The sequence below is a fragment of the Dipteris shenzhenensis genome, chromosome 22, assembly GCF_047967505.1.
Source record: "Dipteris shenzhenensis isolate YYH24624 ecotype China chromosome 22, Dip_SZ_1.0, whole genome shotgun sequence".
NCBI lineage: Eukaryota > Viridiplantae > Streptophyta > Polypodiopsida > Gleicheniales > Dipteridaceae > Dipteris > Dipteris shenzhenensis.
This window is the reverse complement of record NC_141617.1, coordinates 20632104-20691202: the sequence shown is the minus strand read 5'-3', so window position 1 is coordinate 20691202 and position 59099 is coordinate 20632104. Positions and strand designations below refer to the sequence as shown.

General features: G+C 41.1%; 1 protein-coding gene across 1 annotated transcript; it reads right to left on the bottom strand.

Moving 5' to 3' along the window:
• Positions 1-23993: 23993 nt before the first annotated feature.
• LOC147887852 (cytochrome P450 CYP72A616-like) lies at positions 23994-26718 on the bottom strand. Its single transcript, XM_087393331.1, has 5 exons — positions 26315-26718; positions 25963-26189; positions 25588-25838; positions 25084-25459; positions 23994-24562 (listed from the first exon to the last, which is right to left on the bottom strand). The coding sequence occupies exons 1-5, from the start codon at positions 26607-26609 to the stop codon at positions 24128-24130; spliced, it is 1584 nt and encodes a 527-aa protein (XP_087249457.1). The 5' UTR covers positions 26610-26718; the 3' UTR covers positions 23994-24127.
• Between the last annotated feature and the right edge of the window lie 32381 nt (positions 26719-59099).

Sequence of the window (59099 nt, the reverse complement as noted above, 5' to 3'; positions counted from 1 at the left end):
CTTTAATGGGAATGTCCTTCCTCTATGTCAAACCAAGAGCTAGTCGATGTTTCTCGAATAGCTCTTTACCGAGTGGTTTGGTAAAGATGTCTGCAACATTTTCTTTGCTATCACAATGCTGCAGTGTGATGTCACCAAGTAACACTCTTTCTTTGATGAAGTGCTCTTTGACATCAATATGCTTTGTCCTGGAGTGATATACTGGATTCTTGGCCAATGCTTGAGCCGATTGATTATCACAGTATATTGTTGTTGGCTTAGACTCATCAAAGTAATATGTTTCTGACAATAGTCTTCTAAGCCATATAGCCTCACATGCACCTGTAGTGAGTGCTCTATATTCTGCTTCAGTCGAAGACAAAGAAACAGTTGGCTGTTTGTTTGACAACCATGATATAGCACCTTGACCAAGGAAAAATGCATATCCCTGTGTCGATCTCCTGGTCTCATGATCTCCGGCATAGTCACTGTCACAATATCCCATGCAACCGTGGATGACTTCCTCTGTATTCTATCCCAAACTGTCTTGTACCTCTGATGTATCTCAAGACTCTTTTGGCTGCATTCCTTTGAGACTGTTTTGGATTGGCCATAAACTATGCTAATGAGCTTACTGCAAAACAAATATCTGGCCGTGTGATTGTCAGATATATAAGCGATCCGATGAGCTACCTGTAGTATCTGTCATTGACTGTAGGCTTTTCTGAATCTTTAGTCAGTTTCAAACTATGTTCCATGGGAGTGGCTGCAATATGAGACTGTCAACATACTTGAGTTGACTCATGAATGTGCTATCTGAATCTCTCCAGAACTCAATTCCAAGACAATAGTGCATAAGTCTAAGATCTTTCATGTTGAACTCTACAGATAAGTCTTGTTTCAGTTTTCTGATGAAGCTATCCTTGCTTCCTATCACAATCAGATCATCTACGTACAAAAGTTCAATAGTAATGTCTTCCCCTTGAACTTTGTAGTAGAGAGTACGATCTGCATTGGATTTCATGTATCCCAGATCAGCAAAATACTTGTCAATTCTACTGTACCAACTTTTGGGTGCCTGCTTTAAGCCGTAGAGACTTTTCTTGAGATGGCAAACCTTATTCTCCTTTCGTGGTTTAACATAACCTGCTGGTTGTTGCATGTAGACTTCCTCGTCTAGGTAACCATTGAGAAATGCATTCTTGACATCGAGTTGGTACACATTCCATTTGCTGAGTGTCACTAGTGATATCAAGAACCGCATGGAATCCATCTTTGCTACTGGAGCATAAGTCTCATCATAGTCTTGACCATATTGTTGTGCAAATCCTTTTGCAACTAGTCTGGCTTTGTATCTCTGAAGACTGTCATCTGGATTGTACTTCACTTTGTATACCCATTTGTTTGCTATGGCCTTCTTTCCTGGTGGAAGGTCACATAATTCCCAAGTATTATTCTTATACAAAGCATCCATTTCTTCATTCATAGCAGTTTGCCATTCTGGCTTGTCTACTGCGTCTTCGAAGTACACTGGCTCTTCTTTAGCCATGATGGTAGTCATAAGAGCATAGTTGGTGATTTCCACCTGAATTGCTTTGCCTTTCTAAGCATATGTCAATCTAGCTGGTGGTCTGCTTTCCCTAGTAGACCGTCTGAGCTACTATGGCTCTGCTTGGGGTGTTGCTAGCAATTCTTGCTCTTCTTCATCAACCTGTTCTGTAGATGACTGTGAAGTTGATGGTTCTATCTCCTGTGTAGGTGAGGTTTTCCATTCTGATTCCTCATCAAAGATTACATCTCTGGAGATAATGACTTTGCGGTTGATGGGATCATACAATTTGTATGCTTTGCTTTCTTCACTGTAGCCAACCATGATGCATTTGCGTGACTTTTCATCCAATTTCCTGTGATGATCATCATGTACGTGAGCATATGCTATGCAACCAAATATGCGGAGATGCCCAATGTGTGGCTTGTATCCAGTGAATGCTTCATAAGGAGTCATACCCTGTATCGGTTCGGTAGGAAGCCGATTAAGCACGTAGTTTGCTGTAGCTATTGCTTCTGCCCAATACTGATTTGGAAGATGCTTTTCACTAAGATTTGCTCTAGCACTGTCTGCTAAAGTCCCATTCTTCCTTTCAGCTCTTGCATTCTGCTGAGGAGTATCTGCACATGTGAATTGTCTTCAAATGCCGTGATTTTTGCGAAAGTTCATGAATGCTGAAGACATGTATTCACCTCTTCTATCTGATCTCATGACCTTGATCTTTCTGCTTGTCTGGTTTTCTACCATGGCTTTGAATTCTTGAAATCTGAAAAACACTTCAGATTTCTCTTTTAGAAAGTAGACCCAACAATATCTACTGTAGTCGTCGATGAAAGTCAAGTAGTAAAGTGAACCATTGATGCTGCGGGTTTTGGCATAACCCCATACATCTGTATGTATCAAATCAAGAATACCTCGTGCACGAGAGGTACTTCTGTCAAAGTTGGTTCGCTTTTGTTTGCCAAAGCAGCATGCTTCACAAACTTTTCCAATAAACTGTAGCTTCGGAATCCCAATTGCCATATTTTGATTCTTGAGATCTAACAAGTACTTGAAATTGACATGACCATACCTTTTGTGCCATTTTGCAGATAGTGGCATCTATTGTGGTTGAGCTAACATGGCATGCTTATCTGGTATTGTAGCTAGCATTCTGTATAAGCGTCCTTCCTTGACACCTTTTGCTACTAGCTGACATCTTTTGGATTTGTCTCTGATAGTGCATTCATCACCATCAAAGATAACTTTGTAATTGTGTTCCGTCATTTGACCTATTGACAAAAGGTTCTTGTTGAGCTTTGGAACATAGAGCACATCTTTCATTAATTCTTTTGTACCAGTGAAATTGTTCATAGGGATAACGCCTGTCCCTTGAACTGATTCGGTGTGTTATTTGCTGTGTAGATGACATTTTTTTGTCCTTCTAATGGCTTCATTTCTGTGAACCATTCCTGATGATTTGTCATATGAGATGATGCACCGTTGTCGATGTACCAATGATCCTGTTCAACTTGGTTGACTTGATAGCTGTAATCCTCTTTGGGATTGAAATCAGTGTCTAGGTACACTGTATCAGTCTGATGCAATTCCTCGCTTGCAAGAAACATATTCCCATGTTCATTTGCAAAATGACTGTGACTAGAATGTCCACCACGATGATTTCCTCTACCTCTGGAATTCCCTCGATTACTACTGGATTGACCACCTTGGTCGTACTATTTCTTGTGGCAATCTCTTTCATAGTGTCCAAACTTGTGATAGTAGTTGCATTGAATGTTTGACACATTGGTGGATGCATTCCCTCGTCCTTGAAATCTTCCTCGGTTGGAATGATTTCCTCTTTGTCGATTTTGATGTTGCTGAGGATGATGCTAATGCTGATGTTGATGCTGACTTTGATTTTGTTGCTGATGATGACCACTTTTTTGATATGATCTACCTCTGCCTCTACCTTTGCCTCTGCTTCTGTTTGAAGCTGTGAATGCATGATCATTAGAATGACCTTTACGTGCTTGAATGGCCTGAGTCTGAGTTCTTCACCAAGTAGGACTGTGACTGAAGTTCTTCCAGTGTTGGAATTTGCCGTTGGATGGCAATACTCTAGACTAGATTTTCGTATCCCTCTCCTAGTCTATTTAGAATGACTTGAACCATTTCTGCGGGGTTCATAGTGTCTCTTGCTATTGCAAGTTGATTGTTGTAGTCTTTTATGCGGAGTACATAAGCATGACCGGTTTCACTGCTGTTGCAAAAACTCTGGTTGATCTGGTTTCTTAGGGTGAGAATCCTGGATGTGTTCTTGGACTCCTAGAGAGCTGCGAACATATCCCATGCTTCTTTTGATGTCTTGACTGTGTTGAGCTATCCTAGCATGACATCTTGCACATTCTACTTGATCAGGTGATAGGCATACTTGTCTTTCTTATCCCATTCTGCTTGAGCTCGGGGCAATGGCAGGATCTGCTGCTCCTGGTGTGGAAACTATTTGTGTAGATGTAGATCCCGTTGATGGTGCTGTGACAACAGATGGAGTAGAGCTACTGGTAGCTGGATTGTTCAATGGTCTAGGTGTAGACCCATCAACATACTCCCATTTGTCCTGAAGTACAAGAATGGTCTCCATTCGGTATTTCCATGTACCGTAATTGGAGTTGTCTAACTTAGCAGATGCCTCCAGATTGAGGTTGCTAGTCGACATGGTGCAAGAAATGTAGTCAAAAGTGTTGTGAAAATCTCTGTATAAATCAACTGCAAATACACTGACTATGCCAAGTGAAATCTCTGTATCGTCGGTGAAGATAGAATTGCAGTATATAAAATTTGATATGTATTACAAGCTTGTGGCAATGATGCCGGGAATAGCCAAGAGGCTTTACAAGGCTGAAATGATGTGCACGATGTCGTGAGATAGCCGAATAGGCTTTACAATGGTGGCATGTGTGTGTGAAATCAAATGCTATCTATCCACTGAAACAATTTGCAATGCCTCTGTACTTTGAAGTCTACTCACTGAACTGACGAACGTAAGATTTCAAGTAATGTAATGATGTGAAACCGTATGTGAGCATATGGTGAGTAGGTACCAGTCGGGAATTTCGGGCATGGCTTAGATTGACAACTTGGGGAAATTCAAAGCATCCCCTCTATGGTGATCTAGTCTACTTTGATCTAGATCTATATCAACCATCGATCAATGAAAGAATAGTAAATAATTCCTTTTCTTTTGTTCTTTTTAAGTGCTAGGTCAAATGCGTCGATGTAGAGGCAAATGTGCATGAAGGAAGTGGTTTTGTCGGCAAGGCTCAAATGTGAGTGTAACTTGCACCAAAATGTACGCATGATGTGACGAGCACGTAGAGCACAGAAAAACGAGCGACTTTCCTTTTTGGAACACCCTCAAATTCTTGATGGATCAAGAGATATGACTTGATCTAGGTGGAGGGGCAAAAGGAGTGCAAATGTGCTCAATGATGATGTGTCACTATGAGTCACATGCAGTGATGATGTGGCACTGTGCCTAGCAAGAGGTGTGCTAGTGGAGCCTATGCTGAGGTGGCAGAGGTGGTCACATGCAGTGACTGTGAAGCATTGTCTGTGCCTGCAGAGGTTAGTGCTGACTGGATAGCTAAGGTGGCATTGCTGAGGTGGCACAAATGATGATGTCAGTAAGGTGACATGGCAATGATGACGTGTCTTGATGATGTGGTAGGATGACGTGGTTGATGATGTGGTTGATGATGTGGTAGATAAGCTGAGGGTTGATGACGCGGTAGCCTGATGGGGCTACTGAGATGTGGCAAGCGTGGGAGACTGTTGACATGGCACTCATGACTGACGTGGCAGATAAGGTGTGCTTATGTGGCTTTGCATACGTGGCACTGTGGATAAGACTACCATGTGGTAGTGTCTTGACCATCCAAGGTTGAGTGGTGATAACCTTAGGATAAGGCTACTGCCACATGTCACAAGGAGATTCTCACATAATCTTTTGAGAATCAATGGAATCTATGAAGATTTCGTCATCAGATTTCTTGCTCTAGGCACGTTGGTTGCGAGCAGGAGGCAGCCATGTGCTGTGCATTTGGCTGTAGAGAGCTCAGAGTTCATTACAATCTCTGGCTTTAAGGGAAAACATTCGAATTGGGCGATGTCCTCGTGTTCTCTTACAATCCTACTAAGCACAATGTTTTAGAAGTGTCGGAAGCGGGACTACACAAGTTGCACTACAGCTGCTCCCATTGCTAATTACACCGGTGGTAGCACAAGGATTATGTTGCACAATGCTAGTACTTCCTACTACATATGCGGAACTCTCGGCCATTGTTTGGATGGAATGACTCTTGCTATCGAAATTGGCAAGTCTGCTCTGGCGCTTGCACCACTTCCCTCCACAAATGGAGCTCCAGCATCTATTTCAAGCCCTAATCTGAGAGCGAGCTTGGCACCCTCAAAAGGGACGCAATTGTCGGGCCTGGATCATCTCTGCCCTTACCTTCAGTGGCACATCGTCGGAGGCCGACCTCATCTTTGGAAGTAGGAGCGTTGATGGCAATGGGAGCAGTCTTATTGAGTCACTCTTTCCTCAGCATCCTGCTTGCTGCATATAGCACCGTGCTACATTCGTTGTGTAGCAAGAGAGTGCACCTTGGAAGCTCTTGTTGATGTCACTGAAGAGTGCTGAAGGTAGGCAGAGGAGGAGAGCTCATTGACTATTGTGAAGCTAAGGTTATTGTTGCCTTGTTGATGCGTAGGAGCTTTGGACTACATCTTGAGCTTTGGAAGCTCTAAACAAACTAAACGAGCTTTGGAATAGAAGGTGGTTGACGGTGTTGAACCTATCCTCACAGAACTAGTTCTCTCTCAATCTCAATGCTCACTCTTTCTCAAAGAGCTAAATGAATAGATGGAAATGGGCGGAAATCTCTTCCTCCACTTAGCAGAAATCTCTCTTTCTCTTTCACACAAACTCTTTCAATGAAGAACTTTCTCTATCTTTCTCTCAAAGGATCTCTTTTTCAACTGAAATCGAAGAACAATACAAGGAATCACTCAATCTCACATAGACGGAAATCTCTCTCAATGAACGGAATTTCTATCAAAGAAATGAAAGGTGGTCTCTTACCAGAAGTGGACTCTCACGGAGAACACTCAAGAGAACTCTAAATCTCACAATCTCTCTCGCACTCTGATACCATGACAAAATATGAAAAGGGGAGAGGAGAAGAGTGGAGATGAGGAGAGAGGGCACAGCTAGAGAGCACACCACAAATGACTAACTATACACTAGATTTAGTTGAAAAAATAGAATATATACAAACCCTTTTAGGGTTAGGGTTAGGGGATCTAACCCTTTCCTTTATAGCACTCTATAAGGTTAGTGCTATGCATATATGATCACGTGATGGTACTATGCACACATGATCACATGATGTTGAGTGTGAACTCTCAACATATTGCACTCTGTGTAGATCTCATCGAATTGGGACTTCAGCTTCACTTAGTGATCTTCCTTTGTCTTTAGTTGCTCCAAGGGCATAACCACCTTGATTTGATCCCTGTCATTGCTCTTGTGGAATTGGCCTCTCTCTATGCTTTTTGCAGGTTGACTGGTATTTCCTCTACATCTCGATTTCATTGCTCATAATAAATCAATGCTCTTTTGCATGCACAACTATGCAACTATCTTTGCAAGCTCCATCTTGACCTTTCTTCAAACATCTCCCAACGTCTCTTCACACCTTGTGATCCTCTTGTCAATATATTGTAACTCCTCCTCAAGCTTTGTAGTTCATGCTACTTCAGCTTTGAAGGCCCCTTTAACAATACCATTTTCCCATCTTAAATAACTTCTGAATATTCACCAATTGGCTAATGTATGCCCCTAATTTTTTCTTTTGTTCTTGAGAGCTTGAGTCAAAAACAAAATCAAGACGTATATCATGCGGGGACCCAAGTGAGTTAATATTAGTAAGGAGAAATTCCTCCTCCTTTCTAGGTGATCATCGTTTGAATAAAAAATGGGGGCCTATAATTCTAGAATATATTTGAGAGTTTTTATTGGGAAAATTGGCTTGTCACACTTAAAGAGGCTTGGGGATCATACATGGGATTTGCATGGAAATGAAAATACTTGAGTGAGGTTTATTAGTGGGTTAGAGGAGGAAGATCACTACCCAAAGGCTATGATCCAAGTACACCTTGCACTTCATGAGACAAGTGCATGCACATCCTTCACCAAGGTCTTCTCTAGTTTTTTTGCCACTATATTCTCTATGTCATATGTCCTAACAACTCGTTGAATTTATTTTATTATGCCTTTGAATGCACCTTCAAGGGGGGATCTCTGTTCGATGTGTTTGAGTTTACAGCTCGTTGAGGATGAATCTTCAATTGGCTCTATCCTATTAGCCTTCCCCAAACTCCCTAGCCTATTGATCTTCTTCCATCTCTATACCCTCTCACTTTGTCAAGTGAAGGACGAGAGTATGTCAGGTTAATCTATTATTAGGCTTCATTGGAGAATCATCTAAGTCAATGATTGGAGGAGGTGCGACTCCTTTAGCTAAGGTTGGGGAGGAATAGTCCAACCAAAATTTAGTTGAAGGCCTCAATGCTGAGCCACCTAATGATCGATGTTGGCATACATGCCATTGCTTAGCCCTACTAGTCCCCTGCTTAGTTTCTTTACCATTTCTTCTTCACTCTGAATGTTTCTTTTCACTGCCTTTTTGCTTTCCTCGAATCGAGATCTTGTCAAGGCCCTTCCCTAATTGGTTGTTCCTTAGGCAAGTCCCTAGCTAGAGGCCGGTCATCTAATGACGCTAGTTGCACTTCCACTAGTTAATCGGTGGTCCGCTTCTTCCTGAACCCTCAAGTTTACTTTGTAATTGGGGATACATTCCTTCTTTTGGAGTGAGTGAAGCTCTGAGAAACACTTGGCTACATTCAAGGAATGGACTATGGTGTTAGCTTGTAACCTCGATAGTGTATGCACCCTCAATAGCATAAGTGCTTACAGGCCAGCATTTGTCTTCCCAAAACTTTGTGATGGATGAATCTCTTTGGAATCACTTGAGCACGTTGTTTCATTTAACTTCTAACCATCCATTGCCAAAACCATGTCCTTGACTTCAATGATATCCACTAACTCCATATAACCCATCATGTAGGCTTTCATCATTTTCGAGCAAGAGTGGTCAAACAAAGCAAGAGGGAATCCATTCTCCACGATCTCCAAATGCTTGCCATGAAAACTCCAGCTAGAGTGTGTAAAAGTGACCTTGCCAATGAACCTACTTCTCACTTACTAAGTATCAACTTGAAAGGTCATTGAAGATTGACTCATCCAATGCAAGGTAATCATATTTGATCATGATGTCCAAATTTGTTCCTTGTATTTTTCCATCGACTTTTTCAACCAGATGTGCAAAAAAGTGGAGTGTCCTCTCTTTGAACATGAAAGTAGATTTTAGCTTTACCATTGCAAGTAGACTAACAAGGAGGCATGCTTGAAAAAAGAAAGAATTGGATAGAAAATTTGGCACAATTTTGATACAAGCATTCAAAAAGTGTCGATGTCTTTGCACTTCACTTGGTGGGAATATGACTTGCCACATCAGCTCAACTCCTATATTTACGAATAGTTTGTTGCCTCCAACATAGCTTCCCACATCACCCCCACCTACTTCCACCTCGGACTGCTCTCCCATGCTTCACATAATGAAAGCTATGCCAAGTTCACCCCACCTGCCCGCCATACTAGCCTACAACCCGAGGGTGGACTGTGTCGCACTTGATTGGTTGGTGATGGAGCACCAAAGGAGTGCATGGAGGAGATAGCCTAGACGAGAATCATGTGGAGTGTGCCATCTCTAGCTAGGCTTGAGGGCTATAGGTTGGCTAGGCAAATGGTGTGAACATGGTTCTCCACTCACCAGCCTCTCATTGGCTCACGAATTCCATTATCTTAACCATCGAGTGTTGTGCACCTGCCTATAAAGTCACATTTACACCAACGCTTGACCCCCTAGAAACCCTTTTTTTCCTAGAAATGGTCAATGCTTGTTGTATTCATACATCCTGCCTACTAACCAATGTTTGGTCAACTATGCCCACCACTGATTAATGCTAGGCCTTATGAAACCGTAGTAATATCCATTGTTGGATTGATCCTACATGAGGGGTGGATGATAGTGCCCAGCATGAGGCCATGAGGTGTCTATTTAGGTCATTTGTTGTCAAACATTGTTGCTAGGCATGGCAATTTCCAATTGCATGAATGTGATTGGCACTTGTGATGTATTCGACACCTTCCCCTCCTCGTTTGAATTCTTGACAATTGGAGGGAAGGTGATGCAAGTGACACCTCCATCTTCAAAGTTAAGACCGACTCCCATGCTTCCCAAATGTTGAGGACAACGAGATCGCCTTCTCTAGTCCCCAACAACAATGGTGCCATATCTGTAGGTAATAATTTGACCATCCACTTGCAACCCTCAACCCTTGAGATGAGCATGCATGTCAAATGTTGCCTTGAATCTAACAAAATTCCCACACATCTGAAATGCTTTATATACCTAAACTTGTTTATCTTCCTTGTTCCTAGTTCCAAGAGCTCTCATCTTGCACACACTTCATCTTCCTAGTTCCAAAAGCTCTCATCTTGCATACCCTTCAACCTTTGATCAGTTGTACAAATTATGAACTTAAATACTTTGGGCAATGTGGTCTTTGTTATGACTACGAAACAATGAGTAACTTCCTAGAGAAGAACAATACAAAGATACACTTCAACCATTGGAGGGACGAGTGGCATGACCCATCTATGACGGGTTAGAGACCCACTCCGCTAAGGCTCAAGATGGAATCTTTAATTTCTAGAAATACAATTTCAAGTTTCAAAATCCCCTCCACCATAGGCACTACTTGGCTTGTCTCTAGATGCTCAATTTATTACTAGGTGAGTGGCCATGTGATGCATAAGAAATTATCCCCCCCCTCTCTCTCTCTCTCTCTCTCTCTCTCTCTCTTAGCCTCTTCGCCTCAGCCCCCCCTCACCCACTTAGCCTCTCTGCATCTCTCTCTCTTGACAACTCCTACTCTTGTAGCTATACCCAACCCTCTACTCCGCCACCCATACCTCCGCTCCTACTCGTTTCCTGTCCGCTCTGCTCATTGCCCCCCCCGCTCCTACTCATTGCCCCTCTGCTCTTGCTTCACCCGCTGCCCGCCCGTACCTCTCTGCTACTCCGCCACTCATTGCCCTCTGCTCACTCACCCGCTCGCCTGCCCACCCACTGTCTTTGCCCGCTACTCCTGCTCCACCCTCCTACAGCTCTGCCCTCTATAGCTCCACCCAGCCCTCACGATAGCCCCGCCCTACCCTTGCTCCTGGCTACTTCGCTTGCATTGCACCCCCTGCCTACAACCTCTCATCTACAACACCTCGCTGCCCCCGCCATCTCCATACCTCCAGCTCCTTTGCCACCCCTTCTTGACGTTGCCCTAGCTTGTAGCTCCACATCTCCAACAATGGTTACTATTAATGCCATACCCATGACAGACAATGACATACCCATCACATCGTCCCCCTCCCTTTCCTTGGGGATAGGGAGTTTGTCACAGTCCTCATCTGTCCCCTCTTCCCCCATTACAGCTCTTGCACCGATTATGAACCTTCTTCAGAGGTATCAGACACTGCTTCACATTACGCCTCAACCTTTCTCTCCCCTCTCCCTCTCAGTCAACCTACTCTCCCACATCTAGTTGGGATTGCCTCATCCATACCACTATCATCTCCATACCTCACCCACCTCACCTAGACACTGCCTAGCTTTCGGCCTCATCCCCATTCTTTTATGTCACAACCATTTCAGTTTCAACTAGGACATGGATGGTGGGTTGACACACCAGAGTCTTGGGAGACCTTACTTATGGAGGTACATAGTATTTGTGAGTGCAAGATGGAACTGACATGCTTCGCACTGAGCAGGTCCAGTTCAGCTAAGAGCAGAGCCGCGTCATACAAGAACAAGCTCACGCCATTCGAGAGTAGGTTGGTCTCATTCAGGGACTCAAATAGGATATCTTGTAGCTTCGACATGAGGTCACAACCATACACACAAATCTAGGAGCGCCTTGGTTGTCGAGGCACAGATTGCGAGCATGTAATGTGTGATTGAGGAGACTTCTAGATGGGCTGACGTGGCCAAACGGGAGCCCGCAAGTGTAACCATTTTGGCTACCCTCATAGAGTAGTAGTAGAGAGGTAGCAAGGCTCTCAACATCAGAGTTCGTGGGATCTCGTGCACTGAGGCTACACCGATGATGACAGATGTGACGGCCTTTGTGGCCACAACTCTAGGTGTCGCTGAGCACAGGATCGAGAGGGCATGGCAGGTGGGAAGAGAGCCCAACCAAGAGCAACAACCCTTGATCATATAATTTCATGATGCTTAGGCATAACTTTTAGCTTTACAGTGCAGGTCAATCCTACGAGATCATCCCAACATGGATGAGGACCTCACCCCCCTACTGGTTGAGGAGAGGCACTCCTTGTTGCAACAGTGGGATCAGGCTCAGAAGAGGGAAAGTGGGCAGTGGTATGAGGGGGATGACTTCTTACAGGCCCCTGTCGAGCACCAACCCCTTCCCCTACATAAGGGAGCGGGGCCTATGAGACTCAGATATCCGAGACCCTATCCTGCACCATTTGGAATTGTAATGGCACCTTATGGTCAGAACCAGGGAACTTCTCAAAATCCTACATAGGTCACGACATAGTCTTTTACACAGAGACACATCAGAGTCTAGAGCACCCACTACCAGTAGTCAATGAGTACACATGGGAGTCTGCCTACAGATATGAGACGAGGGATATAGGGGGATTGCAAGGGTCAAGTGGAGTAGTAGTCTTTTACAAATCCACACTATTGGGGACCCTTTCAGTAGAGCTGAGAGATGCACATTCTAGGTTTCTTTGGATCCAGATTTGACACTTGAATAGTTGGGATTTATTTGTTTCAGTATGCTACTTCCCTCTTGAGACCTCCCACTTTGCTAGAGATACTTGAGATGAGGATGAGACATCTCCATTTGTAGCTCTTTATCAGTCCATTGTTGACTTTCCTAGTTGCTGTGGAGAAGTCCTCCTAGTTGGGGATTTCAACTCGAGGACATGCACCCTTCAGGTACCACTCCTCCACTTTAGGTATGATTCCATTCTACTGCCAGACATTGACCTTGAGGATGCAAGTATGATATGGGTTTTGGCTGATAGACGAGGTCCGATCACATCTTACAGGTAGGCCCTTTTAGACCTGGGCAAGATGCATGATCTCATTATTTATAATGGTCTTGACAGATGGCCTGCCTTAGGTGGTTTCACATGTTTTCCACATGGGGGAGGCTCTAGCGTTGTTGATTATATCATGGGATCCCCTGCCTTCACATCTCACATCACTGATTTTATTGTAGCACCTCTCCCTCCAAGGGCTGATCATACCTACTTTTTCTTTAGCATTTCTACTCCCTGTCGCACCACACCCTCTACCCCATAGAGTTCTTATTCCACCTATCATGATATACGCTTCAACTGCGACCACTCACCTACTTACTCTGGCCGTCTATACATACTATTCACCTATATTGATTTCATACCCCTATTAGAGGACCGTGCTGCCCTGGTCACCCAGGCTCACTACACGAGGTTGCCCTTCATACTTTCCCTCACACCACCCACTCCACTTGCCCACCACCCCCTAGGACCGTACCCTATAATAGCTGGTACAATGATGAGAGTATGGCTTTATGCCGTCAACTCAGATTCAAAACCAAAAATAGTCTTTCAAGTGAACTAGAGACACTACGGTATCGTCGACTGGTACGTAGAAAGAAACTAGACTTTGTTCACTGGAATGAGAAGGAACTACTGAACAATTTGTTTAGTAACAACTCTAAGGACTTTTGGTGGAGATTTCTAGAGGGACGGTCCCTCTCACCACTCATTGACACTAAGGTCAGGTATAATTATGCACGCACACTTTATGACATCCCAAATAAGTCTGTCCCTAACCTCACATATGCCACACCCCACATCCTGTACCCTCTTCCCTAAGCGGGGTCCCTAAGCGGGGGGTAAAGGATGCTGCAATGAAACTTCATAATGGCTGAGTGAAGGATCATGAGGGACTATGCATTGAGTTCATTGCATATGGGATTAACCTTCTAGCCTCGATCTTAGCAAAGCTCTTTAATGAAGCTATTTGTTTGGAGTTTCCATGCACTTGGACCATTAACACTATCTCACCCATTCACAAGACAGGGGATCCCATGAGCTTGGAGAATTACAGGAACATTATGATTGGACATGTCATGTCCAAGATTTATGCATTAGTGCAAGCAGAGTTGCAGAGTGCCGAGGATGTAGAGCAGCAGGACAGGCTGGTGGATTCCGGTGTGATCATCAAACCATGGACCACATTATCACGCTCAGGTGCATCATTGAGGAGGCAAGGGCACAGAAGTAGAGGGTTTACTGTTGCTTTGTGGATTTCCGTAGGGCATTTGACACAATTTTGAGAGCTTGCCTCATCTGGTACCTATAGGATTTGGGTTATGACTAGGAGATCATCTGGGCTATCAAAGAGTTTCAAGCAGAGTCCGGGCAGGATCTGGATGGACATATGAAATCATGAGCACTATTGGGGTCAAACAAGGGTGTCCATTATCACTTACCCTATTTGGCCTCTACATTGACGAGAGCTTGAGACAGTGATGCAGACATAGGGGGGTTGGTTGCTCTCTTACGGGCATGGTGATCCGGATATTGCTTTATGCAAGTGATGTGGCTCTTTTGTCCTCTTTAGCAGAGGGGCTCCAGAGACACCTTGACGCACTACAGTCCTTTTGTGAGTCTCATGATTTGAAGGTCATCAACCTGGGTAAAACCAAGATGATGATCTTCAATACATCTCGAGCCATCATGCACCAGGAGCAGTTTACATTTGATGGGTCACCTGTTGAGATAGTTTCATCTTACACATATCTCAGGGTTGCCATCTTCACCATGAGACCCACGATGTAGGCACACTTAGGTAAAGGATATGCTTCATTGGCTAGACTAGAGAGACAGTGCTTCCGCTCGTACCCTTAGGATCCACGGACCAAGGGACCACTTTTTGACTCCTTGGTCCACCCAGCGAGGATGTATGGCAGCCCCTGTTGGGGGCCAGACTTGTCGAATACATAGTGGGCTCATGTGGAGCGGCTACAGGTTCTCATGTTATCATGGATGATTCACGGTAAGCCATCCATTCCTCACCAAATCATTCAGGCTGAGTTTGGGTCATCCCCATTATAGCTAGATGTTCCTTTTCAGGTAATCACGTATCTGTACTGAGTTAGGGAGTATGGGGATTACACTTTTGGGCGCACCAGGCTACCATGGCTAGCACTGTCCTCTTCTATGGCCCTTTTAGTAGGAGGGGACTAGAGATGCTGGTATGCATGCACAGAGAGATGGTTTGAGTGACTGGGGCTCGACATGGATAGACTCCCTCCATTCAGATATAGCATGCTTCGTTTTCTCCCCTCCTATCACACAAGGTCAACTAAGTTATCCATGAGGATCTCTTATAGCTACACACAATTTGGGCCTGGTTGAGATTGAGTGAACTCCCAGTGAAGCTTAGTTTCTATAGAAATCACTGCTTACATATCATAGAGGAGGGTTTCATTGACCTGCCAGGATACACTTAGATCTACTTACCCCACTCACTGAGGATCTCTCCTGGGCAGTTTTGGGTCTCTTCACATAGACTTCGTATAGAGAGCAGCAAAGTAGAGAGTATACCCAGGGAGAGGCGCATATGTACATTATGTGATATGCAGGAGGTTGAGACAGAGGAGTTACTATGAGATCCAAGGGCGTTTCTACTGCCTCCTCAAAGATAGCTATGGGGTTTTGGCCCGATTACTCTCTTGCCCAAACCAAAGGTGTTTGGCAGGCTTCATTCATGAGGTACTTAGACACTGTGAGAGGGTACTTCAAGCACAGAGACAGGAGAAGAATTCTTCCTTGGATGATCCCTATCAAAGCACTATCATGGAGTTTTTTCAACCAGATCACATGGGACCCCACGAGACAAGGCCAGATGACATGGGACTCCACGAGACAAGGCCTCAAAATGATCGAGAACTAGAGCCAGTGACTTGACAGCTCAGACAGAGGGTTGGCATGCAGATTATACTTGGGGATATCCCCTCCTTGTTTAGAGTTAGAGCCCACTGAAAGGGGTTATTGTAGCCCTTGTTAGGCATAGACCTATGACGAGGACACATGCAAGGGCCTTACTTGTGAGTGGCTGACAGCACTCTATCGCCGATTTCATGCCTCCATTGCCTCATCTACCCTGATGTCCTATGATGGTGATGATGATGAGATTGATATATAGTTGACCACTGACATGACTATGTTGTACTTAGTACTTAGTACTACCATTCTGCATTTTCTGCATTTTGCATTGGTGTGGATGCTCAATTAGTAGCTCCACCACCACAGCTCATTTGTACTAGGATTTTCATAGTCTCATAGACCCATTGGTCTTCCGAAGACTTTAATAAACTCTCTCTCTCTCTCTCTCTCTCTCTCTCTCTCTCTCTCTCTCTCTCTCTCTCTCTTTCTCTCTCTCTCTCTATCATTTCCTTTGACTATCTCCCTCATTCACACATCCGTGTGCACGCACGCATGTACGCACGCGTGCGCAAACACACACACACACACACACACACTTACTATTCTCTTTTTCCTTTTGCATCCACTTAATTTTTTCCTTCTATCACACAAACACTTCCTAATTTTTCATGATTCCTCCTTTTTTTTTTTCAATTTCTTTCTTAAAGCTCTAGATCTCTCTCTCTCTCCCCCCCCACATCTTTAACCAATTTTCTCAGATTTTCTTCCCTATTTTTTCCTCTTCCTTCCCCATAATTTTCCCTAGTTTCACTTGATTTTCCCCCAATTATTTTTATTAATTTTTCAAAACTAACTTTTAAAGTCCTTTTTCCTTTTCTTCAAATTCTCTCTAGGCTCCTTTCTTAACACCTTTAGTCTATATCGAGTTGTGTAAGTCTATGTTAAAGCCACTATTTTATTGTGATCCTGATAACAAGGGAGGGGTGTTTATGACACCTGTCTTCCCAATTAAAGTTAAGTTGGTTCTTACCATGTTTTCTTGTTGGATGGTGGTAGGTATGCAAACTCTCCTCTTTAATAAAAGAGATGCTTGTCAGGACCACCAAGCTCTAATTTTTTTTGGAAAAATGTTTTTTGCAAAAACATATTGTCATTTCTTATCAAATATCTTATATACTTTTTATGCAATTTCATCGGTGCTTTACCTACATACTCAAACTTTTCCTTGATTCGATAATCTTCTCTTTCTATCCTCTACCTTGACTCTTTTGCGTTTTCACTATGCAAAAGGGGTTGTTGTCTTGTCTTCCACACACATGTCCTTTCCCTTGTAACTCGGGATGGTTGCACATAGTACACTTAAGTCATTAAGGCCTTTTTTGGCTTCTTGACTCCTTTCTCTAACTTGTGTCTTGATTTCCTTTCAAAAATTTTCATGGGATGTTTCGTTCCAATCAGAAGCTCTCGTTACCTTGACTCTTTTGTCTTTTCACTATGCAAAAGGGGTTGTTGTCTTGTCTTCCACACACACACACACACACACAAGCCTCTCTCTCTCTCTCTCTCTCTCTCTCCCACACACACACACAAACAACACTTTTGTCTCTTATAACAAATATGATATTTATCTCTCCATCACACACCCATGTGTGCTCTATCTCCCTTGAAGGTCTTCCTCACATGCAAACGCACATGGACACTAAAATATAGGAGATCCCTCCCCCCTAGAGAGAGAGAGAGATATGCCTAGGGTTAAGGAGTGAATTTTTTAAACTTGTTGAAGGGCCGATTCAAAATCAAATGACCAACAAAGAGGCAAAAATCAATCACCTCCAAAAGATTTTAATAGAGAGGGAAAGGGTAGAGAGAGAGAGAGAGAGAGAGAGAGAGAGAGAGAGAGAGAGAGATTTGTTGTGCCTATGGTGGTTAAGGGGTGAAATTATTCCCACATCATGAGCACATGCCAATCCATCAAGTGTGTCATGGTTGGAGAGGTTGAGTAGCATGACCTGTTTACTTAGGGCATGCAAAGACCTTATTTTCAAGGAATAATAGGGTTTCTTTATAAATATCAATATTTGAATTTTCAAATTTGATCTTTGTTAGTCCTTAGCATAGGTTGGTGAGAAATCAAGAGATATCGTTTGCTCGATTGGTCAAAGAGATTCTGCTATCCTCTAAAAATGATTATCGTATTTAATCAATCGGACTAGCCACCTTACAAGAGGCAACAGAAATGGCTTTGGTATCCCTTCTTGAGGACATGAACTTGTGCGCAATCCATGCGAAGAGGGTTACGATTATGACAAAATACATGCAGCTCGCAAGGAAGATCAAAGGTGACCCACTACTCCGGGCCATAGATAGTTTGGTGTATCATTTAGTGATTTTTTGTTGTTGTGTTGACTAGGGACACCAATTTTGGTTGTAAGAAGCAATTTTGTGTGGTTGTAAATATTTTCTAGTAATATAATTCCTTTGAACACTGTAATTATTTTTAAAGTTTTGGAACTATACAGAGTGTTTGTGCAATAATTTATTCTTATCTCTAATTTTTTTAAATTTGTTAAGAATATTTCTAGGCAAATTAGTATGTTCTTAATGAAACTAGGACTTGAACATTAAAAGAAAAATTTAAGAAAAAGGCCCAATCAAGGGCATGAAATTTTGCATCAAAATATTCATGCTTTCAATTATTTAGGGCTTATAAACCATGGGGAATTCTTCGCCCCAACAAAAAAAATCCCCATCTAACCAAATTTTGCATCTACATGCACAAACCCCCTTCGGGAGCATTTTTTGAAAAAACAAACTGGGGGAAGCATCCCCCATGGTGTATTACTACCTAATACACCATGGGGGAATGCTTCCCTAAAAAAACATTTAACAAAATGACCTAGAAATGGGCATGTGCATGCAAGCACAAATTTAGACTAGAAAGGTGCCCTCGTCTAGCCCAAATTTGCATCTACGTGCACATGGCCTCTTCTGGGGCATTTATTGAAAAAAAAATTTGTTGGAATGATTTGTCGAATGCTCTGCAATTCCTAATGGAGATGATTCATGATGTTGTGCCTAACTTTGTGAACGAATAAATTGGTGGTGTTTTGAATTAATAGTTTTCTTCCCCGATCTTTGTCACTTTCGCCTTTCTATTATTTTGTAACCTCTAAGGTATGATACCTTATAGTTGTATGGTAACAAGTCATTTTATTATAAACAACCTAGAGTTAATATGGTGTGTTACTACCTAGTATACCATGGGGGATGCTTCCCCATTTGAAAAAAAAAAAAAAGGCCCCAAAAGAGGACATGTGCATAATTTTGGGCTAGATGGGGGAAGCACAAAAATTGTTTACAATGAGAACACAAATTTGACATAATCGCATTCAATGATATTGCAATATACCCAACATCAGGGGAGAAAGAAAAGTATATAATATTTTTTGTATATACCAACTGATGCACTTTTACAAAAGATTCTTGCTTTGCTTGAGCTAATATTGTTTCTCTTCGCCAGTGGGTTCTGTGAATGTTTCTACAAGCTATGTGCCATTGTAAACACCTGTTGAAACACCGAAAGCAGCAATTGCAATAAGTCTTCTTGCTAGTCTCTCTCCAAAAGTGGAAAGTAAGTGCCAAATCCCCCCTCAGGATTTGGTAGTCACCAAAATACACTTTTTCGCAGATGGGGTAAAGGCACATTAATGGAGACTAGCTTTGAAAGTGCCCTACACTTTATCATCTCCTCCTTCCCATAAGGAGAGAATGAAGGATGGAAGAACACTAGGCTATGGTGATGGTATATTCCCATGTAGTGTCCTAGTGCTGAATCCATGCTGATGTTGTCATCGCGACCTCCACGTCGTGTCGCAAAAGTATCAACTTCAATGACATCCTGAAAGTTTTGATAACACAAGTAATGATTTTTAATCTCAAACTAAGAACATAAAATCATTCATATTGACAAAATATCATGAACTTACCTCGTGGAAAGCATCTTTTTCATTATATCCCAGTTGAGAAATATTAATATAGCTTTTGATCTCATAAATTATTAGAGATGGTGCCGATGATGAGGCCATCGTAGGGCTCCCATAGGGGTCTCAACTCTCTGGCATTTTTTCTCCCTCCCCACCTCCAATCTATCTTGGACCTCACAAAACTCCATCTCTGTAAAAAACCTATGCATTAGTAAAGTCCTGCATTTCCTCCCACATAGTCAATATCGGATGCTCCAAAGTGTTTGCAAGTGCTAAATCTGTGCACCTATCCAACCCCTCTTCTAGGTAGCCTAAGTCAGTACTACTCTCCCAAGCTGCAGAGTGCCCCTAGTACATCTTTGCTTAACTTTTTGATGTATTGGAGGTCAATCAAAAACAAATATTCTCTATTTTCAATCAAAACATATGGAAGGGTTTGCATCAAAACCTCATCCATCATACCTTCCTCCTCTTTTTCATCTTCTCATTGTCCCGAGGATGATGTTTCACCTGCTTCTTTGGGTAGCATAGCCACCTCTGTAATACGCTCCACTTCTGATGTGTGCTTTACCTTGTCCAATATTGCACTAGACCACTCTAAAGCAAGGGTGAGTTCTGCAACAACATTGAGAGTCTCTTCAACTTCAACATCTCTTGTTCTAATTCTAAAAGAAGAGATGGCTCCACCTTGATGAATGGAGGTGCATCTGTGTCTTCCTTTTCCAGAAGAATTACACAATAGGCTATTTCTAAGGATACAAAACGGGTTCCTACAAGACCCGCTTGCAGATATAACTCTTTATCTTTTGAAATTCTTCTAAAAAATTTTGGACTAAGGGATTAAAAAATTCTTTGCAACCTATGCCTAAAAAAACTATCATCCTAGAGACATTTAATGAGGATATTGACGGGAACCCATTCTACTCTATCTATGTCTAGCCAAATCATGTAAGGCTTAATTTTCTCTCTAATATAATCTACCACATTTGTGAAAATATCCATTTGCTTGTAGATTGTGCCAATGACATCTATCTCGCAATAAAAAATCTCATACAACTCTGCCTCTCTACTCGAATAACGAGTAGAAGCAACGAAGTCATGGTATGCATCATGGGGTGTGGCCATTGTAGGTTTGTAGAAGATGATAAGAGTAGGGAGAGGTTGTGTCTAGGAGGTGACCACAATAAGGGCTATGTTCATACCTATGGCCCTTTAAATAGTTGACTTCAGACTCTTTAAAGACCCTTAAATGTATACTACAATTTAGGTTATAAAATATTAGATAGTGTAATATAGTCTTATTTTTTCATAGATATAGTTCAAATCCATCATCATGATTAGATACTATAAATCCCCTATAAATCATGAGGATAATTTAGCACAATAAACGTTTTAAAGATTCATAAAGATAATGTGGCCTCATAGCATAGAATCCATAAATTGTGAACTAAAAACTACTAATTTTCTTGTGTTAGTACAAATGACATCACACTTGACAAACATCACACTTGACAAAAACTATTACTTTTATTCAAAAACACTATCTTCCCATTTAGTATAAAGAAAAAATCACTATCATCAAAGGTGACAGCGATGTATTCATGAATGTGCTTCAAGCTCCAACTATCTATGACCTCAAGATATTGGATTTCCCCATTGGACATATGTATCTCTACCTCTGTGGCGTTCACTACATCACAATCCATAGGTATCCATGTGCCATGATTAATTTTCCAACGTTTATAAGCATATCTCATGTAGCAAATACTCTACACTACTTGATATCTTATTACTATAGTTTCTTTAGTAAGTATACATAAAAAATGGTCTCCCTTCTGCAAACCCTCTCTAACATCCTACATTGGGTATAGAAGATTATCAAGAAATTCCTTTGCTAGGTCTTTGCATACCCACATGGTCTTTGTTTTGTGGATGAAGACTGATTTGAAAAAATAAATAAATATAATAAATGGCATGAACCAACTAACACTCACAATTTTGAGCCAAAATTAAACTTCATTGATGATTGAATATATGATCTCACCTCTATTCTAAATGCATCTATAGAGAATGGATCAGAAAGAGGCAATCTTCGACTATCAAAGTTAGGGAGAAGAATAGGATGGAGGCTTCAATATGCACCTTCTCTTCGAAGTTGGTAACATAAATTATAGAGAAAATTACTAGACTTTGTTAAGGAGGCAGAATTCCAATCAGAGAACATTAACTCCCTGATGTTTGAATGGAAAGCTTGAAATGTTCCTGTGAGACTATCTAGAGGCTAGGTTTCAGCTTTGGTAGAAAGAAAGATATCTACATATGAAGCAAAGAAAGTTGTCAATGGGCCAATCAATTTGTCTATCTCACTCTCTACCTACCTCTCTCTCTCTCTCTCTCTCTCTCTCTCTCTCTCTCTCTCCCCCTCTACTCTCACCACAATAGACCCTCTCTCAAAAAACACACAGACATACAATCATTAGAATGCACAAATGAAGTGACATAAAGAAAAAAATGACAATGTAAAATAGAGATACAATTTACAGGGTCCAAGTTCATGTCTGGAGCCATGTACACGTGCTGAACCTTCACCTTAAGTCCTTTTTTTGTATTATGAAACCCAATGATGCGACCCTTCCAATGCTTCTCTTTCTTTACTCTATCCCTTCTAGGAACCTTGAATGGACCTATTGTAGATGGTTGCATTGTGACCTAAGACATTTTCCTTGCCTGTTGAGGGAGCCCAACATCATTATCATCCTTCAAAGTGGGATCCACACAAGATTGAATTGATAGCTTTGGCAAGGGGAAGGGGAGTGCTTCACCATTGCAGAAGGAATGGAAGCAAGCAAAGAGAAAGAGGTTGGGATGAGGAAGAGGTTGATAGGAGGCGGCTGACCTCTCCCCTCTTTCCTTTTCCTCGTGGAATCACTTGCATAAGGAGTTCTTCAAGAGTAGAGGCTTCGATGGCATTCCTCGAGATCCCCAAGACATGTGAGTCACTGTCAAAGACTACATAGTGTTGTTGAATTAATATTATTGAATTGAATATAAAATTAAATTATTGTCTTGACATTGAAGAAATAAGACATCTAATCAAGCAACCAACCATTAATAATCTCTTATTATCTATGTTAAATCATCATTTAATAATTATATTATTTGATTTTAGCTTGTTCTATACTAGTTGATACATTTACATATGGGTAAATTATTTAAATTAAAATTAGATAGTAGCTTATACCTGGCTCATTAGAGATACTTAGAGAGTTGACCTCATACGAGAATATCTGCTATAAGATTACTCACGTATACTTGTATAATGCCTCTATAAAATACCATTGTTCTTGCTATAGTGCATTCTAATATAAATCTTAGATTTATTGTACAAGGAAATAATTATAGAGTGGTTAATAAAGAATTTAACTAGTCTTTTCTCTCTTTGTAGGAATAAGAATTATTAACTATGCTACTAGTGTATAACCTCTACATTACATTCATGGCAATATCCAAAGTGAAAGAAAGAAGAAGGACAAGGGATTTTGTGCAAACATATTTTTAATGAAACTAGTCCACTTCCAACCATTTAAATCAAAAACATGAATTTTAAGTCTTTGAATAAGTTATTCTTTAATCGACAAGTGAACATACAATATGTAGATTGATCGTGCAATAACTTCCCTACAATAATTACCTAGGAAATAGATTATCATGCATGTTGAGGAATCATCTCAACATCATGTGTTTGATATTGTGCATAGTACTAATACATAGAGTGCTAAAAAGCACAAGGATTGAAAACCTTAACCCTAACCCTAAAAGGGTTTGTATAAATTCATTATTTTCAACTAAGTCTAATATACAAATAGCAAGGATGATTTTTTCATGTTAGTTTTGTTACGAAGCAAGACTTTTATATTGGTGTCGAAAGTTTGTATGTCTTAATAGTCTTTATTAACTCCATCTTGACCATACATGCTTCAATCATAGTGGCAATGTGCATACTCTCTTATTTACAAAAAAAGGAAATGCATCTTATTTTATGGTGTTTTCATGTTAAGTAGTTTACAAGTGATATGTTGACTTGAGAGAGAGAGAGAGAGAGAGAGAGAGAGAGAGAGAGAGGGAAAGCTAGTACCTAAATTTGAGGTAGATTTCATTGTCATTGGGATACTTATCATGTCACATGAATTTCATCGTCATTATTGGGTGTTTCTTTGTTAATAAGCAATGCTTGCAAATTCTAGATGTCAAATAAAAAATGAGAAATCTAGAAACTCTTTCATTTTTATACATAGTATACGTTTATATGCTGTTTTTTTTTAAAAATGGAAATCTATGAGAAAGCAATGAAGGCTCATTTTCAAAATGAGGCACTCGGGGGAGTTTGACTGGTAGGATTTGTGGGTTGGGCAAGAGAAAGAGTCAGCGAGGGAGTCTTTCGAAGATGATTTGCATGCCATGTTCAGGATACAAGGTGATGAACGTAGTGGGAGCATGAGTGTAGAAAGGGGAGAGGTGGAAGGTGAAGTGTTGGAGGATGAGCGACAACACCACCTTCGCCTCCAGCATCGCAAAGCTCTGCCCGACACAATTGCGAGGACCCAAACCGAATGGCATGAACACCCAAGGGTTGGTCGACGCCTTGGCCATGCCCTCTGCGAAGCGCTGTGGGTTGAACTCAAGAGCATCAGGCCCCCAATACTTGGCGTCATGGTGAAACACCAACACCGGCACCACCACCCCTGTCCCCTCCGGGATCACTAGCTCCTTTCCCATCTTCATCTTCTTTGTTGCCTCCCTGAACATCGCCACTACTGGTGGATACAACCTTAAAACCTCGTTCAACACCATCCCCACCTGCACCACCCCAAAACAGAACCTCATTAATCCAGCTGCCTCCTCTCTCCTGCAACGTCTCGCATGATCAACTTTAGGACTCCATGAGCTCAAGAACACAATACCGAGTTCTGGCACAATCAATCCTGCAAGAGGAACAAAGCTAGAGACGTCACGAATCTACACTCTCACACATGATGACCCTTCGGGCTACATGAGCTCAAGAACGCAATATCGAGTACGGACAATCAATCTTGCAATAGCAAGAGCAAACGTAGAGAATTCTTTCCTGGGTTCGCATGATCAGCTTTGTCATGCAGCTAGTATGATCAGCCTTTGAAGTGCATGAGCTCAAGAGCGTAATATCGAGCAGTATCTCGCAATATCAACAAAGGTACAGACGTCACGAATCTGCACTAGTCTACAAACTGTTGGGCATGTCCACGGTAGAAGCTTTCACTCTACAGCGCATTTGTAGTTAAACTCGCTGCTAAAGCTCATGGAGAGCGATACAAAACCTCATCCCTTCGCATCATACTTACAACTTTCAAATTGTTGAGCGAATCGGCAGTCGGTGCTTCTTTCCCACACACCCTCACAACCTCCTCTCTAGCCCGATCCTGCCATTCTGTGTACTTCCCCAGTAACATGAATGCCCATGTTAAGAGTGCCGATGTCGTCTCGTGGCCTGCCAGATAGAACGTCTTGCACTCGTCCACGATCTCCCCGATCTCCATGCTCAAATTCTTTTCATTGCCTGACAACTCCTTTTGATTGGCGGCCATCATCAATCCAAGCAGATCGTTTTCGTGCCCACCCTTTGCTGGCTCCAAGCGATCGTATATCATTTGTCGAAGTAATTTCTGGAGTTCAGTATCTAGCTTCCTACTGTAGCGATTTGAAGGAGTGGGCAAGAATCTGTTGCAATACACAAAAATTAGGTGCCTAAGAAAGAAGGCTACTTGCAGGCGGAAACTTGAATTAGTGATCTAACTCTTTCCTGCATATAATTTCTACACGCAGAACCTCTCGGGAAAAAATTCTACCTCGTTCCTGGTATATATTTTTTCCGGGACCTCTTCTGGAAAATGATCTGCTGCTCATGCAGTATCTCAAACACTCGCTTGCCATTTGCGTAGCTGCTTCCAAAGGCCGTATGGGCAATGATGTCCGCGGTCAGAAGTCTGAACTCTTTGTGAACGTCAATTTCCATGCGTCCTGAGTCTTCCTCGTCGATCTGAGCTCCCCACTTGCCCAAGATGGAGGCAGTGCATTCTGCCACTGTTGGAGTCATAGCCTGCCAAAAAAAACATAATTAGACACCGCAGTAAAATGTAAGCCGCAGCCACAACATACCTGAGGAAGAACGAAGATCACTAGCTAGTAGGAGAGTTAAACGATAGGGGTTCTGCTGCCTGCACCTTCAACTTCTCAGTAAAAAAGGCCGGGCTGACTATTCGCCGATGTTGAGCCCATTTTTCTCCCTCAACAATCACAAGCCCCTTGCCAAACAAGAACTCGATATTCGGTACTGACATTAATGATTTTTGGTAATGCCCAAACTTGTTGGACAAAATCTCCCGGCCCTGCTCAGGTTCGGTAGCAAAAATTCTGGCTTTGGGGCCATACCAAAAGAAATACGGCTTCCCTAGACAAATGCATCATGCTATTTCAGCAACGTACTACAGTTTCAAAGATCAGATTGGAGTGCTTGCAAACATCTGATAAATCGATGCATCCCTTGTAAACATGTGATCTGATAAGTTTACTCACCTAGTTTCTGAGACCATAAAACGTACTCTGGGAGAATTCGGGGCACAAGGTCGTGGGAGAGGTGGGGCATGGGAGAACTGCGAGCTTTGTGGCTCAAAGCGAGGAGATCAGGGAGGTTGCCGTAAAAGACACGGTACGGCATACCCTTCAATCCTTGAGCTTCGAAAGCCCGCTTCATGCGAAGGGGCTTCAACCATAGCGACACAAACAGCTGCCAAAGGGTGTAAGAGGCAAGAGCGACGGAAAAGATGGATAAGATCCAAGCAGGGTGCAGGGGAAGAATGGGGATCTCCATTGTTGGGAAGCTAGGATGTTAAGTGCACGGAAACTTGTGGCTGTGTCAATTAGTAGGGAAGCACGGAATCGAAGACCCTCGCAGATTTCGCCAGGCGACGTAAACTTTGGAGGAGAAATCAAGGCCTCGTGGGGATCGAGTGATGACGAAGCCCCGTGGGGATGGACTGATGACGAACGCAAGACCACTGGGCACGAGGGTTGTGGGAGATCATCCGACTCTCTCCAATCTCTCGCTATAGCTCCATCTTGGGCTCCTGGTTAGAACTCTCAAGTGTTGTGCAAGTTCAACACCCTCATGTGAAATGGCTTTGAGCGATTGAATACATGGAATTTTAAATTAAGCCCCCCTTATGCACTTTCCCATTGACATGATCAATGGTTGGATGATATCTCCGGGCTATTGATTAGGATAAATGCCTTCGTCACAATTATCTCGATACCTCCCCCAAATTTTCGAGTGGAGGAATGATTCCTAGTTGGGCAATTTTTCCAAGATGCCAAGAATGTCCTCTCACACCCCTACATCCAACGCACAACTCAACCTTAGATAAAACCTATTAGCTAAAATAAGTGACACATGACCCCTCTCTCTATTTGTAGGGATGAAAATTATTACCTATGGTACTGGTGTATGAACTCTACATTACATTCATGGCGATATCCAAAGTGAAAGAAAGAAGAAGGATAAGGGCCTTTGTGCAAACATATTTTAAATGAAACTAGTCCACTTCCAACCATTTAAATTAAAAAACATGAATTTTGAGTCTTGAATAAGTGATTTTTTTATTAACAAGTCAACATGCAATATGTATATTCATCGTGCAATAACTTCCCAACAATAATTGCCTTGGAAATATATTGTCATGCATGTTGAGGGATCATCTTAACATCATGTGTTTGATATTGTGCATAGCACTAACACATAGAGTGCTAAAAAGCATAAGGGTTGGAAACCTTAACCCTAACCCTAAAGGGGTTTGTGTATATTCATTATTTCAACTTTAAATCTAGTATACATATAGTCATTTGTGGTGTGCTCTCTCCTCATCTCCATATTTGTTCATGGTATCAGAGCACTTCATCAGGGAAAGAATGTTACTTGGTGATAACATTACACTGAAAGAGTATGACAGCAAAGAGAATGTTGAGGATATCTTTACTAAACCACTTGGGAAAGAGCTTTTTGAGAAACACCAACAAGATCTTGGTTTGACTAAGAGAAAGGACATTACATTAAAGGGGTGTGATGGAATGTAATGCTCAGTCCTTCAACACTATTGCAGTTGAAGTGAGAACATTGCATGGCTTCCCAAAGAAAGATTTTGTTCAAAATCCTAGGATTATTGGCCAATTTGTAAAAGTAGTTTATTTTCTCAAAGGTCCATCTCCAAAAACAAACATTCTAAAAAAGGGCACAAATTTATGCAAGGGTCAACATTTGCTTGGGACAATCGCGGAACTATTTTTAGGGCCATTTTGGGGCCGCGACACGATGTGCTCCCAGGTGAATATTTGAATTTTGCATGGGCCCATGCTCTCTCTGAAAAATTTCCCGAGGTCATGATGGCGTACTGGCGTAATAGTGAGACGCAATCTATTTATTCTGAACACCGCATAGCTCGACACACGACAAGTCTACACTACATCGTGTATCTCTTCACTGCTTCACGCAGTGCATTCTCTGGCTTGAGCCACCTAACCACTTATCATCGTGCAGCCTTTTGTTGCAGCTTTGCCACCTGTCACTGGGCACCGCACCCATGTAGATCACTAGAATTGAAGGTTGGCTTGGAGAGACCACCGCGTTGGTCCTTGGCATAATAATGAGATGCAATCTATCATTGTGAACATTATCGCAGTGCAGTCTCTAGCTGACCACCTGTCATCGTGTAGCTTTTTGCCACAGCTTTGCCCATGAAAATCATAGGTTGGCTTGGAGAGACCATCGTGCTCATTTTGGCATAATAATGGGGTGCAATCTATCATTCTGAGCATCGCCTCGACGTAGTCTCTGGCCTGATGACCTGTCACATCACCCAAAATTCAAGGTTGTCTTGGAGAGACCACCGTGTTGGTTCTTGGAGTTATAGCTCCATTACCTACTTTTATGTATTACAGGAGGAGGTCTATGATGACCAGCGTGCTGGCAAATAGAAGGAGATCTATGACAGCCACTACACTGGTTCTTAGAGTTATATATTTGTGTACCAAGAACATGTATTTCCTTGTGCAACCAAGCAAACTGCAATTGAGGATATGGCCCTTGAGGGGTCCCCTTTAGGAGGGCAAGGGCCATATCGATATGTCATTTTTGTCCAGTGGCATCTTAAATATTGCATAATGCATGTCAATATGGCCCTTGCCCCTAGAGGGGACTCCTCAAGGGCCATATCGTCAATTGCATTTTTAAAAATTTTAATTGTAGTTTTCTAGATGTATCTCCATGCAACCACAACGGTGGGTCGTTGGAGCTATTTTAGCGCTATTTTGGTCATAAAATAAGAATATTATAGTCCTGCTTTCCTGATATTTTAGTCCTTGTTGTAGTAAATATAAAGTACAATTCATCGAGTAAAAATTGAGCAAATGAGATTATAATGTACATCTACGTCCAATAATAGGTTATATAAAAATTAACAACTTAGGGCCTAGCAAAAATTGAACAAAGGATGGCAATTGTTGAGAGCCTTAAAGGCCAAAAGATTATAGCTAGTGACCATAACCATTCAAATATAAAAGTTAACAACAGTGCATACTGAGAGCCTCAAATTGAACAAAAAGAGATTACATAAATGTAATAAAAACTCAGCAATTGTTAAGAGCCATAGAGACCAAAACATTACATCCAGTGAGCCAAAAGATCGTTGAGAGCCTTAGAGGCCAAAAGATTACATCTAGTGATTTGCTGAGTCGTTATGAGCCTCATTTGAGCAAGAGGGAATTTGTACAACTCAATATTTTCGCCAGGCTTGTTGCATTAAAAATTTTTAGGGAGCCAAAGGAGGAGATGATGGAGAGGCCGAAGACCATGCACATTGCTAGGAATCAGATTACGCCCCCCCCAACAAGTCAAGAGTACTCTACTCTGAAAATATTGAGGCTTCATTGACATCTAGGGGGAACCCATACATCACATCCATAAAGAGGCTCTCTGTGAAAGCATGTCATCTAAGGTGGCGACATGCAGATATGGGGGGAATCGACTGTGGGAACGAAGAGTCTCCACTAGTGCAAGCATTTCTACTCCAGGTTATTGCAACGAAGAGTCTCCACTAGTGCAATCACCTTATATGAGAAGGCTAAAAAACATTGGGATCACAGAGCATCGAGGGGGGGTGGTAGTAGGCATAGTGAAGATGAGTGGATGGGCAACAGACGAGCAGGGGAGCAGATGAGTGACAAGAGTTGTAGGAGGGAGCATGGAGCAAAGCACAGCAGGGGTGGAAAAGCGCTAGAGGAGGGGTGTGGAGCAAAGTCGTAGAGCATGTGGAGAAAAGTAGAAAAGTAGGGACGGATGAGAGCAATGTAGTAAAATGCCAAATGCCATGGATCTTATATATTATAAAGCTCCAGCCACCCTGAGGGTTGGAGCTCAGGGTTCCATCCATATTAATTGCAAGCCACCACGGTGGACTCTTAGGCATCACCCCAGACAGGCTGGTAATCATGAAGCAGATGCCATGTGGTTGGTGAGCAGGCCACTCCAGTGGTGGCTAGTAATTAACTACCAGCCCAGTGGAATCTTAGCCACGACAAACATCACCGATGAGAGCCTCCACCACCAGGCAGTAATTCCCACAAAGGTAAATCATGAAGCTCTCATCACTTATTACCATGTACTCTAGTACTCTATTGATCATGTGAGCCCGGTGACTGGTAATTTTTACTACACTCATATTGATCATGCATGCTTAAGCCCAGTGGTGGCTGGTAATTTTAACTACCAGCCTAGTGTAATCGTAGCCACAACAGACTTGGCTGATGAGAGCCACCAGCACTGGGCAGTAATTCCCACAAAAGTAAATCATGAAGCCTAATCACCTCTTATCACTCATTACCATGCACTCTAGTACTCTACTAAGCATGCGAGCCTAATGACTGGTAATTTTTACTCCACTCATAGTGATCATGCATGCTTAACCCCAGTGGTGGGTGAGCAGGTCAGCGCAGTGGCTGGTAATTTTAACTGCCAGCCCAGTGGAATTGTAGCCACAAGAGACGTGGTTGTAATCACTCATTACCATGCACTCTAGTACTCTACTGAGCATGCAAGCCCGGTGACTAGTAATTTTTACTACACTCATAGTAATCATGCATGCTTAAGTCCGGTGGTGAACATGTATTCCTATAAATGTTAGTTTATTAAAATGGGAAGGACTTGTATGGTGCAAGATATATATACGTGTACTATTAGCCGAAAAAGAAATCAAGACAAGAGGCTAGAGGATAGGTATGGCGAGGCTCGAGGGCCATAGAGGAATAGGGAACGTGAGGGGAGGAGTGTTAACATGGGTGGGGAAAAGGGATTAAGAGGGGAGGGAAAGAAGAGGGAGACTATGGCATAAGGGGAGAGGGAGAGGGGAAAGAGGAGTATGTACATGGGTGGAGGAATGTAGAGATGGATACATCAAGGGAAGAGGGTCATGCTTTATTTGAAAGGAAGGATGGGGGAAATATCAAAGTACTAGCTAGGTGGCTTTACAAGAATGAGCGTGTCTCATCAAGGAATAGCCCCGTCCTTTTGTAGCTAAGTGAGGGGGTCTCTCCCAATAAAAGCATCCTCCCACATGCATGGTGTGTGTGTAAGAGTCTTCCATGTAGGCTAGGCGGTTACACACTCTCAATTGTGTGCGATAACGCTTGGCCACATTTTTCCACATATATCAACTCCCATATCCCAAGTCTATGATACTCCCTTGGTCTCTTCCCGATTTTATAATACGTTCAAACATCTAGGAGGACAAGTGGAGGGTTGGCACAAGGAATCTTGCCACCTCATCCTACTTTCCCCATTATTTAACTTGCATTCTTGGACTATCTACACCTCCCCCACATGGGCCTATCCTACATGGAGGGAATAACCCAATATGTGATTGTGTCCTGCTAGATTGACAAATGAGCGTACCTGACATTTGGTTGTTGGTGGGGAGAGCTTGAGGATGGCTTCTACCTTCTCGGGGTCCAGGCTTGACGCCCTTGGATGAGACAATATGTCCCAGTAACCTCCCTTGAGTGGCTCCAATGGTGCATTTATCAGGGTTGAGACTGCTATTTGCATCATTGACCCTTTGGAAGGGCAACCTAACCTTCATGACATGCTCCTTACGTGCTGAGAATATACAAAAATCATCTAAAAACACCTCCAAGAAATCCCCCAAATATGGAGCAAACACCAACTGCATAAATCTTTGAAAGCTAGCAGGAGCATTGGTGAGGCCAAATGGCATTACTTTGAATGCAAATGTCCCCCAGGGTGTGGCAAATGTGGTTTTAAGCACATCTTCTTCAGCAATTCTAATTTGATAAAACCCGAAGTAACCATCACAGAAAGTATACATCTCATGACCACTTACCTTCTCAAGAATGAGGTCTCAAAAGGGCAAAGGATGATGATCCCTCTTGGTGGCTGCATTGAGTTTCTTATAGTTGATGCAGACCCGCCACTTGTTTTTCTTTGAATGACTACCACTGGTGAAATCCATTCAGTATTGTGAATCGGAACAATTCTACAAGCTTCTGCAACTCTGAGTGCAAAGCATCGATCTGTAGGGGCCCTAATCTCTGAAACTTCTGAGCCACTAGTGGCTTAGCATCAGGCTTTAGCTCTATCTTGTGTTCTATGGCAGTCACATGGCAAAGGTGGTGGTAGCTAGTTGCAAAGAGGTCAAGGAAACCTTTGAACATTTCTAGAAACTCATCTTTCTCACTTGGAGTGAGGTCTGGGGAAAGCATAGATTCAAGCTGTTGAGGACTAGCTGTTACCTTTTCTATGGGTGGCGGGGTCGGAGACACCTCCATCATGTAAACTTCTTCCTCTGAGAACTCCTCCCCCCTGTCTGAATCTTCCATTGACTCAGACACTGAGGATGAGAGAGGATCACTATCTTGCTCCTCTTCTTTTTTTGGTTCAGCGGCACTAGGTTGCACTGGGATCTTCTCCTTTGAAGCACCAAAGGAAATGTGTCCTATCTTCCAATAGCTGATTGCATCACTCTTTCTCAACCACGGTCTTCCGAGTATGGCTGGGTAACTCTTGCCTATATCTCCAATGTCCACTACATGGAAATTGACGGTGGTGGTCAATCCATTGACAGTGATGGGCAAATCCTCGATGACTCCCAGGGTGACGAGTCGTCAACCATCAGCTACCTTGATTCGAGTGGAGGAATGCCTTGTGCATTTCAAATTCAACTTCTTCATGATACGGGGTACCATGATATTACATGCAGCTCCCCCATCAACACACACACTTTTGACATGGCAATTATCTATGATGACATCTACTGTATGCAGGTGTCACTCAACTTCTTTAGAGATAGAAGAAATCTCTCGTACCTTTCCCTTTTTCTTGCTCTTTCTTGTTGACAGCCCTTGCTGCAACTCATGTCTCATCTTAGGGCTTAATGTTATTAGTTAAGGAAGCGTGATGCTCAAAGAACGATGAGCAAGGTCCTGAACGACTGAATAGTCTTCTTGCCCTAAGTCGATAGGGAAATCCGAAGGTGACCACTTACTCCTGCGAGATCTTTAAGTCTTCTCTGTTGGTGGGTCTGCCATCTTGGCATCTGAGAGCTCTGAGAAGGAGACCTTCTTCTTGGCCCTGGCCTGGTCCACAGTTTGGAGAGGGGTCCGAGGTGGTATGACTTCTCTTCTCGAGGTCAAGGATCTCTACATCAGAATCCTCGGAGCCTGCTTTACTTAGAAGATTCACCCTTGGAATATTGGGACATTCGGTGTGATAATGCCCCTTCTGGTGGCACTCATAGCATACAACATTGGCACGTTCTCTTGGAGGGCGATTGGCTTGATTTTTGATGCCCACCATCTCGAGCCAAAGATCATTCAGGGCCTTGGCTAGGTCATTGACTCCGAGTTCTTTTGTAGGAGGGGCCCCTTTAGCTAGAGGGGCCAAGGGAGTAGAAAGGAGGGGGGCTCGTGGGCGAGGCTAGGGAAATCTTAGGCGGAGGTTGAGGATATACTCCTTGTTGAGGGTAAGCATCTAAGGGAGGACCATACATTTGAGGTGGAGGCAGTGGATACATCCCTGATGAGGGGTGGGGGTATGCCCCTGAGTTGGACCCCCCAGGTTGTTGTTGCAAGAATTGAGGGGGTTGCGGAGGGACAATCATCTTCTTTGAAGCAGGGTGAGACTGAACTTTATCAAACTTTTGAGCAATCTCATGTGCTAGCACCATAGTTTTTGGATTCTCCCATTTAAGCTTGAGGCGGAATTCATTACTTGGTCCTGTTACAAGGTAGCCCAACACATGTTGAGTCAATCCAGCTCAAAATCCGGCATTGTCCTCTTGCGTGGCAATTAAACGGTCCAGGAGCACGGCCGCTCGATCCACATATCGACGCACTGTCTCACCTTCTGACTGCTTCAACTTTGCCACCTGCATGTACACATTCTTCGGCTCCTCTTCTTTGCCGAAATACTCAATCATCGCTGATGTCAACCTTGGCCAACTTTGGCAAACATCTTTGGCCTGCTTCTCATACCGCAATTGAGCCAAACCCTCTAGAAATGTGGGAAGAACCAACAGTAATCTTTCTTCAGTAAGAAAGTTGAGAGAAACACAACGGTGCTTGAAGGCCACAAGATACTCACTTGGATTTTCTTCAACCCGTCCACAGAACACAGGAATGTCTGCCATGCTTGGAAAATGGAAAAGAGAGAGGCAAAATGAGGCTTATCTATTGACAAACAATAGAAAGAGGAAGCTTGAACTGAAAATCAGGTGAAGATACATCCACAAAGCACACATAGGCAGGGTAGGGTGTGATTGGTGTATTGTGAAATACTATACGGGAAGAATCTTTAGCATAGAATAGCTCATAAACAATATTGAAAGGACCAATCCTTATTGGTCGAGGCATGACATTGCATCCATCTTTACAAGCGAGGGTTAGAGACATGGTGCTGTATGAGGTTGTTCATCAAGGCAAACAAGAATGCCATGACAAATGTCAATAGTTGGAGGACTTGCACATCACCTTCAGCTTCTTTCAATTCTTGTAGTCGCCATGCTATTTCTTCAAGGGGTGTGCGGTCTGGCATCCTTCTTTTGAGCAATGTCCTTAAGGACCTTTCTGATGATGTTCCGAAGTCGGTGAACTCGTATCAAATATGCACAACACTTAGTTTCATGATGACCACAACCTTTGCATTCCTTACAAATGATCACCCCCATTTGTGGCTTACAGCTTTGTTGGGGCAGTGCTTCCACTTGTTTCATGAGTGATTGAAGTACAAGCTTCACGTGCCAAGAAATCAGCAACTAAATTTTGAGCTCAAGGGATATGCTGAATTTTTAGCTCTTCAAATTGGTTGCAAAGTTCCAATGCTTGTTAATGTCGTGGAACCAAGCCTTTGCTCCGCACCTTCCACCTTCCACTAACCTGTTCACACACTAGTTGAGAATCTCCTTGCACCTCAAGTTGCTTGACGTGATGTTCTTGTGCCTTTTGTAGCCCAAAAATGAGTGCCGAGTACTCAGCTTGGTTGCAAGTACTTGCAGGTGCAGACTTGCTATAACAATACTCCTCACCACCCGGTGAAGTGAGCTTCACACCCATGCCAGTAGCCTTGGTCGAAGGTTTGTAAGCTCCATCAAATTGAAGGATCCAAGATGTCATCACACCAAGACTAAAATCCAGACATCCCAAGTTTCTCGGTAGTCCAAGATAGGTAGAAGGAGAGGGTGGGGAGAATTCAATACTTGAGCCAAACGTTCAGCACCAAATAAGCTTGCAATCCTTTGTTGATAGTTTATCTTTAGACCAAAAAGAATTACAACTTGAAGCTCAAAATGAGGCACAAAGGGTTGATTAGGTACAAAGGGATTCCTTGGTCAAAACATTACCAACCATAGTTGAGCCTTAGAAACCTTTGTAGTGAGATTGAGAATAAACCATTCAAGACAAGCTTATCCACAGGAATTAATAAGCAGATGTGCCAAATCTCCCCCCAAGCTTGGGGGGCATCCCACCCTTCGAAGGACACCCTTTTAATTACCTCCGAAGTAGCAAGTAGCTCGATCACTGCACAATGAGTAGAATTGAAATCAAAGTCCTCCCAGTGTATCACTAGTTTCTCACCTTGAATCATCCCACCCGTCGTCTCCTTGAGCAATGCACTGTACAATAATTTGTTGAAGATCAACATGAAGATCAAGAAAGAGATCTCACCCGTTGGTAGCCGTAAGGTGCGGAGGACTAGGCACCAAATCCTTGAACTCGTTGAGAAGTGACATAAATATCTACCCTCCTCGTGTGGCGTGCGTCCGTGAAGTGAACTTTAAAAAGTTCAGAATCTGCGATCTAGTAGGAGATATAAGTAGAGCACATGAAATGAAGTACTTTTTCTTTTTACAGCATGTGAAAACTCCCCACGGTTAGAGAGTTACAATTCATGGGATTTCAATATATAAGCAATATCATTACATTTTCATCACTTCTTATCTGCTGGCCCAATGATAAGTCATGAAGGGGGAGGTCTTGGGTTCAAATCCCACTCTTTAATAAAAAGAGAGGAGAGGAGAGGAGAAGGAAGAGAAAGAGAATGAGAAGGAGAAGAAGAAGAAGAGGAAGAGAAGAGAGAGGGGCGGCACAGGATCTATTACAGTTTTGCAGAAGCCCAAAAAAACTACCTGCGACCAGAAGATGCAGGAGCCCGAAAAATTGTCGCGATTTGTCCATGATGCGCATGGGTGTACACAGTAGACGCGCGAATGCGTGCACAAGAACTCCGAGGGAGCACGGATGTTACAGTTTTGTAGATGCGACCGGTATGAGCAGAAGATTCGCCAGCTAGAATATACGTAGGAACCGCGAGCAGAAAGCAGGCAGACTGGAAGTGTAGAAGCAAGGAGGTTTTGCAGCCATAGAGATAAGGAAGGCACGCAGTTTGGAGGTGCAAAAGTAGAGAACTGCACACGGAAGAGGCCGCAGAGCCGCACCCAGTCGTAGGAGTAACAGATTTTACACCACTAGCCGTGGAGACATGGGCTCGAATCCCAGTAGCCACACCATTTCTATTAGCTAGAAAAGAAATCAAGACAAGAGGCTAGAGGATAGGTATGGCAACGTTCGAGGGCCAGGAATAGGGAATGTGAGGGGAGGAGCGTTAACATGGGTGGGGAAAAGGGATTAAGAGAGGAGGGAAAGAAGAGGGAGACTATGGCACAAGGGGAGAGGGAGAGGGGAAAGAGGAGTATGTACATGGGTGGAGGAATGTAGAGATGGAGACATCAAGGGAAGAGGGTCATGCTTTATTTGAAAGGAAGGATGGGGGAAATATCAAAGTACTAGCTAGGTGGCTTTACAAGAATGAGCGTGTCTCATTAAGGAATAGCCCCCTCCTTTTATAGCCAAGTGAGGGGGTCTCTCCCAATAAAAGCATCCTCCCACATGCATGGTGTGTGTGGAAGAGTCTCCCATGTGGGCTGGGCGGTTACGCACTCTAAATTGTGTGCGATAATGCTTGGCCACAATTTTCCACATATATCAACTCCCATATCCCAAGTCTATGATACTCCCTTGGTCTCTTCCCAATTTTATAATACGTTCAAACATCTAGGAGGACAAGTGGAGGGTTGGCACAAGGAATCTTGCCACCTCATCCTACTTTCCCCATTATTTAACTTGCATTCTTGGACTATCTACACCTCTCCCACATGGGCCTATCCTACATGGAGGGAATAACCCAATATAATATCCATCTCCACCTATTTTATAGTACTTCTCCCATGGACTTTGGGCCATATCTCACTAAATGCAGGCATGGGACCGCCTAGGTGGAGGGGTGGCACATGGAGGAGCCATGCCACCTTAACATTTTATAATATTACTACCATGGATTATGTACAACACACCTTATGGGTCCTCTTACGTGGAAGGGTGGCACATGGGCATGCCCTGCCACCTCAACGCTGGGCCCTATGTACTCCATATTTTATTATACTATTGCCACACATACAAGCACACACTCATATTTATGCCTTTTTACTTTGGTCAAATTTATCCATAACAGTACCAAAATGGAGCCAAAATTATATGGAGGCACTCTTGAACATGCTGTATAGAGATGGGGAGCTCATCCCCTTTGTTGATGTAAGATCTTCAAAGTAGACATATTTATTTTTCATCAAATGCTTAAATCAAACAAGTAGAAGATAGACACCCACGATGGTGGTAGCAAGCTTTAAGAGGTTTGGGGCACAACATAGAATTCCAAAGACTAGTGACACCCATGTTAGCATGCTGATGAATAGCTTTGCAACCAGACTCCCTTGTGTTATTTCCAAATACTTTACAATCAAAGTTGCAGCATGCTCCATGAATCCCAAAAGGCTGGATCCTCAGTTGGTTGACTGCATCCTTCAAAAAACACATTTGCACATGATAAATGCAGCAGCATGTGTACCTCTGCTTCAACTTTTGAACGAAATAGGGCTTCAAGCACTCAAACGAGTGCTGCTAAATCCTGATCTCTCAGAATTTTTCCTTGAATCGTTGGAAGAACTCAACCTATGCTGGTGCACAAAACAAAGGGAGCACAATTGGATAGAAATCATGGATAGAAATCACTATATGGATAGAAGTCATAGCACATATGTAAAGCACTCCATGGACATACTGAGAACTTGTAAAGCAGTCACAAAACACATACAGAGAACTTGTATTTTCATGCAAAGAACATTACAAGTAGAAAGCAGTGGAAAAGCACTCATAAAGCAGTCAAGAAAAGGACAAGCAGTTCATAAAGCACTGCCAAAGCAGTAAGCAGATGCAAAGTAGTAACAAGCACATGCAAAGGACATGTAAAGCACATGTAAAGCACTGCCAAAGCACATGCAAAGCTCTTCCACATGCAAAGCACTTGTGTAAAGCACTCTTCAAATAGAAAGCAGTGAACAAGTTGCCACAAATCATGCAAAGCACTTTACAAGTGGAAAGCAGTGGAAAAGCACTCATAAAGCAATCAAGAAAAGGACAAGCAGTCATAAAGCACTGCCAAAGCAGTAACAAGCACATGCAAAGTAGTAACAAAGCACATGCAAATGACATGTAAAGCACTGCCAGAGCACATGCAAAGCTCTTCCAAAGCACATGCAAAGCACTTGTGTAAAGCACTCTTCAAATAGAAAGCAGTAGACAAGTTGCCACAAATAATGCAAAGCACTTTCCAAGTGGAAAGCAGTGGAAAAGCACTCATAAAGCAATCAAGAAAAGGAGAAGCAGTCATAAAGCACTACCAAAGCAGTAAACAAACAGATGCAAAGTAGTATAACAAGAACACGCAAAGGACATGTAAAGCACATGCAAAGCACTATCAAAGCACATGCAAAGCACCTATAAAGCACTCTTCAAATAGAAACCAATGGACAAGGTGCCACAAATCATGCAAAGCACATTACAAGTGGAAAGTAGTGGAAAAGAACTAATAAAGCAGTCAAGAAAAGGTCAAGCAGTCATAAAGCACTACCAAAGCAGTTAAGCACATGCAAGCAGTAACAAGCACATGCAAAGCACACGTAAAGCACATGCAAAGCACTACCAAAGCACATGTAAAGCTCTACCAAAGAACATGCAAAGAACATGTAAATCACTGTTCAAATAGAAAGCAGTGGACAAGTTGCCACAAACCATGCAAAGCACATTACAAGTGGAAAGTAGTGGAAAAGCACTCATAAAGTAGTCAAGAAAAGGACAAGCAGTCATAAAGCACTGCCAAAGCAGTAACAGGCACATTCAAAGGAGTAACAAGCACATGCAAATCACATGTAAAGCACATGCAAAGCACTACCAAAGCACATGTAAAGCTCTGCCAAAGAACATGCAAAGCACATGTAAAGCACTCTTCAAATAGATCTTCAAATAGAAAGTAGTGGACAAGTCGCCACAAATCTCTTGGCTAGGCAACTGCATAGAGTTGCCCTATTATGGCGGCTTGTTGTTGGACATGTAGCTCTAATGCCTAATTCTGCTCCATGACCTGGGCATGCTGTTGTTGATTGAGAGTTGCTTGTTTTGTCAATGCTTTGACGTTGGCTTGGAGGCTATTTGTTCATGATCATTCTGTTGCTAGGGCCTCTTGAGTTTGTAATAGCTCCTTCTTGATCTTCTTGCCAATTTCAACTGATTATAGTCCCAATGCTTCCAATACCAAGCGGTCCACATGCTCTTTTTGTAGCAACCATTGTTTGTTTGAGCTGGCCAAAGGTTTGGAGTATCTCCTAGTGTTGTAGTCTGAAAGGCTCCTGATGCCGACACAGAACATTATATGCTACTATCATCAGAGCTTTGATTGACTGCAAGAAGGCCATCTCCTTTATATTGAGGTTGCTTATCACGACGGATCAAATTCCTGTACCCTTCAGTGGAGTTGTATGAAGTTAATGTACAATTCTCCATGGCCTATTGGTACAAATTCTGGGAAAAGGGGGCTTGGAGAGGGGTTTGTCCTTGAGCAACTTTTGGCTGTTGATGAGTAGACCAGGGGGGGGAGGGGGGGTGAGGGTCCTAAGCATCTTGGGTCAAGGCCATTATCTACTCATCTAGTCTGATCAGTCGCTTGAGCCAGTCTTCTCGCTCGCATCTTGTCTGTACTTTTCCTACCTTTTTGTGCTCCTCTACTTGTATTTGGAAATATAACCTTGTGTGATGAGAATTTTGATATGAATATGTGATGATGTAATATTTGTAATATATTTCACTCCAAAGTATCAATTCCCAATGCTCCACTCACTTAAAGTACAGCATTCCCAATGCTCTGCAAAATTTTATTCAGTTGGACAATCTCCACTCACTTAAAGTAGAGCATTCCCAATGCTTCACTCACTTTATTCCAACCCTTATCCTTATCATAGTGAACACATCGTGCCTTAGTGCACTTGTATTCTTCCATCCTAGTCCTTCCACAAACACTCTCTTATTTCTTACATCCTAGTCCTTCTGATTAACTTGTATTCATCTTTCACTTTACGTCTTCCCTCACTTTCTATCACTCTTGAAGGAGGGGAGTCTCACTGTGCATCCCTCGCTATCACTCCCTCACTCTCCTTCTCCCACTTTCCCTCTAAGACAATGACTAGTTACTACATGACTTCATTTACTAAACTCAAATTCTGTCTTAGATCCCTTTTGTATGGACCAATGAAGGGAAAATCATTCGAGGAGGATATGTTATGCACATGGTTGCTTGATTTGAACTCAGCAGAAGAGGTGAATATCCCTAGCTTTCTTTTTCGCTTCTTTTAATCACTTACTTCTTATGCTAACGAGTTAAATTTTCATACAGGATATGGCGGTGGCTAGAAGCTGTATTGAAAAAAATGGTGAAGATGAGGAAAGCCAAGAGAGAAAAGAAGAGTTATTGAATGCTTACAAGTTGGTGGAAGATTCGAAACAGGTTGTGAGGAGAGTCTATGAGGAGATTTGCGATGCCAACCCTGGTTAAGCATGGCCTGCAGGTTTAAAGTCTGCTTGTTTTCATGAAGCCAATGCCATAGTAGGCACTTTCAAGGACATATGCTCTCTCTAATGATGTAATAGTCAAGTGATGGAAATTTAATTCCATAGAGACTTATGTGTTTTCTAAAGTAACTGTAATAGACAAGAAATGAAACTACAGTTCCACAAAGACTTTTTAGTTCTCTAATGTAAAGTTGTAATAGACAAGAGAGACAAAGATGAGATCTTCTAGGCTAAGCTGATGGAAGGTGTTTTTTGACACCATATGGCTTTGAGTTATATGATCTACTTCTTGTACAAATGTGTCACGATTTTTTTTAAATGTACTCTAGTTTTAATAACATGTCACGCCATTTTTTCTAATTTGATTTTTTAAAATCTTACTTTTTGTCTCTTTTAACAATGTGATGTCCTCTTTTTTTAATGTACTTTAGTTTTAATAACATGTCACGTCATTTTTTCTAATTTGATTTTTTAAAATCTTACTTTTTGACTCAAAGTTTTGTTTTATAAGAGCCTCTTTTTTTTAAATGCTTTATCCAAAATTATCTCACAAAACGAATTTGGACAGTGCACCAGTTCAAAATTAATGAAATAGGTGTTAAAGAGAAGAGAACAGGAAGGGAAAGGGTTTGATGTGAATATCATTCCCTACTCATACTATTCAGTCTTAAATCTACTTAGTATAAAGTGTCCATTTTCCTTGTCTATACCACATTTAAGCTATGGTGCTTCAGCCTAAAATAAGAATCATCTTATCACCACATAAAATCAATCCTAAAAGTATTCCTTCCTTATTATACACTTGTGCTATTTGTTACCATATTGGTATGAGTATAAACCTTTTTGTCCAAAATGTTACATTATTTACCAATACATTAGTGAGTCATTTGATGTGAGTGAAGCATCTGTGCTTTAGATCAAGTCAAAAACTTAGAATCTTTTTGTTCTCCTTTTCCTATGGGAAGGAACTTGGGATTTTTTGTGATTTAGGTCATATATGAAAAACAATTATTATTGTTAAAAACAAGTTGTCACCTGATATGAAGGAAAGATTTACTATGGTCCTTCCCAAATGAAAGATAACAATTGAGGACTTTTCGGAACACCAAGCCTAGTTATAATTGTTAAGTAAGTGGAACCATAAGAGGAGCAAGAATCTCGATTGTAGTTGACCTTAATGATTTAAGGACAATTTTCTACTAAATACTCTTGGAGCTGTGAGATCCACCCCTCACATATGTTTTGGATTATAGCACAATTTTCACACCAAAGGTCCCAAATTGCATGAAGTAGGAACTAGAATGGGCACTAACCGGGATATTGCATTTTCAACTACTTATGCACATGGATAAACAACTTTGAGAGCTAAAGAGCATCATAGGCCCTGGTTGAATGTTACATCTCTAACTTTCTCTCTATCTCACAACATGACAAAATATGAAGAGGAGAGAGGAGAAGAGTGGAGATGAGGAGAGAGGGCATAGCTAGAGAGCACACCACAAATGACTAACTATACACTAGATTTAGTTGAAAAATAGAATATATACAAACCCATTTAGGGTTAGGGTTAAGGGATCTAACCCTTTCCTTTATAGCACTCTATTGGGTTAGTGCTATGCACATATGATCACATGATGGTGCTATGCACACATGATCACATGATCTTGAGCATGAACTCTCAACACCTTCCCTTAAGATCAACATCATGAAGTAGGCCTTCCCTCAAGATGATGATTCTGGTGAATCGAAGAAGGGCTGAGCATTACATTCCATCACACCCCTTTAATGGGAATGTCCTTCCTCTGCATCAAACCAAGAGCTCTAGTCGGTGTTTCTCGAAAAGCTCTTTCACATCATCACACATTCATATCATAAAATTGTGTGCATGAAATAAATATATAAATATCATGACTAAATGCCACTTAAGTAGTAAGTCACAAATTGGTGTATAGTCAACAAAAACAACATCATGATTCATACATTGCAACAAATAAATGTCAACCGTAATATTCATGGAATAAACAACATCATGAAAATATGCTCCTCATGCATATATACAAACACAACATCATACATGCATCACAACTCTTCTAATGCTTCTAGTGGAGACTATGGCAACTCTTCTGATGCTTCCAAAGGAGGTTGTGGTGCTCTAGATGTACACTCAGTCTCTACTTCTTCTGTAGTATGTAGTGCTTTTGGAGTAGACTCAGTATCCTCTTCCTTAAAAGCAAGCGGAGGTTGTGGCAACTCTTCTGATGCTTCCAGTGGAGGCTGTGGTGCTGTAGGTGTACACTAAGTCTCTACTTCTTCTGTAGTGTGTAGTGCTTTCACAGTAGACTCAGTCTCCTCTTCCTTAAATGCAAGCTCTCATATTGCTTCAGTTGCATGTTGTATTCTAATGGCAGCAATTAGGTCTCGAATGATTTCAGCCCTAAACAATTGTATATCCTCCTCTGAATATTTGAGCTCCAAAGAGTCTTCTGATGAGACCTGTGGCTTAAGTGAGAAAATTTCTTTGAAAGTCAACATGCAGTTATAGGCAAGTCTCCACCCACAACTACACCCATCTTTCTGCTCTACTACTAAATGCTTTTGGAAGTCTAGCGAGTCTTTGTACTGTCCTATTTCTCAGATAGCAGATACCAACTTCTCAATCGACCTGCTCATCATGACATATTAAAAAAACTTAGTGTGTCTATTACATAAGGTACATAATATAGAAGTAACAATAGATTAATAGAATACTTACGTTTGCACTGATCTATGAAAGCCTGCAATCGAGTTGACAAACCAACAATAGTTGTCTTCAAGGTCCCAAACCTCAAGACTCCAATGTTCCCTACACGAATAATTAAGAACCATTATTATTTAACATAATGTTGCCAGTATAAGATGAAAATAAAGGTTGCCATGATACTTACATCTCATGATATGCCATAAGTAGGACTCACACACCATGTAAATGTAAAGGCTATAACCATTTACAAACATCGACTATCGTCTTTCTACTATCATGTTTTTTTATGGTTGTGGATTACACTAAGGCAAAAATGGTGTTTTATGCTTGATCGACAATGCAAAGCATATCCTATCGGCATAACACTTTGCACACACCTTAAACTAGGTGGAATTGACTTACATGCAAAGTGGCATTCCCATCCCATAAGTACTTGATCGGATAACATACCTAGCAGCGTGTTTTTTAACGGATGTGCATGACACTAAGGCAAAAGTGGTAATTAATGCTCGATCGACTATGCAAAGCATATCCAATGGGCACAATACTTTTCCTACGCCTCAATCTAGGTGGTATTAACATGTTTTTAAAGAGGCAAACCCATCCGATAAGTACTTGGTCAGATAACATACCTAAGGGCATTTTTTTTGTGGATGTGCATATCACTATAGGAAAAACAATGTATAATGCGTGATCGACCATGCAAAGCATATCCAATGGTCAAAATACTTTGCATGCACCTCAATCTAGTTAAAACAGACTTGCGTGCAAAGTGGAGCCCCCATCCGATAAGTACTTGTTTGAATAACACACCTAGGACCGTGTTTTTTTATGGTTGTGCATTACACAGGCAAAAACGGTGTTTTATGCTTGATCGACAATTCAAAGCATATCCGATGGGCATAACACTTTCCACACACCTTAAACTAGGTGTAATTGACTTACATGCAAAGTGGCGCAACCATCCCATAAGTACTTGATTGGATAACATACCTAGCAACGTATTTTTTTACGGATGTGCATGACACTAAGAAAAAAATGGTAATTAATTCCATGCAAAGCATATCCGATGGGCACAATAGTTTTCCTATGCCTCAACCTAGGTGGTATTGACATTTTTTCAAAGAGGCACACCCATCCGATAAGTACTTGGTCAGATAACATACCTAAGGGCGTGTTTTTTTGCGGATGTGCATATCACTATAGGAAAAACGTTGTATAATGCGTGATCGACCATACAAAGCATATCTGATGGTCACAATACTTTGCACGCACCTCAACCTAGTTGAAATAGACTTTCATGCAAAGTGGAGCCCCCATCCGATAAGTACTTGTTTGAATAACACACCTAGGACATGTTTTGCATGATACTAAGGCAAAAACGGTGTTTTATGCTTGATCGACAATGCAAAGCATATCTGATGGGCACAATACTTTGCACACACCTTCAACTAGGTGGAATTGACTTACATGCAAAGTGGCACGCCCATCCCATAAGTACTTGATTGGATAACATACCTAGTAGCGTGTTTTTTTATGGATGTGCATGACACGAGCAAAAATAGTATTTAATGCTCGATCGATCGACCATGCAAAGGATATCCGATGGGAAAAATAATTCTCATACACCTCAACCTAGGTAGTATTGAAATGTTCTCAAAGAGGCACACCCATCCGATAAGTACTTGGTCAGATAACATACCTAAGGGCGTGTTTTTTTGGGGATGTGCATATCACTACTGGAAAAACGGTGGATAATGCATGATCCACCATGCAAAGCATATCTGATGGTCACAATAATTTTCACACACCTCAACCTAGTTTAAACAAACTTGTGTGCAAAGTGGAGCCCCCATCTGAGAAGTACTTGTTTGAATAAACACCTAGGACCGTGTTTTTTTATGGTTGTGCATGACACTAAGGCAAAAACGGTGTTTTATGCTTGATCGACAATGCAAAGCATATCCGATGGGCACAATACTTTGCACACACCTTCAATTAGGTGGAATTAACTTACATGAAAATTGGCATGCCCATCCCATAAGTACTTGATTGGATAACATACCTAGCAGTGTGTTTTTTTACGGATGTGCATGACACTAGAGCAAAAATGGTATTTAATGCTCGATCGACAATGCAAAGGATATCCGATGGGCACAATAATTTTCCTATGCCTCAACCTAGGTGGTATTAACATGTTCTCAAAGAGGCACACCTATTCGATAAGTACTTGGTCAGATAACACACCTAAGGGCGTGCTTTTTTACGGATGTGCATATCACTAGGGGAAAAATGGCGCGTATAATGCATGATCGACCATGAAAAGCATATCCGATGGTCACAATGCTTTGCACGCACCTCAAGCTAGTTGAAGGGGACTTGCATGCAAAGTGGAGCCCCCATCTGAGAAGTACTTGTTTGAATAACACACCTAGGACCGTGTTTTTTTATGGTTGTGCATGACACAGCAAAAACGGTATTTTATGCTTGATCGACAATGAAAAGCATATCTGATGGGTACAATAATTTTCACACACCTTAAATTAGGTAGAATTGACTTACATGCAAAGTGGCATGCCCATCCCATAAGTACTTGATCGAATAACATGACTGGCAGCGTGTTTTTTTACGGATGTGCATGACACTAAGGAAAAAATGGTATTTAATGCTGGATCGACCATGCAAAGCATATCTGATGGGCACAATACTTTTCCTATGCATCAACCTAGGTGGTATTGACTTGTTTTCAAAGAGGCACACCCATCCGATAAGTACTTGGTTAGATAACACACCTACGGGCGTGTTTTTTTTACGGATGTGCATATCATTAGGAGGAAAATGGTGTATAATGCGTGATCGACCATGCAAAGCATATCTAACTTGTGTGCAAAGTGGAGCCCCCATCTGATAACTACTTGTTTGAATAACACACCTAGGACCGTGTTTTTTATGGTTGTGTATGACACTGAGGCACAAACGGTGTTTAATGCGTGATATACCATGCAAAGCATAGCCGATGGGCACAATACTTTACATGCACCTCAATGTAGGTGTTATTGAGCTGCATGCAAAGTGGCATGTCCATCTGATGAGTACTTGATCGGATAACTTCTCACACCAATAAATTAAGTACTAATTAAAAATTATAATAAATGAGTAGATTATTAAAAAGAGACTAATATTTATGTAATTGTTGCTGCTGCAGCTTGCTTGCAAAGGACTCTCACAAAGGAGATGGTTATAGATTTTGTTCCAGGGATGGATGTGATTTTATGTAGCAAAAGAGAAGTAGTTGCATTTGCTACAATCCATGATAGTGATCCCAATTCAGTTTGCCACTTTCGAAGACTTGGCGAAGATAAGGTGGCAGTTACTGTATTAAAGATTCTTAGCGCACATGTTGAGCTAAAGTATAAATGTGGAGATATGGAAACACTTGGAGATGTTATGCCCTATAATACATCCAACAAATCATTTATAGCATGGGACAAAGATGAGACTTATGCAATAGACATTATCAAGAATACAAAGTGCACCACCTTGGATTTTACTATAGGGGACATTTTACAAATGAGATCATTTGCAAATAAGATTGTAGCAAAAGGTGAAGTATTGGGATTTGAACAAGTGGAGCAATGGTCATTTGCACAGATGAGGATTCTAAAAGTCACTGATGATGGTATGGTAGATTACATAACATCCTTATGTGATCCCTACTATGAGGTAGGAAAGAATATTAGATGGAGCATGCAATTTTTAAACATGAGAAAGAGGCACGTGGTTTTCAATGATAAAGACAAGGTATACTACAATATCAAAGGACCTAAAAAGTGTGCCCATGTGCCAGGCTCTATCACTTCAAACATGGATGATTTCAATGTACTCAATTATAGAAGTGACATCTTATCTAGAGTGGATGAGTTCATTGGTTCCGAGAAGCAAAATGATTTTAGAAGCGAAGCCTTATCTGGGGTGGATGAATTCTTGCACAGTGAGAAGGGCAAAGGTTTCAATAGCAATGTCTTGTCAAGTGTGGATGAGTTCATGCATATTAACAAACCTGGTGTCAATCAAGCTTGTGGATTTGTGAAAGCCATGCAAGATGTCCCAATGAGCGATGTTCTCTTAGGAGTGGAAGAGTTTCAAGGTTCTCAATACTCTCATAGAATATTGAATTCATTGAATGGTCCTAAGAGTATGTTAAAAATGAGGATGAGATCAACAGAGGATTATTCAGTATTTAACTTTGATTGTGATATGGCCAAGGATGCAATGATCAATCATGGATGCTTGGTTACAAACAAATGTGAGGAGAAGAAGTGCATAAATACAAATAACAACGTGCACGAGGAACGAAAATGGTCATACATATGCATGAAGAGAAAGCGAATCCAGGCAGATCCATAAAAGCAGCCAAAGAGGAAGAGAGTAATGAAGGAGGAGAACATGTTAAATGCATTGGGATATCTATGTTGAAAGGAAGATGTATGCGATTCATTGATCTTGCAGACATCAGGGAATGTAGAGGGCACATGTGGCAAAGAAGAGGAAGTGAAAGAAATGAATACATGCTCACAAGTCTCTCTTGCTTTCTTCAGAATGGCAATAAAAGGCTAAGTTCAAGACAAAAGGTAAAACCTCTCGTAAATGGAAAAAAGATTTGCAATAAGGCATATCGCAATATTATTGGATTATCCCATGGTACATATTGGGATTTAGTCACCAAGGCAAAGGGCGACAACAAATTTAGCATTCATGGTAATAGAGGAAGGTCCAAATCAAGAATCTCAACTGTCAGGGCAGCAGTAATTTTGCAAGACTTCAAACATGAAAATGCTTTACCTCAACCCCATATATCTACCAAACTCCCTAATGGTGACGCAATCACTGAAATGCACCTTCCAATGGGCTTGACAAACCTTGAAGTATTTGACTCTATTGCAAAAAAGCAAAGGCAAAGAGGGGATGCTGTAGCTTCTTCTCATACTTTTGTATACTCTTTGGAAGAAGAACTTTGGATATGTTAAAATCCCAAGGATGCAAAAAATGTCAAAGTGCAATGTTTGTGATGATTTAAAGCAAGCGATTGAGAGTGCAACATGTCCAAATCAAAGGGAATTATACAAAAAAAAACCAAAAATCTGATCATGACTTTATTCGACATTCCAAACAAAAATATGCATTTTGGAAGGAGCAAGCTATTTCGCATCCCGATGACTACATGTGCCAAGTTATTGTAGATGGCATGGGTCAGAATACAACAACATTGCCTCGTTTTGTTGCCACTCCACCTAAATTACAAGGAAAGCACTTTCTAAAGACATATCTATGTGGAGTATTAGTGCATGGAATTAAGTTCTTTGCAGATATATGGATTGATTCCTTGCATCTACATGATAGCAATCAAGTTGTAACATCTATTATGAAGGCAATTCGCAATGTACATGCAGAAAAAGGTCGCCTACCACCGACTTTGAGAATACAAGCTGATAATTGCTGGTGAGAAAATAAGAATGTACTCATGTTTGCATTCTGCTCCATGCTAGTTGCTCATTAGGTCGAATGTGGATTTTTGTATGTGGGGCATACACATGAGGATATCGATCAGGTTTTTAGCACAGTCTCAAGAGAGCTTAAATACAAGGATTTGGAGACAATAGATGACTTGGTAAGAAGATGTGGCAGGCAAGTTGGTGGTCGTAAGGAAAGTACAGTATGTGAGAGGCTCGAAAGAATGTATGATTGGAAGGGCTTCATTCTACCTTTCATACAAACGGGTGGTGATGCATTGACAGGTCATACCAATCCACACTACTTCCTTTTTTTTTAAAAAGATGAAAAACCCATAATGCAATGGCAACAGTATTCTCATGATATAAAATGGGAACCTGAAGAACCTTACAGTCTCTTAACTTCAATTCCCAGCAAGGAAAGGTATCCAACATGGGCTCCTATACAAGAATTCAATGAGAGGTCTAACTGTGAAATAGAAGGATTAAAAGCATTTATATACATACAAAGAGGAAATGCTCCAAAGATATCCTGATTCGAAGCCTACTTGGAGAGAACACACTACCGCTGTAATTAACAAGACACAAAAATTAATAAAGGACCTTGAGAGAATGCGAGGCTCAAAGGATGTCAAGCAACAATGCAATATATTTTGGCCAAATGTTCATAACGATTTGCGCCCAGCTCCAGTCTTTGAAAATGAATTTGTATTATTACTCCCACATCCATATTGTGGACCGAAGAAGAGAGAGTTTATGCCACAAGTAGATATAAAGGTCGATTGTTTTGTTGTGGTTCGGCCATCGGATGATGAATATGAGAATGTGAAGTTTTCGGTTGCAAAAGTAGTTGATGTGCAAAGAGATGATCAAGGGAGAGCTACAACATTTACAGCGGTATGGTATGAGCCAAAGGGCAGGAAGGAGAATATGGATAACAACACATTGTATACTAATTGTATAATGAAGGAGTGGGTCCCAAATGATGAAGCGGTCTCACAAGTTTCGATGGAGACAATCATAGTGTCTTGGCATTCAAGGGCAAAGAAATCAAAGAAGCGCATGGGATATGAGGTAGAAGGAAAAATAAAAATACCACAGCAAAGTATTTTGCATATACACGAATTTTTAAGGATGCTCACCATGGAGGAAGTAGAAGGAGACATCGCAAATGAAGAATGTCCATAAGCTTTGTATTGAAGTCCATTGAAGGATTTTATTTGGGTACTAGGCAAGAAGCCAATCGACAATTATAATCATATATTATTAGACTAGTAGGTGCAACTGTACTGAGTCATCACCTCCTATGTCAAATGAGAGTCAAAATATGCACTGGATGTCACCCAAGGGTCAAGGCTTGGCAAGACAATAGGGAGTTAATGTAGATGGAACTTGGCAAGGGAATGTCACATTGAGCAATAAGACAATGGGGAGTCAATGCACCCAAGGGGCAAGGCTTGGCAAGACAAGTGGGAGTTAGTGCAGATGGCACATGGCAAGGGACTATCACATTGAGCAATAAGACAATGGGGAGTCGAATTATGCAGATGGCACAAATTGAGGCTGTTTAAGAGCAACAATTTAAATTCTAAACATATGTTCAATCTATATCATTTTATATAAAGACTCTAGCTGAGAGCAACATCTCTCAATGTAAACATATAATGATAGCTATAATTGCTATTATAATTCTTTGGTTCAATACAAAACTTGGGTCTTATGGCATCATGTCTTTTTTCTATTTATTAAAAGTTTTAAAAATTTTGTGCATATTGCGAGTGACAATGTTATTTACATGAAATATTTAAGTCTCCTTTCATGGATTTATAAATTTATCACGTCAAGGAAAAATATTTAAAATAATTAAATTAACAAATAACTTAGGTATAGCTAGAATTTCTAAAATAGGATTATTTCAAATTCTTGCATGTTAGTGCAAAAGTATGGATTGAAAAAACAAGATTTTTATGTGAATATGATAGTGCCACAAAGTGAACTTTTGATTTGGGAAGAATATTTTCAAAAAGTAAAATTTTGAATTGGGAAGGATATTTTCACAAAGTAAACTTTTCATTTGGGAAGAATTTTTGGGCTTCATCCAAAAACAACAGAAAATGTCCAAAATTAATAAAATAGGTGTTCTTTTCTCCCTTTCCTTTTTCCCCTTCTCCCTTCTCTTTTCTCCTTCCCTTCTCCTTTCTCTCATTTTTTTTCTCCAATTTCTTCTCTCTTCTCTTTCCTCTAATTTCTTCTCTATAGAGTTTCTCTTCTTCTTCTATTTTTCCCTTTCCATTTGACATAATGCCTTAAGCATTTGCAAAGGATATGGGGCAGGTTGTTTGCATTGTTTTCTTCCTTCTACATGAAGCTTTATGTGGAAATCTTTATGCATTGAAGTTTCGTGCATAAGCCTTTAAAGCTTTAAAGCAATAGTCATATGGTCTATCATATGTATAAAGCTTTAATGCATATGCTTCATATGCATAAAGAATTAAAACTTTGTACATATGCTCTATGCATATGAATACATTTTTTGGAAATAGCTTGAAGCATATGCATAAAGCTTTAAAGCATTGAGCATATGCATATGATCTAGAGGTCAATGTTTACAACAAGAAGAAAACTTGTGTGCAATTGTTATTGGGGCAGGGGGAATATTCCAATGAACACAGTGTTGAAGCAGCCTAGCCTTTCACCATTTGCTCCCTGGAGTCTTCTCCCTACCCAAAAAACATCGCACATGATATTTCTCCTCATTGTAGACGTTGACCTCTAATAATGGGTTTTCAAAATTGGCTTTTGTTGGTAATAACTAATATTAAATATTGGACATTCTACATATTGTATTGAAATTGCAAAATTATTATATAGGCTTTCATGATGAATGAAGATGCCACAAACTACAGTTTGTCAAATCATGGAGCATAATGCTGCTTGGATTATAGCTTATTAGCATAATAAGTAAGAAAATTAAATTGATCCCTTGAGGGGTTGGAAATTAGATGCTCCTTTGTTTAGGTTGATGTTCAAGGATACATTTAGTATTATAGTATAGTCATGCAATGAACACTTTGCTTTTATACTATGATTTTTGAATGAGTAGATATAAATATAATTGGTTGATTGAGTAGATAGAGAGAGATGTTAATCTTTATGCTCTCCAAGTTTAACCATCTTATAGGACAAGTTATGCAAGTGCCTTCATTCATGAAGGGGATTGGTATTGTTTCATATGGACTGATGTAATGTGCATCGGACAAGTGCAAACATGTCCTTGCAATATGAGTTAAGCATCTTGTAGGGACATGTTCACACTTGGACAATGGAGATTGCTTCCGGCCCAGTTTAAATAGCTCCATAACTTTGGATGTATATTACCTAGAATTTTAGTTAGAATCTAGAAGTTCATTTGGGTACTTCTCTTAATATGGTCCTTCTATCTAGTTATGAGACAAAATAAACCCTAAACTCGAAAGGGAAATCATGTGCCCTTATAGTTTTTGGACTTCTTACAATTTAAACTACTTGTTGAATGGATATCAAGCATGGGTTACTCATGTAGTAGGAGTTCATGATGTATACTATGTAGAGTAAGCCTATATAATGAGTACAACTTACAATCCTGTACATAACGTGGATTTTACCCTCTTAAGTTGTGGGTCATCCTTCACCTTTGGGAATAAAACCCACAAGATAGGCCAAAGAGAAGAGGAAGGAGAAATGTAGAAAGTAAAGTCCACCTAGATCAAAGACTAGTCAATCAAAAGATGACTGCATGGAGAATTATGTGTATGGCTAAGTGCTGAACATGTCATAAGTTGCCATGGATTGTGTAGCTACTCTATAAAATAGGCATCCATATGTGAAGCTAGTTGATGTAGCTATGGAGATGTGATCTGGTAGGTTGTGAGACAAGCAAGGGTGTCACCAACCCAAAAGAACTGACATCAATATCGAAGGTATGCCTCAATAGAGTAATCATCTCTGTCAAATGATGTAGAGTCAAAGAAGATCGCATAGTCAGTATTGACAGAGTGATCTATGGGCTGAAAATATGGGGCTGAAGATGAAAGTGCAATACATTGCTTTGCTGATAAGGAGGCCCATAAATATGAGAAGATATGGCAACAAGTCAAACTTGTATGCTCAACTATCATGAGCTGAAGGTCATCTAATGTGTGCATAGCTAAACATCCATCGGCATGTGATGTAGCGTCTATCATAGGCTCAAGGTGGAGATGATAGTATGAATGACTAGAAGCCTAGAATATCACTAAAAAGGCATATGACATCCTTGAGGCATATGCCGTGTCAAATGCTAATGTTAAGGCTGATCTGAAATTGTGGGTCCAACCACTAATCTGCATCAAGTATGGATTGTATACAATAGACATAAGTGCATGCTGAAACACTGAGTCTCACCAGGTTGTGCTATGGCTAAACCTCATGATGGCTACTGCACTGATGCATAAATTTCCTCATGCTGAGGAATGATCTATTGATCAAAGGTGGTGATCACTGGATCCAAGGGTGGTGCAATGAGGCATAGCTGAGCCGATGTTAGAATGTCTTGAAGACTGATATGCTGATCTGTACTACTCATGAAAAGTGTGTCCAAGGTATGGTCTATGTTAGAGGTGAAAGCATCAGTGATGGATGTTGGAATGAAAATCACTTGAAGAGTTGAATGCACTATGGCATGTGTCTTTGGAGATGTGAGTGCCTTGTACTAAGGACTTACCTATTGAATAACTGCATGATCATAACTAAAGTCTTGCTATTTATCTGTATCATCTATGGTAAAAGATGCCATGCATGAATATGTTGGTTGTACATCACTAGAATCAGACTGTGCTGATGTAGATCGTACTGCCACATACTGAGGTCTTACTGTCAAATTTGCCTCATAACACTATTGCGGATGAAGTGATATCTATTTCATAGAAATGAGAACTAAATGGAATATTCTTTTTTATACCATTACAAATTGCCATTTTTTACTCATTTCTGAAAAAATGGTTTCCTATCATACGTCCCGAAAAAAAACCACTGGGAAAATGAAATTCTTGACTTGACTAGATTTGAATGAATACATAAAATTGATAACATTCTCCATTGAACCTATGTACACACAAGGAAGAAAGTTAACATGATTGCAATTTAATCATATCAAAATAAAAGAAGAAGCTACCCATCATAATCTCCACATATTTTGTAATTCCTAGATGATGCTAGCATGTATTGCATCCTCATCTATTTGTGGAAGTTTAAATTTGATCTTCTGATATCTATCAGTCACAAGGAAAGTTGATGCTATTATGACTCATAGCTCATGATAGAAGTTGATGATGTTATCCAATTATGTCATAAGTTGAAACAAAATAGCAATGATCCATAATATGATTTGAACATGGGCAATTAGAGCTATATTTATGATAGGATATTTCTTAGTGCTAGTAGGGTATATGTGTTCGTCAGATGGAATTTCCTTCTATAAGTAATTTTGTAGTAGATAATAACCCCCTTACATTGCACCCAATTTTGGAGGGCATTCAGATTCAAATTTGAACAAAGTGCCAAAGTGTACTCATAGAGCCACTTGTGCTGTAAAGTTTGAGCCTAAAATCTCCCAAAATAGAGTCTTGGTTCAAAAGTTATAGCCATTTCTCTATTTCTATATTTGTTATGACAAAATTCAATGATGTTTAAATTGAATTCTATCATAACTTATGACAAAATTTGATGATATCATCAATTTTTGTCATAACTTATGACAAAACTCGATGCTGTTATTGAGTTCTATGACAATCATGCCAAAATTTGATGATATCATCGACTTTCATTATAACCTTCATTACAACTCGATGCTGCCATGGAATTTAGGGTTAAATTTATGACATGGCTCGATGATATCATCAAATCGTCATAATTTACAAATTTTTAAAGGGTTTAGGGTAGGTATTTGGGAGAAAAGTGACATGCGAGACCATGTTCAAAATTAGTTTTTTTGCAAGTTTTTCTCTAATTGTGTCTCTTGTTTGCAAAGCTTCCCCCTGGTTGCCTCTATTAGAGAGTCGCCTACAATATTCCAAGTGTGATTGCTTACCTTAGACACATAGAAATCACCTATGATCTTCCAAGCCGCTCTTAGAGAGTCACATGTGATCTTCCAAGCCTAATTTTGTATTTCATCCACATAAAAGTTGTAGTTAAAAATGATTAGGTGCAAGCATCATCATCAGAAACTCAACCTTGCCTTCATGATGAGGTTGGTGAATTTGTTGAGATAGAGCATGAAGCTATTGAGGAATCTAGAATAGGTTTAGCTATTGTACAAGAAGGAGAGATTGCTACAACTGTTGATAAGATAGGCATATGTTGTGTTGATGTTTAGTTAGATATTTGGTTTTTCATATAAATTTTGACATATGGACATATTTTAAGATATTTAAATGATTTGATTTTCTATTTGTCATATGGATTTCCCATTTGGTACATATTTCACATTTACTTCATTTGGTTTCTTGGTTATAATATAAATAATATCTTTCATGTTCATTTGGTTTGAATTACATTTCCATGCCATCAATGATGATGAAATATTAGGGTGACTTTGTGGATGTAAAATATTTCTTGCAACCTTTAAAATAAAATTCATAATCTAGCATGTGTTTTCAAGATGATATTCATGTCTAGTCAAGTTTGAAAGCCTAAGTATATGTATCTAGTTCATTTTAAAAAGTTGCGTTGCATAAATTTGTGCCCTTTTGTAGAATCGATTGTTTTTGGAGATGGACCTATGAGAAAATAAAATACTTTATAAAAGTCCCCCAAGCTTGGGGAGCATCCCACCCTTCGAAGAAGGACACCCTTTTAATTACCTCCGAAGCAGCAAGTAGCTTGATCACCGTACAATGAGTAGAATTGAAATCAAAGTTCTCCCAGCGTATCAGTAGTTCTTCACCTTGAATCACATCCATGGTGTATCATCCCACCCGTCGTCTCCTTGAGCAATGCACTGTACAATCAGTTGTTGCAGATCGACATGAAGATCAAGAAAGAGATCTCGCCCATTGGTAGCCGTAAGGCGTGGAGGACCAAGCACCAAATCCTTGAACTCGTCGAGAAGTGAATATCTGCCTTCTTCGTGTGGTCTTTTATTGTTGTTGGGAAGTGATTGTTGTGTGTCCTATAGCTCCTTAGATGTTTTGTTTATGTTGGCAAAATGGAGTAGGGTGATTTTGAAGACTCTTGTACCTCGAGAGGTAGCCCCTCATGGATCCACATCACACCTTAAACTAGGTGGAATTGACTTACATGCAAAGTGGCATTCCCATCACATAAGTACTTGATCGGATAACACACCTAGCAGCATGCTTTTTTACGGATGTGCATGACACTAAGGCAAAAATGGTATTTAATGCTCAATCGACCATGCAAAGCATATCCGATGGGCACAATACTTTTCCTACATCTTAACCTAGGTGGTATTGAAATGTTCTCAAAGAGGCACACCCATCCGATGAGTACATGGTCAGATAACATACCTAAGGGCATGTTTTTTTGCGGATGTGCATATCACTACGGGAAAAACGTTGTATAATGTGTAATCGACAATGCAGAGCATATCCGATGGTGATAATACTTTGCACGCATCTCAATGTAGTTGAAATGGATTTGCGTGCAAAGTGGAGCCCCCATCCGATAAGTACTTGTTCGATTAACACACTTAGGACCGTGTTTTTTCATGGTTGTGCATGACACTAAGGCAAAAACGGTGTTTTATGCTTGATCGACAATGCAAAGCATATCCGATAGGCACAATACTTTGCACACACCTTCAACTAGGTGGAATGGACTTACATGCAAAGTGGCACTCCCATCCCATAAGTGCTTGATCGGATAACATACCTAGCAGCGTGTTTTTTACGGATGTGCCTGACACTAGAGCAAAAATAGTATTTAATGCTCGATCAACCATGCAAAGGATATCCGATGGGCACAACACTTTTCCTATGCCTCAACCTAGGTTGTATTGAAATGTTCTCAAAGAGGCACACCCATCCGATAAGTACTTGGTCAGATAACACACCTAAGGGCGTGTTTTTTTGTGGATGTGCATATCACTAGAGAAAAAATGGTGTATAAGGTGTGATTGACCATGCAAAGCATATCCTATGGTGAAAATACTTTGCACGCACCTCAATGTAGTTGAAAAAAACTTGCGTTCAAAGTGGAGCCCCCATCCGATAAGTACTTGTTTGAATAACACACCTAGGACCGTGTTTTTTCGTGGTTGTGCATGACAAAAAGGCAAAAACGGTGTTTTATGCTTGATCGACAATGCAAAGCATATCCGATGGGCACAATACTTTGTACACACCTTCAACTAGGTGGAATTGACTTACATGCAAAGTGGTACGCCCATCCCATAAGTGCTTGATCGGATAACATACCTAGCAGCGTGTTTTTTTACGAATGTGCATGACACTAGAGCAAAAATAGTATTTAATGCTCGATTGACCATGCAAAGGATATCCGATGGGCACAACACTTTTTGTAGTTGAAACGGACTTGCGTGCAAAGTGGGGCCCCCATCTGATAAGTACTTGTTTGATTAACACACCTAGGACCGTGTTTTTTCATGGTTGTGCATGACACTAAGGCAAAAACATTGTTTTATGCTTGATCGACAATGGAAAGCATATCCGATGGCCACAATACTTTTCACACACCTTCAACTAGATGGAATTGACTTACATGCAAAGTGGCACTCCCATCCCATAAGTGCTTGATCAGATAACATACCTAGCAGCATGTTTTTTTACGGATGTGCATGACACTAGAGCAAAAATAGTATTTATTGCTCGATCGATCATGCAAAGGATATCCAATGGGCACAACACTTTTTGTATGCCTCAACCTAGGTGGTATTGGAATGTTCTCAAAGAGGCACACCCATCCGATAAGTACTTGGTCAGATAACACACCTAAGGGCATGTTTTTTTGCGGATGTGCATATCACTTGGGAAAAAATGGTGTATAATGCGTGATCGACCTTGCAAAGCATATCCGATGGTGACAATACTTTGCAGGAACTTCAACATAGCTGAAATGGACTTGCGTGCAAAGTGGAGCCCCCATCCAATAAGTACTTGTTTGAATAACACACCTAGGGCTGTGTTTTTATATGGTTGTGCATGACACTAAGGCAAAAATGGTGTTTTATGCTTGATCCACAATGGAAAGCATATCCTATGGGCACAATACTTTGCACACACCTTCAACCAAATGGAATTGACTTACATGCAAAGTGGCATTCCCATCGCATAAGTACTTGATCAGATAACACACCTAGCAGCGTGTTTTTTTAACGGATGTGCACGACACTAGAGCAAAAATAGTATTTAATGCTCGATCGACCATGCAAAGCATATCCGATGGGAACAATACTTTTCCTACTTCTTAACCTAGGTGGTATTGAAATGTTCTCATAGAGGCACACCCATCCGATAAGTACTTGGTCAGATAACACACC

Coding starts and splice junctions, on each gene's coding strand:
- LOC147887852 (XM_087393331.1), bottom strand. CDS start 26,609: ATGGAGATCCCCATTCTTCCCCTGCACCCTGCTTGGATCTTATCCATC. Junction 26,190..26,314: donor TTTATGGTCTCAGAAACTAG/GTGAGTAAACTT, acceptor GCATTTGTCTAG/GGAAGCCGTATTTCTTTTGG. Junction 24,563..25,083: donor CGCTCAACAATTTGAAAGTT/GTAAGTATGATG, acceptor GGGGTGGTGCAG/GTGGGGATGGTGTTGAACGA.